This window comes from Rhododendron vialii, chromosome 6a, assembly GCF_030253575.1.
Source record: "Rhododendron vialii isolate Sample 1 chromosome 6a, ASM3025357v1".
Lineage (NCBI taxonomy): Eukaryota > Viridiplantae > Streptophyta > Magnoliopsida > Ericales > Ericaceae > Rhododendron > Rhododendron vialii.
Genome location: NC_080562.1, coordinates 35,808,774 through 35,880,689, shown reverse-complemented (window position 1 = coordinate 35,880,689; position 71,916 = coordinate 35,808,774). Strand labels below are relative to the sequence as shown.

Here is a 71,916-nt window from a genome sequence, read left to right as displayed (position 1 = left end):
TCTTCAAAATGAAACCGGATGAATCTATATCTCAAATGTTTGCTAGATTTGCTAGTATTACTAAAGGTTTAAAAGCTCTTGGAAAGATTTACAGTCAATCCGAAATGACAAGGAAGGTGCTCCGTTCCATGCCAACCAATTGGGACACTACCACCTCCATCATCCTACAATCCAAAGATTTCTCAACATACACGATGGACAAGCTCATGGGATCTTTCATGACGGAGGAAATGCATCACAACCTCAAGGGTGAAAAAGAGAAGAAAGTTAAGGATCTTGCCTTCAAAAGTACAACAAGCAAATCAAAAAGCAAGGAGGATTCAAGCAACGAAAGTGAGGATGATGAAATGGCGCTCATCACAAAAACGTTCAAGAAACTCATCAAAAATAGAGCATCTCGCAAAGGTAGAGGATTTTCAAGAAAAGATGGAGGCAAAGAAGAAAGTAGCAAAACGGATCCAGTCATTTGCTACGAGTGCAAGAAGCCCGGCCACATCAAAAGTGAATGTCCATATGCCAAAAAATATTCAAAGAAGGACAAAAGGAGAGCTATGATGGCCGCATGGGACAATAGTGACGATAGTAGCTCCGATGAGGACGATGAGCAACAAGAGGTCGCTAACTTGTGTTTCATTGCCATCGAAGAAAACGAGGTAGATCTCGACTCATCCTATTCCTTTGATGAATTGTTTATTGCCTATAAAGAGTTGAAAGTAGAATTTGAAAAAGTTGTTTCTAAAAACAAATTTCTTAAAAAGGTTGCTAAAGATCTTTCACTAGAAATGGATGATTTAATTGAAGAGAAAGATATTTTGGAGGAAGAAAATGAAAGTTTAAGAACCTCTTTGGCAAAAGAAAAAGAGTATTTGAAGGATACTTCCAAAAACGAATCTTTAGAAAAACAAATTGATGATTTAACTAATTCTCTTTCAAAACTCACTAATGGAAAAGAAAGTTTAGACATTCTTCTTGAAAAACAAATGGTTTCTTTTCACAAGGCCGGAATTGGTTATAATCCCACTCAACACAAAAATCTTTTTGGAAAAGATGTTCCTCCTTCTAGCCATTCTAAACTGACATGTCATTATTGTGGTAAAATTGGTCATATTTCTCCTACATGTCCTATGAAAGGATACTCATCTTCTAATGCAAAAAAGGTTTGGGTTCCTAAGAACCGTATCAATGCTAACCTTCAAGGACCCAAGATGATTTGGGTACCAAAAGTCAAGAATTGATGTGCTATTGTAGGTATGCTTCAAAAGTTCTCTCAAGGAAGGTAGTTGGTACCTTGATAGTGGATGTTCAAGACACATGACCGGTGACAAGAGGGCTTTCAATTCTCTTTCGCCTAAAGATGGTGGACATGTCACATTTGGAGACAACAACAAAGGTAAAATCATAGGAATCGGTAATATAGGTAATTCTCCTATTATTGAAGATGTTTTACTTGTTAGTGGTTTAAAACACAATCTTCTTAGCATAAGTCAATTATGTGATAGAGGAAATCGTGTTATCTTTGAAAAATCCAAATGTATCATTGAAAATGTCAAAAGCAACAAGACACTCTTCGTTGGACAAAGACTTGACAATGTATATGTTTTTAATCTCAATGATTTAAGTAATTGTAATATAAAATGTTTTTCCGCTTTGAGTGAAAATAGTTGGCTTTGGCATAGGCGCCTAGGACATGCAAGTATGGATGCTATTTCAAAACTCTCTAAAAAAAATTTGGTAAAAGGTCTTCCTAAAATCAAATTTGAAAAAGATAGGCTTTGTGGCCCTTGCCAACAAGGAAAACAAACCAAGGCTTCTTTTAAGTCCAAAAATGTTGTTTCAACTACTAGACCTTTGCAATTACTTCATATGGATTTGTTTGGACCAACTCGCTCTCCAAGTCTTTGTGGAAACTATTATTGTCTTGTTGTTGTTGATGATTTCTCTAGATATACATGGGTGATGTTCCTAGCTCATAAGAATGAGGCTTATCCTAATTTCACTAAACTTTGTAGAAGAGTTCAAAATGAAAAAGGATTTGTTATTTCTAACATTCGTACGGATCATGGAAAATAGCTTGACAATTCTTTATATGAAAAGTTTTGTGATGAACATGGTATTGGTCATAACTTTTCCGTACCTCGTACTCCTCAACAAAATGAAGTAGTTGAGAGAAAGAATCGTACTTTGGAAGAAATGGCCCGCACTATGCTTTGTGAAAACTCTTTGCCAAAATATTTTTGGGCGGAAGCCGTTAATACCTCATGCTATATTTTGAATCGAGTTTTAATTAGGCCTATCCTCAAGAAAACTCCTTATGAGCTTTGGAATGGTAGAATACCCAACATTAATTATTTTCATGCTTTCGGTTGTAAATGTTATGTATTAAATAATGGAAAAGATGACTTGGGTAAATTTGATTCAAAATCGGATGAAGGCATCTTTATTGGTTACTCTCTTACTAGCAAAACATATAGAATTTATAATAAGCGCACTAATCTTGTTGAAGAATCTATTCACGTTTCCTTTGATGAATTTAATTCTTGTGCTACTAAGGATGTTGTTGATAATGATGACTTAGAAATTACACATGAGATTCATGACTTGACAATTCAAGAAAAAGTTGATGGTGATACTCAAGTAGAAAACTCTCAAATCAAAGAAGATGAAGTTATTAATCAACCTCAAGATGCCATGGGAGACAACCAAGATCTTCTCAAAGATTGGAGATTCGTGCAAAACCATCCAAAGGACTTGATTCTTGGAGAAGTTTCGAAAGGGGTAACCACTCGCTCGTCTCATAGAAATTTTTGTGAAAATCAAGCTTTTGTTTCTCAAATTGAGCCTAAAAACTTTCCGGAAGCTCAAGATGATGAAAATTGGATTTTGGCCATGCAAGATGAGTTGAATCAATTTGAAAGGAATAAAGTTTGGGCATTAGTACCTAAGCCTATTGATCACTCTATTATAGGTACTAAATGGGTTTTTCGTAACAAGCTAGATGAATCCGGAAATATTGTTAAGAATAAAGCTAGACTTGTTGCTCAAGGTTATAATCAAGAAGAAGGTATTGATTTTGAAGAAACTTTTGCACCGGTAGCTAGATTAGAGGCTATTCGCATATTACTTGCCTTTGCATCTTTCAAAAATTTCAAGTTTTATCAAATGGATGTGAAAAGTGCATTTTTGAATGGGTTCATAAATGAGGAAGTTTATGTCAAACAACCTCCCGGCTTTGAAGATCATGTATACCCCGATCATGTTTTTAAACTCTCAAAAGCTCTATATGGTTTGAAGCAAGCACCACGTGCATGGTATGATAGACTTAGTTCATTCTTGCTTGACAATGGCTTTACTCGTGGAAAAATTGATACTACTCTTTTCATTAAAGCCAAAGGTAAAGATATGCTCATTATTCAAATATATGTTGATGATATTGTCTTTGGTGCCACTAATGATAATATGTGCAAAGAGTTTGCTAAGTGTATGCAAGGTGAGTTTGAAATGAGTATGATGGGGGAGCTTAACTTCTTCCTCGGACTTCAAATCAAGCAAACTAATGAGGGGATCATAATCAACCAAGCTAAGTATGCGAAAGAACTTATTAAGAAGTTTGGCATGGAAGGATCAAAGCCAACGAGCACACCAATGAGCATATCAACTAAGCTAGACAAAGATGAGAATGGTAAGGCCGTCAATGAAAAGATGTATCGAGGTATGATCGGCTCATTACTTTATCTCACGGCAAGTAGACCGGATATAATGTTTAGTGTTTGCATGTGTGCTAGATTTCAATCATGTCCTAAAGAATCGCATTTAAAAGCTATTAAACGTATCTTTAAATATGTTGCCGGTTCTCATGACTTAGGATTGTTTTATCCACGTGGAGTTGCATTTGATTTAATTGGTTATTCGGATGCGGATTTTGGAGGTTTCAAAGTAGATCGTAAAAGTACAAGTGGGACTTGCCAATTTCTAGGGCACTCTCTAGTGTCTTGGCATAGCAAGAAACAAAATTCCGTAGCTCTATCTACCGCCGAGGCGGAATATGTAGCGGCCGGAAGTTGTTGTGCCCAAATATTGTGGATCAAACAACAAATGGAGGATTTCAATTTGCAATATGATCATATTCCTATTAAATTGTGATAATACTAGTGCAATTAGCTTAACCAAGAATCCGATTCAACATTCTCGAACAAAACATATTGAGATTAGACATCATTTTATAAGAGATCATGTTCAAAAAGGGGATATTGAACTTAACTTTATTAGTACCGACAAGCAATTGGCGGACATTTTCACAAAACCCCTTGGTGAAGAACAATTTTGTTTCATTCGACGAGAACTCGGCATGTCTAATCATTTATGAAAAAGTTTCGTGTTCTTGATGTCAAAAGTTTTTTTTTGGATTCAATGTTGAGTTGATTGAATTCGTAAATATCATACTTGATGGAGAGTACAAATGATCTTGATAAAGAAATCACCCTCCAAACATTTTATCATATGTTTCATTTTCCTGTGTTTGGTATAAAACAGTTTTATGGTCTTTAATGCTACTCCTCTTAAACGTTTTCTGGACTTAACCTGCATTTGTCAGCTGGATGTCCGAGCGGATGTCCAACCGGACGACCGTGAGGTCGACCGATCGGTCGACCGGTAAGTGTATTTTTGGGTCGTTTTTTTAAAGTTCAGATCTGTTCTTTCTTATCAAAACCCCCCTCCCCGACAGAAACCAGCAGCGGCGAAAACCTCTCCCACAATTTCAAAACTCCTCAAACCCCACCATCTCCTCAAACCAATCCACTGATCCTTCCTAAAATCTTCCTCTCCAGTCACTTCAACCATTAATTTCACCGTTTTTCACTCCAAACCAACTTAAAACCCTTCCAAACCCTTGGTTTTCTGAAAAATGTCAGCAAGAGGAAAAAGAACTCGCTCCGGAGCAGGGCCAAGCGAACCGCAACCTGACTTCAACGATCAACTCTTCACCAACCGGGTTAATGAAGGAAACTGGGCGGGTTTCAAATCGCGACCTATTGTTTCGGGTCGTCAGGTAATAACTTCACCTCGTTATTACCGCTATATAAATGACGTTATTACTGCTGCGGGTTGGACTGAGATAATGGCAGTGCCGAATATTGTCTATCCGAAACTTGTTCGATATTTTTACTGCAATCTAGATGTTGATCGGAATGCCGATGAGTATACTTTAGTTTCACGGGTTAAAGGCGTTGATTTTGTACTAGATGAAAGTACCATGAGTAGTTTCTTGAAATGCCCAGTAGTTGAGAATTATCAGTATGTGGATAATGATGACGATTTGGTCACTGCAATCGATGATGTCGCTGCTTTCTACCAAACCATTACTAGTGATCGTGTTATTGGTGGAGGTGTGTCTAAAAGTGAATTGAAACAACATCTGCGTCCCTTACATTTGTTTATTGCACACAATATGGCTCCTCAAAAAGGACACTATGATTCCGTGTCCCCTCTTCATTGTTTAATTCTGCACAGTTTAGAGACGCGCAACTATCTGAACCTGAGTTATTTGGTACTCAGAGAGATGGCCTCTGTTCTTCAGGATAATAATAAGGCTTTACCTTATGGTGCTTTGCTCACTAAACTGTTTTTGAGTGCCAAAGTAAGGATTCAGGGAGAGCAGTCTGAAAAAAATGACCCCGGGCCTATTAAAGATTATATGTTCACTAGGGGGCATATTGGTGATGATGAGGTAGGTAATCCTCAAGCCAATGTTGAGCAAAGACAAGAGGACATTACAGGACAGCAGGGAGAGCATTTGACACAACCACCAGTTGTTGGAGGAGATTTTTCTTAGCAAATGTTCTCTAGGTTTGATGCGTTGCAAGCCTCGCAAAATCAAATGTTGGTAGAATTCCAACAGTTCGCCATTGCTCAGAATAGTCGTTTTGATAGAATGGGACATAGAATGGATCACATTGTTCACGCTCAGCAGCACTACTTCAGCCATTACCATCAGCAGTACCCTGCCTTCGTGCCTTACCCACCCTATCACCCACCCTCGCCACCGCAGTAACTTTCCTACCTTTCCACTTTAGCCTTTGTTGATGATGTCAAGGGGGAGAAAAAAAGTCTTGGTTTTATGTTATTTATGCTTTAACTCGTACTTGGCTCCTTAGTCGTACTTTCTAAGTTTGAACTTACTCTTTAAATAATTTGATCTCTGATTATGAGCTGCATCGGTTTTAACCTTGATCGTCGAACCTATGGTTGAGACTTATTCAAGCTTTTGCGTTGCTAACTCTGATTTATTAAGTCTGTTACACTTAGTTTGTATGAACTTCATGGCTTAGTGCTTAAATTGTCTCTTATATACTTCGCCGATATGAATTTCTTGTCTCTAAGCTTGCAGGGATCACCTATGTGATAATCATTCTCGGTAATACCCCTCGCATTCTTTAAAAGCTCTCTTTTAGGGGGAGCATATATTAAGGGGGAGATTGGCATAAATCCTACTTGCATAAAAACTATCATTTTGTGTCATCATCAAAAAGGGGGAGATTGTTGAAAAATGTATGCATTATAATTTGTGAAAATTTATATGCATCTCTATTAATTATTTTGATGATTAATTCAATGATATTTTTATTCGGCAAATACAAAATTATCGAAAAGTCGATTCCCGAACTAAATATTTTCGTGACCTTGAAATATAGCATAAAGTCTCTTGGATTCATAAAGACTTAGTGAGCTCAATACATGCTTTAACGGATTTATTTAGATGAAATTTTGAGCCACAGGTTGACGAACCGGCTGACAAGCCGGCTGTCTGAACAGAGAGCTGTGACAACCGGAGACCATCGGATGACCCACCGGATGACCGGCCGGTCGACCACCCGGATGACCACTCTGTCAACCGGCCAGTGTAAAATGGCCTCCAACGGCTAGTTCCAACGGATAGTGCTCCCACTTCTCTCCTCAACGACACTATTCTCTTTCCAACGGCTAGGAAGCATATGGATGGCTATATAAGGCATCAAGAACTCATTAATGAGGACACATACAAGCTACAACATTCCATATTATTGCAAGAGCAATTTCTCAAAAGATCAAAGCCAAAAATTCTCATTGTTCTTCCACTTTCATATTTTTCTTGAGAGAAAATTTGTACAAGTCGTGAGCGATAATTTTCATACCTTCTTCACATACTTGTAATTCCTAAGCGAGTGTTTGAGTCAAACACTTGAAAGCTTAGAAGACCAAATTCGGGTTGGAATTTGGGTGTTATTGTTTTTGAGAAGTTTTCGGAGAAAACTCTTGCGGTTGTGCTAGCTCCTCGGGAAAGCTAGAGGCATTCGGTTTTTGTAAGCACCCGCAAGACTTACAAGTTGTAATCTTTTAAAGATTAGTGGAACCTTCAAGTAATTGCTTGAGGAGAAGTGGAGTAGGGCCGGACCGTGGACAAATCCGGACCGAACCACTATAAACGGGTTCTATCTCTCTATCTCTCTATTTGATTGCATACTTATTGTTTGCATATATTGTTAGAGATAAATTTTTATCGGTGATTATTACTAGCAATCCTATTCACCCCCCCCCCCCCTCTAGGTTGCATAATTTGGATAACACTTATGTTGGTTAACAAGCTTGTTATAGAAAGAGATGTAATCAATGGTATATTAAAATGCTTATGTTGGTAGCTTCCTTTAATTTTTATGCTTATTGGGTGTTAAATGATCATAATTAATAATCAGGACTAATTTATAGAAAATATTTCAACATTTTAACGTGCATCCATGTGCTGTTTCTTTTCCTATGTTTATTTGGAAATGTATTTATATCAATATATAAAAATAAATACCATAAAAAAAGAGATTTTGCAAACCCAAAATTTTGTTATTTCAACTACATTAAAGGATCTTTTAAATTGGTCAATACTCTCGAGCAATGTTTTAGAAAATACATATTATTTTCTGCTAAGAATTATTACACAGGTTTGCCTCGGAATGAAAAACAATTTCGAATCCTTGTCTTACAATCATTCTTGTTTTATAGCAATAGTAATTAATCGTTGTTCTCTCTCTCTAAAGAAGCCACCGCCCCATATCTCTTCCTTCCCAGGGTTTTACACCCCAATAGGTGACGGGGGGAGGGATTTCTCCCCCTCGTGGGGTTTTTCCATCTCCCGACCTCAGATCTCGAGGTTTTCTTTCCTTCCCCCTTCACCCCCATCCTCCTCCTCCCCAAAACCACCATCCGCCGCCCCTCCTCCACCTCTTCCGCCATGTAATCCGACGGCTTTTGGAGGTAGTGCCTTGCAGATCGTGGTTGCCGAATGCGTCCTCCCCCACCAAAGTAGGAGATCTAGGTTGGTGGATAAAGTCTGATCGGATACGGCGAGCTCCGTTCGGTTCCGTTATTGGTTTTTCTCTTTTTTGTTCTCTTCTTTGGTATCCCCTTTGTGGGATTTCTTCCCGTTTGTGGGGCTTCTATCACTCCTGTGTAGGTGTTTATGGTTATTTTCTGCAGTGCTTCGACGGTTTGGAGCGATGGTTTTAGTTGGAGTTGGGTGTAGTCTTTGGATTGGGTCCCCTTCTGTTTAGTTTCTTGATCCTTGTTTAGGGATGGAGTTTCCTCTTGATGTACTATTTATTGGATCTATAATATCATCTATTATCATTTTGGCAAAAATAAAATTAATCGTTGTGGTTTCAAGGTCAATCAATTCACTCATCTAGATGATATTTTCCCCTGCTCACTAATAAATTGACTAATTACTCTCATGTTTCTATAATTTTTGTGCAGTAATTTTTTGTTTCGCTTTTGAGTAATTTTTTCCCCGTAATTAGGATCCTAGTAGGAAAGGAGAGGTGAATTCCAATGGGTCTCATAGAATCTTAAGTTTTTCAATCACTGACTCAAACTTATTATCGAATCCTACTCAACAAAAAATAATTATGGACGTACATTGGCTTCAGTACCTGCGGGATTATTAACAGTACTGTACATTTGAAACTAAAACTGGTTCTCAATCCCTCTCCCTCTCTCTTGGCCGGCAAGCGATGGTGGCTGCAAGGGAGAGGTGGCGATGGTTGTGTTGTTGAAATGAGTGCTTTCATCTTTAGCACGCATATACACAAAGATATATAGTAAGAGTAAGAAGTGTCCTCTTGTCTGGTGTTTTTTTTATTAGTAATTAATTTCCTTCTATTTGATAATGGATTTAAGCACTGCGTTTACATAACCTACTAGAGTGAGGTTGAGCCTTTGAGGATAATGAGACAGTACTAGATTAAAATTAATTGCTTTGGGTATAATTGGTATGGGTTTGATAATTCCATAGAAATATAAGTCGAATTAGATGTTCCTTGTTCTTCAATCCGTTTGACAATGTTTTGCTTTGGGCATACACTTAGAGTGCGTCCCAAAGAGGGTCTACATGTCGAAAATAACGACCCAACATACGTTTACACAAGAAAAGCTAAAACAATTTGAGTGATTCGGGCAAGTAATTGAGACTTGAAAGCCAATTTATCAAGTTTGGTCGGTATGGCCGGTTCTGGTGATACTAAGAAAATAGTTTCACAACTCATGATATTACTCGTTGCATCTGCAGCAGGACCGGATGCAGATTTATAATTGGGAGATGACAGAAGATTCTTTGCTGTATTGCCGAAAATAACGACCCAACATACGTTTACACAAGAAAAGCTAAAACAATTTGAGTGATTCAGGCAAGTAATTGAGACTTGAAAGCCAATTTATCGAGTTTGGTCGGTATGGCCGGTTCTGGTGATACTAAGAAAATAGTTTCACAACTCAAGATATTACTCGTTGCATCTGCAGCAGGACCGGATGCAGATTTATAATTGGGAGATGACAGAAGATTCTTTGCTGTATTGAGCTTGGAAATGATTGTTTCATAGTTTCTTGCGCAAGTTTGATATCGATCTTTTAGAGGGCTAGCCGGTGTGCTATTAATCAGAGAGCCAAGAGTATTGAGGGTCTGGTTAGCTGAGGCTTCACACACATCAATTGTGATCCGTGCGAGGCCTTTAACATCTACGGTTGCTGAACGAGGATCGGATTCGAAAATCTATAGGCACAAAATATTGTCGATAGTTCTGGGGCAGATTGTTCTAACCAAATCACTTGGTGTAGATGATGAGCCATTGTGTAGAAGCACTAGCAAAAGAGAAACCATCAAGGAAGAAGACCTACTGCACGAAAAATCCATTGCTAGCTACTCCCTGTTCAACTTGAAAACAATTCTCTGTCTGTGGCTGTCTCTGGAGATGATGTCCTCTTATATATAGCTTTTAGAAGGCAACAACAAAAGCAAGATACTACAGAAAATGAATGCAGTCAAAATGTTTTTTTTTTTTTAATTAATGCCTTATTGCAAATATTGGTAATAATATCTTGAGGATATTAGTAAGAAGTTGATTATTATTCCACCTAATACCTTCCAAACGCTCCTCTCAACAAACCCCTCAATCTTGTGGAATCTTATAACCTATTTTGACTGTCCAAACGGATGAAACTTGAAGAAACTCGAAGGTCAAGGTCTCAAAATTAGAGGGCTTGATCCGAAACTCTGTAAATCAATCATTTTTCCCATTCTAATCTTCTCTATTTTTCTGTTTCTCCCTTTAATTTCTTTGCTTTTACTAATACATTACTTTGACCTAATTTTCCCGGAAAAAAAAAACCTCTTCTCAAATTTGGGTTGATGAAAAATTAGGGCTTTTAGGAATCTGGAAATGGATGAAGGCAATGTTGTATCCTACTCGCTTAGCACTGTTGTATCTTAGCTTGAACGTAGAACTGTTAGAGCTAGATTTGTTTCATTGTATAAAAATTCTCAAATCCAAAACCTTAATCTGCAAGTGTTAGAAACCATACAGATATATTACTTAATTTATTTATATCTTGACATCTGTTTTTCTCTCTTTCATGGATTTCAGAGCAAGCTCGAGCATATATGCACTTTGTTTAGCTATATATAAGAACACAAATAAAGAACTAAATTGTTTACTAGCTTCTCTTTCTCATTTTAGTCCTCTCTTTTTTTCTAGCAACCGGAAAGATTCCGAGCTAAAAATAGAGACATTAATTCTTCTATGGTTTGCGAAAGCTAAAGGAGATTCTTTGATTCCCTAGTAGCCACATATACCAGTACCGAAAGCGCAACCTCAAGCTACAGAACATCGAGGGAAGGGGACCCAATGTGCGATTGTATGCGTAGAGGCGGTAGAGCTCTGTTGAGGACTTCAACGACGGTGAAATTCTTTGTTGTTTGTTGGTAGTTTAATTTCCATTATTTTGTTAGTTTTTTCTGGTTGTTTTGTGTAGATACTCCTTAATATATGATTTGATTGTGAAGTATAATTGTGGTATAGACTAAACTCGCCGAAGACGATGGCACGATTCAAATTGCCAAGTACGTTGTGTGGAATCCATCTGGTTAGCAATAGTACCAATGAATAATGAACTTTCCTTGAGTGAAATAAGGTCTCCCATATCCTCCATTCTTCATTTTCTGAACAAACTGCCAGTCAAGTTGAGCTTGCAAGGTTGCCCCCCATTTGTTCCTTTGGTGAATTATGAGCCGAGACAGCCCAAATTATTGAGGTATTGCTTGTCTTGTTTTAATGAATTGTGCCGAAGCAAACCTTGTCTACTTGTGCTTGCGCTTGTCTAGTTGAAATGAGGAACCAAATTTTACACTATCTCCAGAATGGACCAAAATAGAGTACCATAATTCGTTGAAAGGAGCATAGCATCCAAGAAAAAAGTCATCATTCATTAATCTCATGGAATGCAATACGATTAGAACAATATAAGTCTCATTTATTCTCCAAAAAAATGGCCGTATGACATTTTTTCGTTAATCGGCAAAGAAGAAATATTCAAAGGGAAGGAGATAACATATTAAGATTACAGAACTATAACAATAGCCTAAACCCCGGGAGGTCCGGGACATATCAATGACTCAGCCCCAAGCAGATATGAACCCCAAAGCAGGACAATAGGCATTTCTATATCACGGCAAACACCATCAGGTATCTTTGGCATCTTCGACAAATAAAAGCAGAGCCCCATATTAAATGGTCACCAAACCACTCAAGTGATCACCATGAGGAATTAGATAACATGAGCTGCATATTCATTTCAACAGAAGTAAAGCACAAAGATTATTATCATCAACCGCATCATTAAACATAGACATCATCATAACCGTTTATCGTGCATCAACAGCAGCAAAGGCAAATTATAATAGTACTAGATTTCACAACATTAGTACCTACTGTAATGCTCTTTTTTACCTCATCAACGTAACCAAACCACTCTTTACCATAAAAGTAAAATACAACAATAGTAACTACCGTGAAGCTCAACATTCTTTCTGCATTTTTTCTTACCTAACCCATAAGCAAAATATTGCCCACAAAAAAGTATCTAGATCGAAGATTCTTTTTTGCCAGCCAAAAGCCCTAATTTTTCATCAACCCAAATTTTTTTTGTGATAAGCTTCATCAACCAGAATTTGAGAAGAGGGTTTTTTTTTTTTTTTCCCGGGAAAATTGGGTCAAAGTAATGTACTCCATACAAAGCTGCCAAACAATCTAACCAACAAACACTGAACACCCGAATAAAGGAAGCTATAAATCGACAAAATCGAGTGTACGGAAGACCCAAAACGAATACCCCCTTATTACCCTTCTCTGAACCGGTGGGACTGGAATGAAAAAAGTTTCGGAGAACCAATTTCAAAACAGGGTGTCTAGATAAAACAAATTAATCAAAAAACCAGAACTGAAGAACCAAAAGCGTAAAGCGACGCAGATGCTTAATCAAAAAAAAAAAACCAGAAGCACCATTTTGCACCTCTAATCCCCAGTTTCTGATCAGAAGAAAAGACAGACCTGTAAATCTCATCCTAAAGCTCTGTACGGCGCAGATTCTTGTCCTACTGCCTCAGACGATTCCAACGCCGCTGGTCCGGTCGAGTTCCGATGTCAGGAGAAGCCACACTCGCCGCCGGTGGGGCGCGCGTGCACGAGAGTAGTAGATCTGTACTTTACTGTGAGAATGATTTCTGAATAGTAAAAAAAAAAAAAGAAAAAAAATGTGAGAATGATTTCTGTGCTGGTACTTTTTACTACCTTGTGTAATTCGTTCTTAAACCAAATCGCTTAATTTTTTTGGGCAGGCTGCTTATTTTCCGTCCATAACCAATCCGCTCAACCCCAAAAGAGACGATACGATACGTCAGTTGGGCCATTCAACGGCTCGGAACCAATTTCGAAACAAAAAAAACAACAACAATGAATTTAGAACGAGCAATAAACAACATTTTAAATAATTGAATCTTCAATCTGATAACTAAGAGGGATCCAAACGGAGTAATAAATGAAGGGGTGGTGGCAGAGGCGAAACTTATTGCGGTTGGTGAGGTGACTCATTGAGATCCAAGTATGGCCGCGTGTAATTTCCCACGCCCACGTAGTATGCTGCACTTCCAAAACAACGCCATTTAAGAGCAACTTTCCGCCTTATGGTAAAGATTTCCTCGGTTAACTCTCGGTTGAGACTTTGCCGGAGAAATCTTTACCATAAGATGGAAAGTTAGTCTTAAATGGCGGTTTATAACAAAATCATTGTTGTATGGGTCCACAAAGGAGTCCCCGAAAGAGTAGACGGACCGAAAGATCGCCTTCTGGTTTGTAAATATCAGGCTTCGGAACACTGATCATGAAAAGCAAGGAAACACAGGAGGATAAAGAGGGATTGAAGAGAGACAGAAGTCACAGAACTCATGATTATGGCTTATGAGTTTCTGTCGATGACTCCCTTGTGTTGGTTAGTTATACTTAATTGGTTTTGCTTGCGAAGTCGCCCAATTTATATAGTGGGGCGCATTTCTGTCTGTTGATCATGTACAGGGTCAGTTTAAGGTATTTGAGTGTCCAATATTTTTTCTAAGAATAGTGCCCAAAACGCTTAACAATTTTTACGAAAAAAAATAAACAGTAACAATACAAGAAATTTTCCCTTGACTAATACACACACACACATATATATAGTAATTCAAAATTTAAAATTTCCCTTCAAAACAATTTTAATTTTAATTCCGATGCTTGCTGCCCACGTGTTGCTTTCACGTAGGGCTGCAAACGAAAAAAACTGCTCGAAACTCGGTTTGGTAAAAGCTCTTTTGAGTTTAACTCGAAACATAAATAAACAAGCTCAAACTCAAATTCTAGGCTCGTTTTGTTATCAAGTCGAACACAAGCCAGTAGAGGCTTGGCTCGAGTTGACTCACAAACCAAGACTTAGTAGACTTTTTACGTTAATTACTTCTATTAGCATTAGCATTTTGATAACCTGATACAGAATCCTTACAAAAACATATTACATGTTGTTATTATTATTCTAAAATTGGGATTATTTTTTTTGTAGAATACAAGAAATTGAAAGAAAACCTTCACAATCAAAATATTTTGGGTTGTATTAGGCATATCTGAGAATATATATACGTTTTTCATTGGACCGTTAAGGCTCGTGAACAAACTTGAGCTCGAGTCAAGCCAAGGCCCGCTTGGCTGGAGTTCGACTCGTTAAGTTTTCACTGAGCTCAAGCTTGAGTTCGTTAAAAACTAAATAAATATGCTTGAGTACGGTAAAATTCGGCCCGGCTCGTTTGTAGCCCTACTTTCACTTGCAACCACTCTGTGAGCAACTAGAACAGGTGGAGTAGAGGGCTTTGTAGGTGAGCACTTTGCCAATTGAGCCTTTGCTCTGTCGATGTGGGACAAACAAGTTGCAAAACAAAACCTCCCACCTATAGTCTCACATCGCTAGTTGAAGGAAACAACGAAGACAAATTAAAAATCTTTTATAAATAGAAAATCCTACTGTATCAAAGCTCTAGAGACTAGGCCTTGCTTTTGAAATTTGGACTGAATCTTTTCTAAAAAGAGTCTTACCCAACTCAAATACTAAAAAAAATTGGGTTTTCCTCAGAAATTGAATGCCCAAGGCCCAGGCCGTGTGAGCCTTGTGAGTGGGCCAGCCCTAATCATGTATGTGGGTATGAGATGTGCAAGCATCCTTGGATTTTGTGTTGACATTTGAGGTTCTACAGACATGGTTTACACTTAGGTTCCCATAATTAACTAAGCAATGGTATTCCTAGATGTGAGTAGGCAAGTATTCTATTGGGAATAGATGGTGATTTTCGTATGGTCTTGTATAGGTTTTAATCTCTTTTGCATAATTGGACCCAGTTGAGCAATTTTTACGTACTTTCAAACTTTCTGTGTCCTTTTAACGAGGTGGAGTTTCACTAAACTAAAAAGACTTTTTGAGAATTGTCCTTATTTAATTTTTTTTGCGTTCATTAGTTTTTCGCCAAACTATTGTGAATTATTAATTCGTTTCGACGAGAAGAATCGGAAAAGAAATTTTTTTAATTTTACGCAAATATTGATTTTTTTTTCCTGAAAAGTGAAGTGGATCTCACACACTCATGTGAGTGCGTGGTGCTCATACACCCATGTACGTGTGTTGTGTATTTGCGTATTGGCTATGCCTGTAGAATTTTCCTTTGGCTAATTCTTCTTTCTGTTGGTTTTTTTTTTTCTTGCATTTTTTTTTAATTTTTATAAATTTCATTTCCTTTTCAATGCTGTTGGACTTTGGCTCATTTATTACTTCGCATCCAAAGTGCTTGATCAATTGGTGTATTCCTTGCTTGCTTTGTACTTGGTGCATTCCCTGATCATTCGGGAAATGGGGGACCCTCGTTAAATGAGGGCAAACAAAATCATTTTCTATCATGCCTGCTGGGTTTGTTTGATTGCAGAATTAGGAAGGTAGGTGGGATTAGAATCAGAGGGAATCTAAGGGTTCACATGTTTTTTATTATTTTTTAGTCTCGTGTATGATGTACATCTTTGATTAACTACTGGACAAGGTGAAATTTATTTTTCATTTACTGTCCCATGTATTTTTGTGATTAAGTAACTTTAATTTTCATTTTCTCTTATCCTTTTAATCTTTGTAACTTTGAGGAGATTAATAAAAAAAATTGCCGATAAAAAAAAAAAACTAATACCAAGGGGAGAGGTGGTATTATTTAGTCCCTCTTCCCCGGATTATCTCCCTTCTTATTCAACAATCAAAACATTCTCAATTATTTTTATCTCACTCGAACAAAATACAGTATGACTAATTTCAATATTCATATAATCCAATCTATTATCTCTTGGGCCCTACTAGCTTGTCTCTTCTATCCTCAATTTTAATCTCATCTTATTCAATCTTTTCTAAAAATAATTTGACAATCAAACGTGCCCATCATATTTGAGTCCTAGTGAAGAAGCAACTTTGTACATAGAGCTAGCCTATCCAGCCGACAATATAATTAAAATTCAATGCCCTTGACTATGAATCTCAGTGGTGGTCCAAGTTTGCCCAAACAAAAGCACTTATTTTTATGTTAAAATGAAGCTCTTTCTAAAATTAATCCCCACTAAGCCAAAGAAAAGTGAGTGTTTGCCCTCTTTTGCCATGACTTCGCTCCTTCTTTATCATAAGACTAGTTTATGATGTTGGGTAGTTTTGGTTTAATAAGTTAAAATGACTTATTTTTTTGTTTTTATTCAATTTTTTTTTCATATTTGTTAATTTTGCGTCAAACTTTTGTAACTTATTGATTCATCTTGTTGATAGGAATTGAAAAAGTGAAAAACATTTGATCTAAACTCGTGTTTTTTTTTTTAAAACGAGAAAAATAAGTAAAATAAAATACTTGTCTTTATTTATTTATTTGTGTCTTTAGACAAAAAATTATGAGTTTTGATCATAATATTTTACTTTTCCTATTCTTCTCGTTAAGATGAATCAATAAGTCGTAAAAGTTTGACAGAAAGCAGACAAATGCATAAAAAAAATTATATAAAGACAAAAAAAAAGAAGTTACTACTTAACTTCATTATCCAAAATCACTCGTTGGTGGATCACAAGAAGACATCTAATCAAATTAATTTTATGATAAAATACCTAAGATGCCCCTACTTTGACGGACAAAGCTTAACATTGTCTGTGTTGGGGACCAATTAACACAAGTTCCGAACATCAGGGACTGAATGTATGCAATTGGTATATTAAGGACCAAAAAGACATTTGCTTAATTCGGTGGTGACCAAAAAGGTAAATAAGTCTTCTTCTAGGGAAAATGACGGCCAATGACATATTTTGATAATTAATATCCGCCAAGGACATTTTCAGCATTAACAATTATTCTTAGCATATCCTTGGAAGGTATTAATTATCAAAACACGTTATGGGTCATCATTTTTCCTTTTTTTTCAAATAACTGGGCCTTATTTGTAAGCCCAACCCATAGATGAGAACTTGTTTTCGACACAATGTTTAGCGGGGCAGAGGGTAGCCCATCAATCAAATGGATCGAAATGACATTCAAAGAACGAATTTAATTGAAAAGGAATTTGTCATCCAATCATTGACTAAGTTATCTCCAACTAACGGGAATTAAAGATTTTGGGGCTTCAATATATACAAAAATCCTTTTGCGTTGAGCCAACCCTGTCTCTCTCTCCCTCTTTCTCAACCGGAGGCGGGGGGCTACTGTGCCTCCAAATAGAGCAGCCAAGAGCAGCACCCCAAACGGGGCCTGCTCTGGTCTCGCTCCAATAATTGAAAACGTTCACTTCATAGAGCTCATCAAGTAGAATAAGTGTGCCCAAAATTACCTCGATCGGATATCATTAAGTGCTTCATTCAAATACTATTATCTTGATGTACCAAAAATCAATGAGTTTTATCTAGTATTTCGGATTCATTCTTTTCAAGATAATAATATTCGAATGAGACGCTTAATAATATCCGAACGAGCTGATTTTTGATACACTTGATCTAATCGATGAGCTCTACAAAGTGAGCGTTTCCAATCATGGGAGCGAGACCGGAGCATACCCCATTTAGGGCGTTGCTGTGCTTGGGGGCACAATAGCCCCCCAGCCTCCTTCTCAACTCTAGCCACCACAACACCTCTTTTCCTTCCCTCTCCCGTGGGTTCCATACCCGTGTGCGGCAACAGGAGAGGAAGGCTATGATACTATTCCGAATTTCTTTGTTTGTTTTGTCCTTTTCTTCTTTCGTCTCTCTAGATTAACGACTTGTTATCTGATCTGTGAAAGTTTTGTCTTTCGTTTTATGAGAGTTGTTAGTTTCATTTTTGGACGAATTTTGTCTACAGATTCGGTTCTCTCAATCGAGATTGCTTCACAACGATATCTGTGTTTTGTTCTATCCATACATGATGTCTTTCGTGGAGCAACTCGTAGCGGTTTGACAGACTTGTAGTTCTTGGAAATTTATTGGTGCGTTCATACTTAGTTGAAGTGTAGCTGATCGTTTGGGTATTTGTTGTCTGTTGTCCTTAACTTTGCACTTTTTCTCGTTTGAGACTTCTAATTAGATGTTAGGCAATTTAAAAGTGTCACTGTTGCGTCAGGTCATGTCTGGGTTAGAATGAAAGACATCGATTGTCGTGTGATGTACTTGTTTTGTATTTGTTAGACTATTAGTTTGGCTTTGTCCAATTCTTTGTAATGGTCTACATTTTGTAAATGCTACTGGACATTTATCAATATAATCTTCTCACTTCTGACAAAAAAAAAAAAAAATCTCCGACTGTTTTCTTTCTTCTTCTTTTTTTCTATGCCTTGCACGCAACCAAAAAAGAATAAGTACACATCAAAAAAGCCACAAGTTTTTATGCGGTTTAGCCTCAATGCCTCCTTCACGGGAGAGAGAGATTTCATCATATGAAAAATTAGAATATTATAATGGGAGATGAAAAACCACCATAGACCTCCTAACACCGTGACTATACACAATAGTTTTCACTTACCCGTACTATTTTTTCCTCACATCTACTCTCCTCTTGCGGTCTTGCCTCACGATCGGTGTACCTCGGCAACTCCTAAGGGGCTGCCCTCTCACCAACACTTTATTATTTTGTGCATATTTCCATGGGAAAAATTCCCAACATATTTAACCAATAATACAAAAGTTTCATCTAATCGGTCAAATAGGTCAATACTCTCAAGCAATGTTTTTAGAAAGTACTTATTTATTTATTGCTAAGAATTATTACACAGGTTATGCCTCAGAATAAAAAACAATTCCAAATCCTTGTTTTAAAGCAATTCTTGTTTTATAGCAATAGTAATGGTTGTTTCAAGGTCAATCAATTTACTCGTCTAGATAATATATATTTTTTCCACTAATAAATCGATTAATTACTCTCATGTTTCTATAATTTTTCTGCAGTCATATTTTTTGTTTTGCTTTTGAATAATTTTTTCCTGGAATTAGGATCCTATTAGGAAAGGAGCTAGAGAGGTGAATTCCAACGGGTCTCATAGAATCTTAAATTTTTCAAGCACTGACTCAAACCCATTATCGAATCCTACTCAACATAATATAATTATGGAGGCACATGGCTTCAGAACCTGTGGGACTATTAACACTGCTCTACATTTGAAACTAAATTTGGTTCTCACTCAATCCCTCTCCCTCCCTCTCTCTCGGCTAGAGATAGCGGCTGCAAGGGAGAAGTGGTGATGGTTGTGTTGTTGCAATGCGTGCCTTCATCTTTTGCACGCATATACACAAACAAATATAGTACGCGGTGTTTTCTTTTCTGGTGTTTTTTTTCATTGGTTTCCTTCTGTTGGGTCCGGAGTGCCTCAATAGATTTGGTTACATAATAACACAACCCTCTTTAACACCAATTAGTTTTTGGAGAGATGATAAAAAAGCGGTCTGACACCTTCTATTTCAAATAATGGATTTACGTCAACTACTAGAGTTTGTTTGAGCCTTTGAGGATAATGAGACAGTGGATTAAAATTGCTTTGGGTATAATTGGGTTTCATAATTCCATACAAATATAAGTCCAATTAGATGCTCTTTGTTCTTCAATCCGTTTGACGATGCTTTGCTTTGGACATACGCCAAGAATGCGCCGCATCAGACTCAATTTTGTCTATTTTTCAGGGCCCCTAATTTATTTATTCACTTATATATAGGTATGATGGGAAAATGTCCAACCAGACTTAGGCCCAATTAAATGAAATTCCAAAATTAAAGGCCCAAAAAATGGTGGTAAAGAAATAATTTTAAAAGTTTGTGAGTTAAATTATATAATTAGAAATGGTATATTAACTTGTTTGAAGAATCAAAAGTCCTAGGAAATCATTGGAATCAAATAAAAAACACCCCTAGCAACCATTTCCATGCCCTAGCCTAGACCTCCAAATTTGTCTTTAACTTCCAAAATTCGTGGCCATGGGTTTTGATGAATCTTATATTCGGTCAACTGTGCCGCGATAAAAGATTGAACTGATTAGCTATGTTATGCATTGAAAAAGATATGATAGATAAACTGGATTATGAAAGCGTCATGACTTAAAACACGCACGAAGACTAGCGATTAGTGATACAAAATATATTTATGTTTCGAGAAGAACCTACCATTTCTTAATTTCTTCCTTTTTTTGGTGGTTGTAAATCTCTTGTAATACGTTTACCAACCAAAATAAAGTTGCAATGACGGGGAAGGAAACAAATGTGCACACAAAGTAGTAGACATTGAAAAATTAATTTTATAGCTCATCTTTTAGATCCTTTTATTCATTGCGCAGCCGCAAAGCGAGGGTCTACATGTAGAAAATGATGATTCAACTTACGTTTACACAAGAAAATCCAGTAAAATAATTCCAGCGATACGGGCAAGGTCTAGTGACTTATGAGCCAAATCATTGAGTTCTGCCGGTATGGTCAGCTCTGGTGATAACAGGAAAATAGTTTGACAACTCTGGATGTTCTTCTGTGCATTGTCAGCAGGAGTGAATGCAGATTTATAGTTGGGGGACAGTAAAACTTTCTTTGCCGTCTCGAGGTTGGAAATGACTGCATTGTAGTTTCCTACACATGTCTGAAATCGATCTTTGAGAGGGCTAGCCGGTGTGCTATTGACTAGAGAGCCAAGAGTATCGAGGGTCTGGTTAGCCGAGGCTTCAAGCGCGTCGATTGCAATCAGTACGAGGCCTTTAATGTCTGCGGTTGCCGAACGAGGATCGGCCTCGAAAATCTTTAGGCACAGATCGCGGTTGGCAGTTCGCAGGCAGATTTTTGAAACCAAATCACTTGGTTTTTTCACACTGGGGCTTTGAGAAGATGAGCCAGCGAGTAGAAGCACCACCAAAAGAGAAACCAACAAGGAAGAAGAGCTAGTACTGCAGGAAAGATCCATTAATGCTAAATACTCGATCCGTATTCAACTTGGAAATTATTTTCTGTCTCTCTTTCTCTGGAGATGGTGAATGTCCTCTTATATAGCTTTCAGAAGACAACTACAAAAGCAAGATATATACTGTGGTTACTTATCAAAAAAAGATATATACTGTGGAAAATGGATAGTCAAAGGATTTTGTTTTCATTTATTGCGTATTGCTAATATTGGTAATAAAATCTTAAGGATTTTGGTAAGAATTAAGTTACTCCACATAGGATTTTGTTTTTTTCATTTATTTCAATTGCTAATATTGGTAATAAAATCTTTAGGATTTTGGTAAGAATTAAGTTACTCCACATAGGATTTTGTTTTTTTTCATTTATTTCAATTGCTAATATTTGTAATAAAATCTTTAGGATTTTGGTAAGAATTAAGTTACTCCACATAGTACCTTTCAAACACTCCTCTCAAATGCACAATCTCATAACCTATTGCGGTTCAAACTGTTCATTTTGTAGGTCTGAAAGTAAAAATATTCATGCAAAAAGTTAGGTTACCCGGATATTTGTAGCAATCTAAAGATTTTACATTTGTATTACGATCAGGAAATGGACTTAAATAATTTGTCCTTTTCATCAATGATTTGAATCATGCATTTGCTGTTTCTTTTTCTATGAATATTGGGTGTTAAAAAATGATTATTAAAAATATAAGGACTAATTTGTTACTCCAAAATGCTTATGGCTGTGAAAACCCATTTTTAGTGATTTGAATCAGGCATTGATTGAAATCCGATTAACTTGTTAAATAATTATGAATAATATCAGATATTTGTAGCAATCTAAAGATTTTACATTTGTATTGTGCGAAATGGACTTTATAATTTGTACTATTCATCAACGATTTGAATCAAGAACTGAGTGAAATTCGATTAACTTGTTTGTTTTTTGCACAAATGCTTTACATGCATGTTAGGACCTGCAAAATAAACAACTTGGATCATCATACAACTCCACGCTATTAGATGTTGCGCTTGAGAGGAGTGAACTCAAGGCTCTTTTTTTTTGTGCAAAGGAACTCCCTTTTATGTAAGAATACTCAAAAGCGGGTTCTATTTTCTATTGTTGATAGGAATATTTTCCCAATAGAATTACCGATTTGTATAGTTGCAATTGGAAAAAATAATTAAGGGAAATGATGTATAATGTTAATTAGCTTTTACAGAGAGAAATGATAGGAATATTTTCCCAATAGAATTACCAATTTGCATAGTTGCATTTGGGAAAAAATAATTAAGGAAAATGATGGATAATGTTTATTAGCTTTTACAGAGAGATGTCAACACTGTAACATGTAATTTGTTGTTTCTTTTCCTACGTTTATTGGGTGTTAAATGATTATCATGACTAATTTGTTAAATGCTTGTGACGGATAGAAAGCATTTTATGGAAAGAAGATGCGATCAACGCTACAATGTCAAACGTGTATGTCTTGCTTCTTTTTATACGCTTGTTGGGTGTATTTTTTTTTTTTTTTTGTAAAGACGCTTATTTGGCGTCAAATAATCAGGACCGAATTTTTTACAATGATTATGATGGATAACAAGATTTTAAAGAAAAAAATATGTTAAAAACAATAAAGTGTATACATGCACGTGCTGTTTCTTTTTCTATGTGTATTGTGTGTTACTGTAAATGATTATGAATAATATCGGGACTAATTTGTAAAAATGTTATTTTTTTTGCAGTTTTGACCTCTCAACAACAACAACAACAACAGAACCTATGTAGTCTCTAATCGTTGGGGGTATGAGGGGGAGGATTGGAGACAGACCAAACCTTTGACAATATGCACAAAGTGGTTGCTCTCAAGATACTACTGAAACAGTGGCCCCCTATATATACCTGTTTTGTTGCAAAACCATGCCACCAAATCAAAGCCGAATGGCATCAGAGAGGACAGGTTTAGAGACCCAATTTAATTTATGTGCACATTACAATACTTTCTTCATTGATAGTTTTGACCTCTACATTTGAAAATAAATTCTCTCTCTCTCTCTCTCTCTCTCTCTCTCTCTCTCTCTCTCTCTTGTGAAAATGGTAGATACCGTGCATCCGTAGAAAACAATCTTTGTTTTATCAATCGATAGGATAGGATGGGGGTAAGGGTGTTGCAATTCGCAGCGATAAAACTTAAATCCAAGTATTTTACCTGGTAAGGGATCGCCACAGTCACTAGGCCAATCTGTTGGTCTATCTATACTATTTACGTCCCCGTACTATTCACATTTTCTTCCTAGCCATGTGAAATGTCCATTTTGCCCCTTAAAACTCAATTTGCCAACTGGTGACTCATCTTCCTCCCTTTGAGAAAAGCTACAAACAACCATGGTGCATTACACGCGCGTTAAGGGCTGGAAGTATTAACGTTAATGCTATTGGTACCGATAGCATATTTTTCCCTTTGGTTGCCCGTGGTGGGGGTTGCCCTAACCCGAGGATTTGTTGGGCTTACCTCGAGCCGACCCTTTCGATTGTAAGACTCAATATCTTCTTGTTATGCCAGGGGCATGGATTCACGCTAACAAACCAATATGTGTGCAAAACGTACATGTTGTGGTTACCACATGTTAGGTTTGCGAGCAGCTTGTGCCTTGAGGTCTATCGGTTCAATCCGTTCGATTTTTAGGCTCATTTATGATTTTTATCAAATGATTTAAAAAGTTTGGCTTGTTTTATAGGCTCGACTTGTTTAATGAGGCTTATTAACTAAATTAGTCAGGTTCGGCTAGTTTACAACGTTGAGTTTTGAACATGTTTAGTAAATTACTTGAGCTCAAACACTGTAAAACTTGGTTCGGCTCATTTGTGCCCGACTGAGTTTGACTCCTTGGTTCAATTTGGAGGCAGGGCGTCGGGGACTATGGCCTTTCCCAACCATTTCAATTTCAATTTAGGAGACTAAAAAAGAGCCTGGTTTGGGCTGCAGCAGCAGGTTTGGTGACTCGCTCTTTGACGTGGACGAGTCCATTATATCCGAGGTATGTTCCAAATCTTGTGAATTTTTTTTGTTTTTGTTTTTGTTTTGGTGTTGTTCAAATCTGGTGATTTAGCAATGGCAGATTTGCGTAAATTAGGGCACGATCCATGGGTGTATATGGTAGATAAGAACCCTAGTATGCGAATCACCATAAGCGGAGGTAGCCACAGTAGTACATTGTTAGAGGGGTGAAAGGGTGAGTTGGAGGTGTGATCTAGAGTGGTGGAGAGAGAAGCAAATGTATGAGAGAGAGAAAGTGGATTTACTGAAGATTCATATAGGAGGAAATATGTATGTAGATAAATAAGTGGCTAATTATTTTGGCGAGAGGGGTGATCAAGAAAATTGAAGGTGGTGGGGATAGGCTATTTGTTTCTAGAGAAGATGCTGAAGGGATTTTGAGGCGTGGGTGGGAAAGTTCAAGTTTCTCTGATGACAGTTTGAGTTTCCTGACCCTGAAAACAAAATGGGTTTTTGCAAAACCTAAGTATTAATTTACGAGTTCATTGTGTGCTTGTTAAAGTACGACTGGGATTGTTGGTGTTGGGTATTAAGGTGAGGCATTGTGCCAAATTCGTGATCAGAGCTTCAATGTCGTTGTCAAGAAGGATTTTTACTAATTCTAGATCCTATTGGATTATAGGCTCACACAATGGCTATGAAACCGGTGATTATATCCTTCTTGACAATGGGATGGGAGCTCGGATCACAAATTTAAGCATTTCTCAAAGATCAGAATATAATGCAAGTGCAAGAATATTTGTTTTTTGCATCTGATTTGATACGTGTTTTGTGATTTGTGAACAAATTTGGATTAATCTTATGGAATTTGTAGTTGGCCGGATTATGGGTCAACCCTTTATGCCAGACCATCAGGCCCAGTTCAACACAGACCCAATGGACCATACGACGAGAGCCCATAATGGACCATACTACCAGAGCCCATTGGCAACATCAGGCCCAATGAACCATACGACCAGAGCCCATTGGCAACCGGTTGGGTTGCTCAGCCCAGGACTTGACGGGTGGGCCGAGGTGTCGGGTTAGGTTGCGTGCACTGAACTCTCGCCCAATGGCTTTTACCAAAATCGAATATTTGGAGTATTAGGTGCTCCCCGAGAATTAGTTAGCAATGTCGTGGTTATTGAACTTGTATTGACTATTTCATTAGAATGACAAAAGAAAGCATGTGCAATGTCTGATTTGATTTGCTTAGCTATGAATTCGGAAGGGAACTTTTTCTGTGTGGTGTCTGAGATGAAGTTATGACCTGGGTTCATCCGAACATGGCGGTGGAACCCTTTCTAACTCTGGGCAATGATCCAACCTACATGATATAGCAGCTGATTCGTCCAATTACAATATTTTTTGTTAGAGAATTTAAGTTAGATGATACGAAGATAGCTCAACTTGTAGATGGAATTTGGGGCAGTTTTCAGGGTTCTGATTAGCCCCGAAGTCGGGTTCAGTATCAATCAGTGTGGGACTTTGGAGTCCATTGCCTGTTGTTGTGGCCACCTCACTTTTCCATATTACATGATTTGTATCTTATCTTGCTTTAACTGATTTCGGCTTTCCTCTTCTCGCTAAGCTTTCTCACCGCTGCTAATATGTTCTGATTCCGCAACTAGTGTTACGAGAACCTCTTGGAAAGAAAGAGCTCATACTCTATCATTGCTGTATCAAGAATCAAGACAAATCTAATGCATTTTCTTAACGCTTAATCAACCTGATATTTCATGATTTTCATACATGACATATTATATCATTCCACTGCTATTGCAGAATTGGAAATTATTAAAATTATCCATAGTACTTAACATTCTTAGCAGGTGCATTACAAGGATGATCAGAAGCTAGCTCCCAATGAGGTCATCAATGGCTGCAAGATTGCTTTTGAAAATGATTTCATTTGTCTTCTGCGTTGGGTGTGCTGCATCCCAGAATACGTACTTGTCGGCATCAGAACAAAGCGAAGTTGTACCATTGCATTGTGTGCCAATTTCAGAAACCCCAGTTCCACAGCAACCTTTGTTCACCTCGGTATAACCTGTAAAAACCATTTTAACAGATTTAATATCGGATTTCCACATTCCTTAAGAAATATCATGCCTTTTGTACTAACCGTAATCATCTGGGTTTTCTATAACATCCAGTAGGGGTTCTTCAAAGTCTATGTAAGTAATCTTTATTTCTGGGTGCTCGCTCTGCAGATCATCCAACTCTTCCTGGAGCATAGAGTTGAAGTCCGATGATATGACATTGACATAATCAAGACACTGGCGTTGGCTTCGAGTGACAACCTGTGTGTTTCTTGGAGTTGCAGGAAGCAGAGTGATACCAACAGGAATGCAACCCAAGGGTGGTAGACCATTTACTGCGATTTTTCGAGCCCCTTGGTCCAATAACCGCTGTAAGGTTTGAAAGAAAATTAGCATATATTTATTTCTGGGGACAAATAAATATGTATGCGATATAGCTTGAGATCCAAGCATTTGCTCAGACGCATATTGGTGACATTATGAGCTCTTGTAGAAGGGTAGGATATACAGTCCAGCTAGTTGGCACACATGGTTATTGTTAGTTTGGGTTGTCCTATCTTATGGTTTGCATATCTGGTATTATATTCACTGTTAGGGAACTTTTTAAAATTCTATTCAAAGTTTTTTAGGAGTACTTTTCTATTCGTCTTGATGAGAGGAATCAAACAAGTGAAAAAACATGGCTCAAGTTTGTAAAGTTAATAAGAGGCAAAGATAAGTTAAGAACGGCTTCTTCCATTTAAGAAAGATGTAACATAATCAGGCAGAGATGAGTGGTGTTTTTCTGTTGCGGATCCAAACCTGTAAAAATTGCCGAATAAAATACAGCAGGACCTGATCGTATTGCTGGGGAGTCCTTTTGTTTTCCTGATTTCTGCCGTCCTGGAAGTACGTGAAGGCGAAGTCATCGGACCCCGCGTTGACGTAAAATAATGCTTTCTCAATTTTTCTTTTGGCCTTTTCCGTGCCGATTGTTTTCGCGATTCTTTCTTTGTACTGTTTGAAGTTTTCCAACTGATCGATCAACTGGATGGCGTTCTGAAAATACAGAAAATTCTGCTCCAAATTAGATATCTGATCATAATTGTATACTGACGGTCTAACACGTAATTGTATTGTTTATCATCATCATTGTGCAATTTGTTCTTAAACCAAATTGCAATTGGCGGGCTGGTTACTTTCCATCCATAACCAATCCGCACAACCTCGAAACTAGGTCAGTTGGGTTATTTAACGGCTTCGAACCATGGATTAAGGGTTTGGGCGGGTGATAAATTCAAAACAAAAACCAATGAGTTGAGAGAGAGAGAGACGGTCTTGTTGGCCGTGTCGGGGTCGTATCCACTGGTGGCAGAGGCGAAACTGATGGCAGTGGGGGACTCTTTCAGATCAAGTAGTGGGTCCAAGTATGGCCGCGTGTATTTTCCCACACCCACATAGTACGCTGCACTTCCAAGACAGCACAACAAATTAGCACAACAAATAAACATCCCATTCTTTTTTAACGTAGTGAGTAGTATTTCCCAACAAAAAGAAATCTACTGATGCATTCATGAATAGAGAAAAAAACGCATTTCAAAAACCCACCAAGGAGGTCCGGGAACAGTAGGCCATTCGAAAACCTTCCCGTTGCGACTTTGCCTGGGAAGTCCCTCCCATAAGGAGGGAAATTACTCCTGAAAGGAGTGTCTATGAAATCGTTGTTGCCTGGATCGACGTACGAATCCCCGAAAGTGTAAAGGGACCGGAAGAGCGCCTTACTGGTTTGTAAAAATCGGGCTTCGGAACACTGATGAAAAGCAAGTAAACACAGGAGGACAAAGAGGAAGGATTGAAGAGAGAAAGAAGTCATGATTGGTTACTGTCAGATGGCCCCTTGTGATGGTTCTGCCTTGCGAAGTGGCCAATTTATAGGGAGGCGCATTCCTGTGTGGTGATCAACTGATCGATCATATGTGGGTATGACGTGCATTTAAGCTAGTAGTATCCTTGTGTACGTTTCTGTCCTCTGTTTATCACAGAGAACAAATTGGTGGTTGACACATTGTTGCATGTTACTACGTCAAGATTGAGAGGTTTGGTTGATGGATATGGATTCTGTGTTGACATTCGAGGTTCCACACACTTGGTTTACCATAATTAACAACTAAGCAATAGTATTCCCAGTATTGTATTAGTTGAGTGGTTGTTATGTACTTTCGAACTTTCCGTGTTTTTCTAATTAGGTGGAGTTTTACTAAGCTAAAAAGACTTTCTGAAAGTTGTCCTTATTTAATTTTTTTTTTTTTTTTGCATTCGTTAGTTTTTTTCAAACTATCGTGGATTATTGATTCGTCTCGACAAAAAAAATCGGAAAAGTAAATTTTACTTATTTGTTTATAAAAAAAATGTCTTCTATTCCTTGCCATCAGGACCACATGGCTGCTCGTGCAATTCACCAATTTATATTTCCATCATCTTCTCCCTCTCAGAAATAGCGAAATTATTCGGTGGTCTGGAATTAAGAATTTTAGAACCCTTCGAATTGAACGGCTTTTTGAAACTTATGCAATCGGTGATAGGCCCCAAATCGTTAGTTTTTACTTGGTTACGAATCTCCCACCGTCCCTTTTGTACTGGTTTGCGCTCGTATCGATTAGATAGTTCCAGTAATGTCTATATCACTAAACTGTGATTTTGATGGGCAATTTTTTTGAAAGTCAATCTTATTCTGATGATGAGGACTTGACACTAACAAATTTTAAAAAATTATATATATATATATACACACACACACAAATTATCAAGTGAGGGATCCCTCACTTTGTTAAAATGCGGGACTTTCATTTCCCGATCAATTTTTGAAAATCCGAACCGTTCAATGTGTGCAGAACGTGATTTTAAAGGTCCCCGCGAGAAATCAGAGAAAAAAAATGACCGGGAAGGGCTTCATCTGAGCAGTTTTTTTTGAACCGTTCAATGAAAACTGCTCGGATGAAGCCCTTCCCGGTCATTTTTTTTGCTGATTTCTCGCGGGAACCCTTAAAATCAAGTTCTGATCACTTTGAGCGGCTCGGATCATCGAAATTCAATCGGGAAGGGGAGTCCCGCATTTTAAAAAAATGCGGGATCCCTCACCGGATATATATATATATATAAAGACAAAAAAAAGAGTTAACTTCTTTATCCAAAACCACCCATTGGTGGATCACAAGATGACATCTAATGAAATTAATTATATATGATAAAATACCCAAGATCGATGCCCCTAGTTTGACGGACAAAACTAACATCGTCTGTGTTGGGGATCAATTAAACACAAATTCCGAACATCGGGGACTGAATGTATGCATGTATGCAATCGGCATATTAAGGACCAAAAAGACATTTGCTCAATTCGGTGGGACCAAAAAGGTAAATAAGTTTTTTTTTTTCCCACATAACAGATTTCGGAAAACATGATAATGATCTAAAATAGTTTTGAGGTTTGGAGACAACTGGGCCTTATTTTGTAAGCCCAGCCCACAGGTGGAACCCTTTCTTTCGACACAATATTTAGTGGGCCGAGGGTAGCCCATCAATCAAATGAATCGAAATTATATGGGAAAATGCCGGCCAATGACGTGTTTAGATAATTAATACACTCCACTCCAAGGACAAGCTAAGAACATTTGTTAATGCTGAAAATGTCCTTGGCGGGTATTAATTATCCAAACACGTCCTGGGCCGTTATTTTCCCAAATTATATTCAGAGAACGAATTTAATCTCCAACTGTTTACTTCTTGTTTTTTTTAGCCTCGGGCGCGACCGAAAAAGAATAAGTACACGCTGAAAAGGGCATAAGTTTTTATCTAGACACGGGTATCGTACGAAGAACGGAATACAAATTACATCGGCTACGTAAGGTTTATATCATCAATTATCGTAATACCCCTGTCTATGTTCTGGGCACTACCCTCGAGCCCTGCCGCGGGCTCAACCTCAAGCCCCCGCCATGGGCGCTCCCTCCTGAACTCCAAGAATGAGTCGAGATGCATTGAATCTACACTATTTGTAATAGATACTATAAACCTTGACCTTGCCGGTTGCAAGAAAATGAAGTGGACTTGGGACAAATTGATCGATCCTAATCCAAGTCTAACATGGCTATTACAAGGGTGAAAATGACTCTAGCATTAAAAGTTCTCCAAAATTTCTATATCTTTCTACGTTTTTGGAAAACAAGTTTGAGGGGGAAGAATTTAGAGACCCAAAATTACCAAAATCCAAAATCTAGACACAGGCGAATGCGCTGGCAGAGGTTGGACATAGGCCAGTTAAAGATATGGTAAAGTCATGAAGTAGGTACAAATAAAATCTCGAAGAAACAACTCCACCACAAGAGGGGGAAAACACTCGACAAAGTAATCATTCTAAATATGTGCAAAAAAACACACACAAAGAGTCTAGCTACCACATGCAAATAAAAATCATCACAATTGAATGGAAATATTCTCCCTTTAATTCCCAACCTTTCAGTTTTACCATATCACAAGGGATCTCTCAAAAATAGCGAAATTATTCGGTGGTCTGGAATTAAGAATTTTAGAACCTTCGAACTGAACGGCTTTTTGAAACTTATGCAATCGGCGATAGGTCCCAAATCGCTAGTTTTTACTTGGTTACGAATCGCCCACGGTCTCTTTTGTACCGGTATGCGCGCGTATCGATTAGGTAGTTCCACTAATGTCTATATCACTAAACCGTGATTTTGATGGGCAATTTTTTGAAAGTCAATCTTATTCTGATGACGAGGACTTGACACACACTACACGGTGCAATATGAAGATGTATGCAATGCATGTGAATTGGGCGGATTTAGAATATAATTTCACCAGATTTAGCAGCCCTAATAGAAAAATAATGAAATCTTTGCTCTTGTGCTACTTTTTATCTGCATAGAATGCGACAATTTTTCCTTACTTGGATAGTAGTTGAGGAGAAGATCTCGTAAGTTACATGGTTTTATTCCTAAGAAGCCTCACCAGTATCCAGGAGTCCTCCACGTATCGAATAATTGTGAGAGTAGCAGGGAAATTGATTGTCCTAGGAAATTTTCAATAAATTGTGTACATAGTACACAAATACTCATAAACACCTTTACATTATGTACATGCATCGCAGTAATGCTTATCGAAAAGCATTTTTAACTAAGTGAGTCGGAGATTTTGCTTTCTTATTATAAGAAATTTTGAGTTTTTATTGGATTATATATACGTAATTTCAAATTTCGGGAACTCATTCAAAATGTTCAATACCTGATTCAAAAGGGTTCCATTATTTTCTAGTAGGGTTGCTAAATCTGGTGAAATAAGCCTTACCCAGCTGCAATTTCATAAAGAAAGCTATGGGATTGGTAGAGCTAGCAAACCTTTAATAAGTTAATGATCGAGTTGATGAGCCATAGCTATCAGATTGATCGAAAGTCATATTATTTCCTAAATCTGCCAAATTCACATTTGTCTGGTCATCTAGTCTAGAGTCTAGACAATGAAGCAACAAATGGAGGTTTCCAGGCTATGGTTACATTTTAAAACAGAAATAAAGATAAGAGAATAATTGAAATTGTTATTTTCTCCATTCTTAGTATTTTTTTTCCGATACTCGTCCTTGTTATACATATTTTCCAGCTTCACCCAACGTAATTAGGTTTAAGCCATTTTATGATTATATTTAAGTCTATGACTAGACTCATTCACCTAACTTAATTACGTTTAAGCCATTTTATGATTCCCATTTAAAGCCAAACGAAAATATGCAACAGACCACCAAACAGATCACTAATGCAAATCCAGGGGAACCAAAGCAATTAATATTACCAAAATAAACTAAAGTTTAACTCCGATAATTGAGTAACAATATTACTTAAATAAGCTCTATAAAAAAAAGATTGATCAGAGTTCTATTTACAAGCTTAAACTCCATATGCTGCCAAATATAGGTGACTGGTTCTTGTATTGCTTATTTTAGTACCATTTACTATCTCCTCTTTTCCTCCGTTCATATCTAGGCCGTCCAAAACGAGTTTGGACGATTCAAATGGGCGCTGAGTATCGCCACGCGGTATCCAATTAACACCCAAAAATTTCCCGTGGTTGAGAGACATGGATTCTTTGCATTTCATACTCTGGACTTCAGGATGAAACATTTTGGTCGTGGGTTTCTTCCCGGCCCGGTCTCATCTGGATGTTACGAACCGTTGATCTTGTTCAGTTTCCCGAAAAGCTAAAACGGGTAAGAACTTTGGCTAATCACAAGATTGAAAGTTGTCTAACCGAACCACATTTTTTTTTGGAAAACTGGACGTTCAAAATATTTGTCCGTGTGTTATCTAAAACAAAAGTAGGGATCGATGTCTAATAAGTGGTATTAATTTGATCAACTTCTACGAGTTATTGCCGATAAAAATAAAAAAAATACACTTCTAGGAGTTATTTACTCGATATATCTTACATAGTCATAAACGATTCGAATCATCGTGAGATATTTGCCTACAGGTCTTTTATGGGCTGCACATTCTTGTAGACCCTTTACTACGCAAATTTGCACATTTTCTACATAAATGTAATGTAGGCCCGTTAGTGGAAAAGGGCACTGAATAATTTGTCTTTTGCATTGAATTGAAGACCAAAACTTTTGTGTTGGGCATAAGGGGAGAGGCATGGGCTGTAGCTTCAAAGAATCAAACTTCTGGTTTGTCTAGTGGGGAGGGAGGGAGAGAGAGAGAGAGAGACAAGAATGAAGTCAAAGCATTAAAGATTTGGTTGGTCCAACTGACACCTCCTCGTGCCATCTCGAAACGTGTGTTAGAGAGAGAGAGAGAGGAAAAGAGAGAAAAAGATGTGCATGGCTTGTCGAGTCAAAAGGGGAACTTTAGCTGCAGCAGAGTACGAGATGGGAATGCGAATTATTGGAAGAGAAATGCTAATAACAAAGAAAATTTATTCTGAAAGTACCCCGAAAATAGTAATTAATGGTTGAGAATCACTTTGATGATTATGTCACACATATCAAAGTGAATCTCAACTACTAGTTGGATCTTTTCGGAGTACTTTCGGGATAAATTTTCTTTGTCCCTAACATTTCTGGAATGCCCGAAGGGAGAGTGCGGTTTGTTGGATCGATTCTTGAACCTTGGGATACTCAAGCAAAAATGCTAGGGGTACATATGAAATATACATATTATGTACATATCAATTTTGTGAGACCCATCTCGGGTCCCATAAAGATGAATCAAACCATCTATTATTTTTTAAATATTTTTTTATGGAGCCCTGTAAAAAATCAGCACAATCCGATATCGGTAAGGATTTTTTCTTAATTTGTGGAGACGAAACTACTTAACTGCTTAGTTTCGCCCCTGCAAATTTAGAGAAAATCCTTACCGATATCGGGTTAAGCTGATTTTTTACAGGGCTCTATAAAAAAATGTTTTAAAAATAATGAGTGGTTTGGATCATCTTTGTGGGACCCGAATTGGTCCCCACAAAATCTATATGTACATTGTATGTGCATATTATATGTACCAATAGCAGCACTCTCAAGTACTCAAGCCTCAAGTTAGGCTCCGTTTCAGAAACCTTCTTAAAAAATAAATAGCTTATTTCACATTTTTAAATTTAAAAATAATGTAGATAAAAAATAATATTTCAATTTTTTTTGCATCGTATAAAAGATCTTATCGAAATCTTTTAAATAAAATCTATATTGTATATTTTTAGATTTCAATAAACCCATAATTTTTTAGCTTGAAATTGCATTCTTAAAAAATAAGGATTTTTTTTAGTTCCGGAATGGGGCCTGAGTCAGACCGCAAGAAAGTAGTACTACAAAAAAAATTTGTGAATCGTTTAGTTTTGGCTTTAATGACTTGTTTTTAATCAGATCGAAAAAAAAAATTAGTTGAGATGGATGTTAGCTGGTCCGAACACTTCTAATCGTCAAACTCAGGAAAAAAAAATTAAAAATACCGGAATCATGATTCCTAAAATCTCTACTAACCCAAGGTGTTCCCTTAATTCACTTGCATATTAATTAAATTTTAAAGAATTAATTGATCACTATTCAATAGCATAGGACTCCTTTAAAATTACGATGAAAATTCCAATGTTCTGACCACATAATAATAAGAAATTTTAAACCCGAAATTTCTTGAGAGTTAAATCTCTAATTCCAAGTCGCATACAATACATCTGCAGAATACATAGGAAAAACATTGTGCCAGTTGGGGTTATTTCTTCAGCCACGAATATTGGTTTTCCGAGTAATAAAGAATGGGAGATGGTCCATTGGAAAAGTCAATAATTGGATACCCCCAAGGTACCATGGGCAATGTATGTGATATTCTTCGCAAATAAAATTATCGTCATCACATAACATGCTCACGTCATTGTCCTCTAATTATCAAACAAAAGTGAATAGCAGTGTCCTGACCGCATGATCATGTAAATGGTTAGGAGTATTGCGTAAGCAACGTCACGAGGATACTCTGGAAATGCTAAATAATTACTGCTTGGAAGCTAATTACATTGTGGAACTCAAGAAGAATATGCTATTGCATTATGTTCTTTAACCATGTGGAATCAACCCCTAGAGAACTAGAGCCCTACGTACGTACCCCTTCTTTTTCCATTCTTATACTTTGTCCCACACTCCCATCTCATATCCAAATCGAAGCCAATGCCAAACCATATATCCTAGGCCAGGGGAAAAAAACCTATGAACCTGAAATTCATAGAGGAGGGTACTCAAGTTCACTTGTATCCACATCACTAAAATGGAAAAGGGCAAAATGCTATAGTCAAAAATTGAACGGCTATAGTCTTACAAGACAAAAACTGCCTGGCCATTAGTTACTCAAGTTCACTTGTATTCAAATCACTAAAATTTTGCGAGACTTTGTTACATACACTACAAACCAAGACCGTCTTCGGCACGTCATTAATGACTCGCTTAAATTTTAATTTGAGATTGATTCGACAGATAAATTAAGCAAATTCATATCTAATGTTTAAAATCTTTATTCGTTTTGAGTTTTGAGGGAGATTTTTTAAAATAATGAGTGGAGAAAGATAGATAGAGAAAATTTATTAGGAACTCTGCACAGGGGTTTTAAATACCCAAAACGAACAAGCCCATGTTGCCAAAAAAACTGGACTAAATTTGCTTCTGGACTCAGATCGACTTGTTTTTCTTACAAGTTTGTCAGCTTAATGGGCCTCAGTGCTTGTTTAATATTCCTATACAAATCCCGGGAAATCTTGTTTACCTTTTCCTAAACATTATTTTGCTAGCCCATACAAATCCCTGGAAATCTTGTTTACCTTTTCCTAAACATTATTTTGCTAGCCAATCACAATTAATTAGGCGTAACCCCTATTTCATAACCTCTCATCATTGCATAGTTAACTTGTTTAGTATTATCATTAGTTAACTTGTTGGTTCTTTAAGAAGAAGGCATCAAGATGAATGAGTGCATTTGCTTTATCCTTTCTCCTGAAATTAATTCAGATATAGTATTAATTTTTGAAATGGGTCTTACCAAGAAAACTTTCCAGTCAAAGAAAAGCACCATACAATGAGTTGAGGCTTGATCTCATTGGCCCTCTTGGGCAGGTGTGCATGTGTGTGTACCAATCCCACTTGCTGGTGATTCTGCAAAGAGGTCTGCAGAGACAAGAATTGAAAAGGATCTTCTGTCTTCAAATGTATATTTTGTTTCTTCCATTGAAATAGGGAATTGGTTTTCGCACATTATAAACACTGTATGCACTTCAAAAGTAGAGTGCGAAAATCAATTACTATTAATTAACGAAAAAAAGAGATACTATATGCGAGCGAAAAATGAAGAAAGTGATCGATAGCAACGCTTCATATTCTAAATCCCCGGCGTAAACCGATGCCATCCTTTTTTTTTTAAACAGTAAATTTTTTTATTATTAATCTTTGAAATTGTTTCAAAGAGTAAACCAACGCCATCTACCATATGATCTCATCAGATGTCAGGCACCCACTGACGCATACACGCGCGCTTATTATTTTGTATTTATGTATGTCTATATGTGTATGTATGTATGTATGCATATAAATTTTGACATATATAGTAGAAGATAAATATGACGGAAAAGAAGAATCAACTTGTCCTTGCATGTGTAGACAGCCCATGACAATTTTGAGAACAAAATTAGTCAGAAAAATCAGAGGTGGGAAACCCCATGATAGCTTTGGTTGGATTTTGGCCGGTGATTAATTTGATTAATTAGATGTCTTCTTGTAATCCACCAACATCATAATTAGACTAGTCTTATGATAACGAAGGAGCGAAGTCATGGCAAAAGATGGCAAGGACTCACTTTTCTTTTGGGTTAGTGGGGGATTAATTTTAGAAAAGTAGTAATAAATAAGTGCTTTTGTTTGGACAAACTTGGACCGCCCCTGAGCTAGATACATAGTCAAGGGCTGTCAATATATATCCATGTTAATTGAATTTTCAATTATATTGTTGGCCGGATGGGTTAGGTCTATGTATAAGGTTACTTCATCACTACTTTCAATACGATGGGCACGGTTGATCGTCAAATTATTTTTAAAAGAGATTGAATAAGATAAGATTAAGAATGAGAATAGAAGAGACAAGTAGGGCCCAAGAGATAATAATAGATTGGATTATATGAACATTAAAATTAGTCATATTGTATTTTGTTAGAGTGAGATAAATATGATTGAGAATGTTTTTTACCGTTGAATAATAGGGGAGATAATCCGAGATAGGAGGACTAAATAATAGTACCACCTATCTCCTTGGTATTAGTTAATGAAAAAATAATTTCACCTTGTCCAATTCAGTAGTTAATCAAGAACGTATGAAACACGGAACTAAAGAATTATGAAAAACATGTGGGCCTTGAATTCCCTCCAATCCTAATCCCACGTACCTTGATCAAGGAATGCACCAATTTATACAAAGCACAAGCAAGAAATGCACCAATTGATCAAGCACTTTGGATGCAAAGTAATAAATGAGCCAAACAGGCCACTAACGCCTAGCGGCCCTAGCTAGACAGACTAGTTGTATGCCTTGCATGGGAAAAGATGGACTCAAAAGTCCAACAGCATTGAAAATGGAAATGGCATTTATTAAAAAAGATGGAAAAAAAAAAAAAAACCAACAGGAAGGGAAGAATTAGCTAAAGAAAAATTCAACAACCTCATCTAACTTACATACTCAAATACACAATACACTTAAATGGATGTATGAGTTTCACATACGATACACGCAACACACTCACATGGGCATGTGAGATCTACACACATGCACAAACCGTGAGCCTCTCGTTTTGATGCTATTACTTGTTTTTGGTTTCCCTGTTCGATTAATTTAATATGGAATTTTTAGATGAAATGGGCTTTTGTGCATGTATCCAGATGAAATTCATTTGTACATATTTTTGGATTTACGTGAATGAAAATTACTCCTCGTACGAATGTTTGAGTGTAACAGTGGTTCGTGAATTTGGGTATGGTTGTAAACTTTGTTGCCATCGTACGTGAAGAATTGTAGATCATCCTTAATTTTCACTTTCCAACAGGCTTCGCTCATAGCTAGTATAGATAGAGTCTATAGATCAGTACAGACCCATAAAAGGTCCAGGTCAAAGCAAAGCATCATACTGCACGTGATATGATCACCCACACAATTACAAATGCGTTCACAGTGAAATTATTGCATGTCCTGGACATTACGTGACGGTGCTCCAAACTCTCTACATTTTGTGAGCTCCACGCACGGGACACTATCATTGAATAATTTTTCGTTCCCTATCCTCACAAGGTGGGGAGGGAAAGTTATTCAATGCTCTTAGAGCACCAACCTGTGGTATCTCAGGCTCCTTCTCCACCACACATTGTGGTGTGACCTAAGACAAGATATGCAAATTCCAGCACAATGTGTAGTGGAAAATGGGCCTGGGGCACTGAATAATTACTTGATGGGGATAATTATTCAATGCTCACAGAGCAAAGTAAGGTGATGTTCTAAGGGTCTCCTCTAGGACACATTTATGTGAGCATCACATACTTATTGGTGGAGCTCACAAAAATGGTGGGGAGGGTTTCTGAAGCACCACTTGAGGCACTTCAATAGAAAGTAAACAATTTTTCAAGGAGGTGTCAGTTAAATTAACGATTGTATAACCATACGCGCACTTAGACAAACACAATACGCATGTAGTACTCACTCATGTGGCCGCCCTACATATATTGAAAGTGTAGTGTTTGAGTCTAACATGACTGTAAGTATGTTTGGTTGTAGAATTTTTGCAATTTAATAATGATATATATATTTCATACAAAAAGTATAATTAATTGAAAATTTTAACTAATTTTTAGTTTGATTAGGATACAGACTAAAAATTTAGGTCGGAGGGAGTATATTTTTGTGAAGGAAGGTTGGACAAATACTGACTTTAATTTGAGTTCTTCATAAAATATGGATAGCTTCTCTCTCTCTCTCTCTCTCTCTCTCTCTCTCTCTTTACCATGAAACCTCTCCCCTTTTTGAACGGCAAAACTTTTTTATAATCTTTGAATTGTTACCAACCTTTGGATCCCCTCATGTTATTCCATAATTTTAAGCTCTGATCTGCTAAGAGCTTTTGGGGATTTTTGGATTTTTTCTTTGTTGTTCTTATTCAAAAAAAAAAATAATTTATATATTTTTTAATTTTGCACCTAATTTTTCATATTATTGCTTCATCTCATCAAGTTGAATCGAAAAAGTAAATAATTATGAATTTTACCCAAATATCATTTAAAATATTTAAGATAAAGCTAAAAAAAAATGAATCAATAATTCACAAAATTTGGGTGGAAAACTGACAAACACAAAAAATTTGAATAAGAAAAAAAAGAAATCTTAGCAGAACTTTAATCTAATGCTAGTGGAGTATACGTAATTTCTTCCACTTTTCTGTCCCAATTTTTTATTTTTCACTATTTTGTAAATTCTCCTTGGAGCGAGAAATCTCTCTCTTCTGCACCTTTGCTACTGCCAAGCTAGTGGCAAAGGAAAGGCCTACATCCTAGGCTACATTGATTTTCATTTCCTATGCATCTGATAAAAGTAAATTCCCATTTCCACCGACCGCAGATAATCTCCGGACAAAAGCCTGTTTTCTTTAATTTCTTCCTTTATTTTTAACATGGAAAATGTTTAAACAACTCAATGTCAATGGACTATAAGTAAAGTAAGAAAATAATTAAATACTCCTTTATTTTAAGTTTTAAATTGCCTTGAAAAGTGTATTAAAAATTGTATTTTTTGTATCCTTATTTCTCTATTGACAATTCAGCTGTTACTAGCATTACTATCACGAAATTATTAAGTTGCATTTCGTCGCATGGTGTTTAATCTATGATATGTTTATCATGATATATTGATGTGCAAGTTACACATTGATCCATGCCCGTCACAAATCCAGTTTGTCACACGAATATGCCAAAAAAGAACCCTAAAGATCACATTGCAGTACTTAGGAAGAACTAAATAATCACTCATTCTATTTTATTAAGAAAAATGTTTAAAATAGCCTAACGGGTGGTTATTAAGGTTTAAAATTTGTATTGCAACATGTGAAAGTGCATTGAAAAGTATAAAAAGTGCATTAGAGTCTATGCGTTTCTTAGCTCGGTAACAGCCCCGTAAGTTATCCATAGAATGGGGGCAGGGTCCAGACCAGTTTGATCTCCAACCAGTTTAGTCCACTTTGGTTCATTTGTGGGCTCTTTTCAAACCCACAACAATGATTGGAACCATTCAATTTTTTAGAACTCATCGAGAATATTGACAACACCAAAAATCACATTGAGCGTTTGATATGATTTTAAAATGCATTAAGTTTGGAAACAAAAGTGTGCAACACTGGATTAAAATCCTTTTGACACAAATATCCGAAGATAAATGCATTTCGATATCATATCAAACGATATCCGATCAACGTGACTTTTAGCATTGTCAATATTCTCAACAAGTTTTAAAAAGTAAAACGGTTCCGATCATTATTATGTGCCAAAAAAAACCCACAAATGCTCCAAACTAAATTGAACTGGTTCATCTTCAAAAAAAAAAACTGAACTGGTTAAAGACCAACTGGTCTGGACCCTTGCCCCATGGATTGAGCCTATTAATTATTATTAATACTAAAAGAACATTACATAAGCTCCTCACACCAACCTCTATACATAGGCTTTGAAGTCTCTCGAACTATTTGGTACTAAAAAAAAGTTCCACTCCACTCCCCTTCATTTCCTTTACTTCCACAACCCCATACAAAAATCAGCCCAGAGAGTATCCAAACAAAGCCTAACGTCCATGGCCGGATGTTTTTGGTTAGTCCCATCGATTGGTTTTGTTGGGTTTATTTTGGGTCTCATTTTAAACCATTTTCTGCCCTTGTTCTTCAACCTTGGTCCTCTACCTAAAGGGTCCTTTGGGTGGCCTCTACTTGGTGAAACCCTATCCTTTCTCAAGCCTCACCCTTCCAACTCTATTGGAGCATTTCTTCATGACCATTGTTCTAGGTAAGCAACATGGTATATATGTAGACATGTATTTGTGTAAAGACATATACTCTACTATTTTATGTCTTTTTTCCGTTTCGTGAATTGACGACAAGTGATAGTTGTTAGTAGCGTTAATTGTTAGTAGTTTAGTTAGTGAAGGTTGAACACAAGTCAAGTGCCTGGTCACCACTCCACTTGCGTACCGTTATATATCTGTATACGTGAAACGATATATACGTACAGCAGGCATGAGCCGTCTGATCTGCAAAGTAGATGTTGGAAACGTATCCAGCATCTACTTTGCGTGATCCCTCAAGTAAATGTGGCGGGCAAGGTTTTGATATGCATATGTACATATATTTTCAGGTATGGGAAAGTGTTCAAGACCCATCTGTTCTTCTCCCCAACGGTGGTGTCCTGTGACCAAGAGCTGAACTACTTCATACTGCAAAACGAAGACAAGCTGTTCCAGTGCAGCTATCCGAAGCCCATCCATGGGATTCTTGGGGAGGTTTCAATGCTTGTGGCAGTGGGTGACACCCACAGGAGGCTTCGGAATGTCGCTCTTTCGCTTGTCGCCACTATCAAATCTAAGCCTGAGTTTCTCGGGGATATAGAAAGAATCGCCGTTCGGATTTTGGATTCGTGGAAGGGAAGGCAACAAGTCATGTTCTGTGCGGAGGCCAGAAAGGTATTTTTACTTCTACTTGTTTTCGAAACAAAAATGAACATATATTAGAGACAAATGTTTATGTTAATTAGTGTGTGGGGCTCGTACATGTACATTATCCCACTGGTATATATGTCATATGTGTGGTCCCCGCATACTAACCATACCAAATCGAGTCTAGTCTAGTCTCAAACGGTTCGGCCGTTTCCATGAATTCAATTTTTGATTGAACTCTGTCGAGGTATCGTACATTCTGTGATATCCAAGAAACGTAGTAGGTCTTTTCGAACTACCATCTCTGAAATCAATTTTGGTCTACGTACCCCTCCCTGTAGTGCTATATATTATCCATTGGTACCATATTACTTTTTCCATCTTCCGCATCGATCGATCTACTATAGAAGTCCAAACCACCGTATAATGTACTTTCGCTTATCTTCTGTGGATCGAAATGAGTTGTTTTCCAAAAATTCTAGCAAGAAAGGTTAGTTTGCCTGAAAAAAAAGAGAACATAAAACCAGAAAAAAAAGAAAAAAGAAAAAAGGGAGAGCTTAAAACACATGCAAGTTCACTGATGTGTGATTTTGTTTTGTGTTTTTATGGAACAGTTCACTTTCAATGTAATAGTAAAGCAGGTTCTGGGTTTAACACCAGATGAGCCACAGACTACAAAAATTCTTGAAGATTTCCTGACTTTCATGAAAGGGCTGATTTCTTTACCTCTCAATGTTCCTGGGACTCCTTATGCAAGAGCTGTTAAGGTCTAATTCACTTCCTCTTTAATTTACATAGTACGTAGGAGATAGATATTTATCTCAAGTTCTTGTGGAAACGCACAATAACACCCGTAAAGTGTACAGCGGTTTTTGGCCTTCGGGTACCACTACACTCCGATATACTGGAGGGAGGGAAAATCACATGCGTATCAGTTGTTCCCATATGTGTCGATTCATTACTAATTCACGGCCGTTCCGGCCGATACTTGAATGTTACAGATGATTTTGGCACTTAAAACTTAAAAAAAAATAAAAAAATTGATATATGAAAATTCACTACCACAACAATCGATTCCTGTTACGTATCGTTCGATACTCACAATACCGTTACACCTCGACTGTGTCGTTACTTGTCCTGATAACGTTATTTAAAGTGCTTTCGGTACTAGAGAACATACAAACATTTAAGCCTTAACCCTTTTTCTTAGGTTCTTGTTAATGGGTGTTCAATAGGGCATCAGATAACATGCTTAAAAATGATTGTACATTCTGCATGATAGTGCATATAGTAGAGAGCGTACAAATAGTTTAATTATTGTTTTTTATTTGTACATGTAACCGGATGTTTAGGCCAGTTTGCGCCCGTATCGGATTCGGGACCCTGAAATTACCAACCGGAAAAACCTTCAGTGGCCCCAAATTTGAAATATTTGACTTTCGTTGAATTCAAACTTGAGACTCTTTCGGTGAGAAAGGCCTTTAGTTGCTTTCCACCCGCTTGGTCAAACCGCTTGGGGTTTTGACATTTTTAGTATTGGTTAACAAAATGCACTACAAGAAAAATTCAATTGGGTGACGAATGAAAATCGTCACAAATTGCATGTTTTTCGTCACAAATAATATAGGTGACGAAAAAAAATTTGTCCACTAAAGGTTGTCGAGGATTCCTACCTGGTGACGAAATCTATTTTTCGTCACCTATAGTGCTTTTTGATGACGAAATATTTCGTCACTAAAAAGTGAATAATTGGTGACGAAATTTTTTTCCTCACTTATTGTGCTTTTTGACGACGAAAAAATTCGTCACCGATGGGTTACATTGGTGACGAAATTTTTTGTCACTAATATAAGAAATCGGTGACGAAATTTTTCGTTGCAAAAGATGTTTTCATATGGGAAAAGAAATCCATCTTTCTTGCTCCTGCTGGGTTTCGAACCCGAGTCTCTTGAGTTTTTCGCGCAAGCTTCAACCAACTGCACTACATACACTTTTCAGTAAATATTTGAAATATCTAATATATAACACATATGTTTAACATGAAAATATATTTCAAATGTAATTTTGGACCTTTAAACATTAAAATTAGCAATTTTGATAAACATGAAAGTTGTAGGCAATTGAGTTATTGTTCAAACCCAATTTGAATTATCTCAATTGGAGATTTTAGTAAAGAGTTATGTCCGAAATACATTTAGTGACAAAGCGCAATTCATAAATTTCGTCACGAAAGGTACCCATTTGACAACGAAATAAATTTTTTGTCGCTGAAAGCGTTAAAATGGTGACGAAATTATTTTTCGTCACCAAAGTTAAGCATTTGGTGACGAAAAAAATATTTCGTTACTAAATTGCTCACATTTAGCGACGAAATATATTTTTTGTCACCAAATGATTATCTTTGGCGACAAAAAATAATTTTGTCACCTTTTTTAAGCTTTCGGCGACGAAAAATGTATTTTATCGCCAAATGGGTACCTTTAGTGACGAAAATATTTTTTTCGTCGCTAAAAAGGCATAATTGGTGACGAAATTATTTCGTCACGAAAGTTATAAAATAGTGACGAATTTATTTTTTCGTCGCCAAATATACTCATTTAGTGACAAAATTAAATTTCGTCGCCACTTTTTCGTCACTAATTTTTATTTTTCTTGTAGTGATGTCATTCTTACATTTGTTAATTGAACCCCATTTCTCATTCTAATTAATATTCCAAAAGGAAAAAAGGAAGCGCGCATGCATGTGATCTTTTTTTTTTCCTCATCATCTTTACAGGCTAGAAGAAGAATATCTTCCACTGTCAAGGCAATCATAGAAGAAAGAAGAAGATCAAGAAGAAGAAGTAGTGGTCATGGTGGTGGAAAGTATCCTAACAAAAGGAGTACAAGGAGTGGTACTAATGGTCATGACTTCCTTGAGATACTTCTGGGTGTTGAATCCTTATCTGAAGATGAAAAAGTTAGCTTTGTTTTGGATTCTCTTTTGGGAGGCTATGAAACCACTTCTGTCTTGATGGCCATGCTGGTTCATTTCCTTGGTCAATCACCTGCTGCCCTTGCACAGCTTAAGGTCACCTTTTTCTCAATGACACACACACACACATATCGATACATTATTTTTATAAAAATACTTATATGCGTAACTATAAGTAAATGACCATTTTAAAATGTATTACATATCCAAAATATTGACTAATTGCGTGTATTTGTGAGGTGAAAAGTAAAGGATCACGGGATTATTACTATAAAAAGTAACGCAATGGCGGAACTATAGTGGCATTGGTGGAGGCCGCATCCATCCAACATTTATATTTTTTTATATCGGTAGCTTATACCTTAATTAGGAATTCTGATATAACTGGCATACTAGTGTCAATTCACTTTTCTAATTAACACTTATAATGTAATTATGGTTTGATTTAATCTGAATTCAAGCAATTTTACTTCACCTTATGATATTTTTTAATATTTCTCATACACGAGAAATAATTAAATGACTATATCAAATACCCACATAAGAAATAAGATAACTTCACATGTTTAGGGTTGTAATTAAATCATCTCCATATATTTTGTCTTATACTACTAGAACACAAAATGATGTATCATATACCAGTACATTTTGTCAAATGCAAATATGTCTCCGTGGCTGCCCCCCTCGAACCAAAATCTTGGCTCCATTTCCAAAGTATGTACCCATCAGATAGTATCCTAATATAGTACTTCCTCCGTTCCAGTTTAAATATTCCCTACGAAAATTTGTGCATTTTTAAACACCCTGAAATATATTTTTATATATTAATTTTTTATTGTTTTAAAATGTTACTATTACCATAACATTACTCTTTAAACATATTGGAAATTCTGAATACCTTCAATTTTGTTCTTTTCTCTTTTTATTTGGTAATATAGCTAGAGCATCGGACTATAAGGAGCATGAAGGGGGAAGATGAGCTTCTGAACTGGGAAGATTACAAGAAAATGGATTTCACTCAAAATGTAAGTCCACATTTATCTAGATATATATAAATAGTTTAGAAATAAATTTTCCTTCCTTTTTATATTCTTTTTGTGCATGCATATTTACAATGATTATGTTTGTTTTTTTTTTTAATCTAGGTAATTACTGAAGCTCTGAGATATGGGAATGTTGTAAAATTTGTGCACCGAAAGGCTCTCAAAGACATCAAATTTAGAGGTATATATAAATCCACCTTTAATTATCGAGCAAATTACATATCAAGCAATTAAATTAACAACTTGGGATATGCTTAACGCAAGGGGTTGGCATAGTGGTTTTGACCGGAGACTTAAGGATTTGCTCCTTCTTAAGATTTTAAGTTCGATTTTTCTTGCCAGTAACTTTCGGGCACACCCATCTAACGTGTAAGCGTGGAAAGAGCTGTGGGAGGAATTGTAGGAATCAGTTCGAGGTGTGACAAGCTGGCCCGGAATATCATGCACACAAAAAAAAATAAAAAATTGGGATATGCTTTTTCCATAATCATGCAAGCGTGTGCTTTTTCTAGTCTGTGCACTTAATTACACATACTATCGATAATACTACGCAGACCTATTTATGCCTTTAATTATCAAACAAAATGATGTTGCCTTTTGGTCGTACGTCAATAAAAATAAATAAATACCGCCGGCACATACATTTTTTTAGATGAATTTCGGTATGGATCAAAAGTGTTGTTTCTAAATTACTTTTCGTTGAGACTAAGAGGTTGACCTTGTGGTTATGATACTCTCTTACTAGGTAAAATGCCTCGGTTGCCTTATCGCTGTGAATCACAGCTCCCCTTTCCCCTATCCCCTCCTATCAATTGACCAAAAAAAAAAAACTTAATTTTTCGTTGATAATATATGTAGTGAAAAAGCTCTCTCCGGCCCTTAAGTAGTTTTATTCCTTGTTTGGTGCAGATTACTTAATTCCCTGTGGTTGGAAGGTCCTACCAGTTCTGAGTGCAGTTCACTTAGACCCATCTCTCCATTCAGATGCTCTCCAGTTTCATCCTTGGAGATGGGAGGTAATAATTTTAATTTTATTCTTTTAAATTTTGTTATTTGTAGGGTAACAAGTTATTGATTTGATTTTACCACTTTCTTCGAAAGAGATATATAGGACTGTCCTACCATGGCCCCGTAGTTATTGTAACCATCTTCTTGGTGCAATTTTGTGAATGATTATTCAACCATGATCGATCCTTTAATTGTGTAAATTATAATTCTACCCCATCTCAAAATTTCCTACTACACATAATCAGATTAAAATCAAATAGAACGATTCGGCTCTACCGAGAAGCAAGCGTAGAGCGCAAGCAGCTGGCCTGGACTCTTGAGTTATCAAAAAATATGCGCGTATATATTCGTACTTTTACTAATCATGTTCATAACATGCAGACCCAGGACCAGACATGCAAAAAATTTACTCCCTTTGGTGGAGGGTCAAGATGCTGCCCAGGGTCTGAACTTGCTAAGGTAGAGGTCGCATTCTTCCTCCACCACCTTGTCCAAAAATTCAGGTGAATCTCTTATTCTCAAGCACACACAAAACCTAAATCTTCAAACACAGAAATTAGGACAGAGATCCCGAAAGACGTGTTCGAATATTGTTCTGGGTGATCTGCATCCTTAACACTGCTATTTTTTAAATTATGACCATAAAAATAACTGTTTCGCATTTTCGAATGTTTTGTGCTAATTATATGTACCCATTGCCTGTATTAATTTGTAGATGGAGAACTGAAGATGGTGATCAACCCCTTGCACATCCTTATGTGGAATTTCAAAAAGGATTGGTACTAAAATTGGAACAATGTTCCATTTGACTGCCTAACAAGAGAACTCTTCTTTTCCATGTTACATGGAAATCTTTTTTTTGTTTGGGTTAAGTTTTTGCAGAGAGTTGTAATTTGATCTTCACTTATAATAGTAGGAGTAAAAAAAACTCCCTTTCTGTACATTGCATGTAGGAGCAGTACTGATAACTGACAATAAGATTGGAACTAAGTCCGATCTTCTCTGTCCCAAAAATCCTTGTGCCTATGTGCCGAGGGGTTTTTCGGCCTTTGGATTTAACCCCTTGGCACAAAGGCACAAGAGATCCTGCCTCATCGAAGAATTGCCGATCGAGTAACAAGAAGAATATATTTGTTTCTTCTTCCTAAGCATATGACTACAGCCCCTCCCACTCCTGAATAGCCATTATTCTTGACCCAGAACAAAGTACTATTCCCAAATCAAAGAAACAAAAATTAAGAAATTAAAAAAAAAACCTATTCATTGGGTGAAGTCAATAAATTGGGTGAATAATGAAACGTCAATTTGATACGTGAAGATGATTATCACAATGTTGCAGTCTTTAGACTGCCTTGACAACAATAGGACTCCTCACTTCATGCTTAGCATCTGACCATGTCAAATGTCCAAATACATAATCGCTACGTTTATTGCCTTCTTCGACCATCATACTCACCTTGAATGATTTCTGTTCCCCAACTTTTCGAAACATCAATCTTTCTGGACTAACAGAAACAGATATACCAACCGGGTTTTGGATACTGACGCTGTAAGTACCCGGTGAACCAACGTTCTTAACAGTTCGAGTCACAGTGGTGGAGCCGTTTAGCATAGGCACTGTGATTGAAGGGTAGTTGAAATTAGAGAGACTAATATTGGCCTTGGGACATGTATAGTGAGTTCCAGATAACATTGAGATCTGGGTTTCATTGTACCCAAGTGCGCATAGGAATTTCAGGTAGTCATTGGGGGTTAAATCGTAAACTAATCCGGGGTCCATGGCGCGGTTTGGTTGCACGTGTCCTGCTCCATAGTTGAATGGCGTTGCCGGTGAGTAGTATGCATTTGTCAATGGCTCCTTAGTGTTGTCCAGTGTTTGTGCTGTGAAAGTAGGATGAAGTAAAAGGATTAGAAAAGAGTTAGGACAATATGATTCAACCCTGTTCTCAGAAAACAACACATTGTTTGACTTCAAAAAGAAAAAAAATTTAAAAAGAATTGGCCTGTTTTTGTATCCTCCTTGATTTTAGAGTATGTTGTTTGTTTTTGTTTCCAATTAGCGCATTAGGAGAACTTTTGGAATTTCCTTTAACAGTTGTCCGAGAACATATCTGCCAACAATCCAGTTACAGAAAACACCACGGATATCTTCAAAGTTTCAAAGTACTATTGTGGAGCAAAGAATCGAGCTGATTGTTTCCGGACTATCCATTGTTTTTAATCTCTGGGAAAGCACGAAACACAAACTGCAAACAAAAATGAAGAAAACCAGACAATACCAATAGACTAAAGTTACAAGTCTAGTCTATTCTCACCGGTGGTCATGATTGCCGATCTTATTGCTGCAGGACTCCAACTAGGATAGAGGGTCTTCAGAAGACCAGCAATGCCAGAAACATGAGGGCATGACATCGAAGTGCCTGATACTGAATTAAACAGGACTCGACGCGTATCGAAAACTTCATTTGTTGGTCCCTGTGCTTCAGTGTAGGCAGCTATGATGCTAACTCCCGGTGCAGTGATATCAGGCTGAACGAACAACATTTATACTTACAACAGTTCAGAGAAATCACACCAAATGAAGTGTTTCAGAAATGGGAAATATGAAGCATCAGTGATGAGAAAAACCTTAAGGATATCTGGGGTAATGGTGTTTGGCCCTAATGATGAAAAAGCAGCCATGAATGGAGCTGGCTTTGTGGGTAACTGAGTTGTTGGACGTGTTATGTAAGCTATTGGAAGCCTGCTTAAGAACATGAGTAATTATAAGAAACAAATGGGAGGTCAAAATGCCACTTTTATCATTACCAATGTTCATTGAATGCTATAGGGTCGGAAATCTTTCTTTGTTTACATCTTAGTTTTTCGTGCCTTTGAACCAAAAACAGTGAAAAGTGCAAACTATTTGCTGAACGAGTTGTGTTATGTTTCTCTGGAATAAGAAAACTGAAAACCGAAGAAGAAAATAACAGTCTTGAAAGTTTTGTAATGGCATAAATGTACCCATGAAATAGAAGTACTCCAAGGTGTAATTCAACACCACCCAAATGATATGCTCATAACACTAGTTAACACGGACACACGGTAACGTAATCGCCATGTCATCTTACCTTGAGTAATTGACATACTTGAAGATAGCAACCCCATCGGTGTAATTGATTTGAGAAGCAGGGAGGACATGAGCATCAGCAAGAATTTCATTCCCAGAAAGCACATCATTAGCAAGAACCATCCCCACGGCACCAGCCAAGGCAGCTTGCTCACCCTTGTCCACTCTATCAGTAACCCCTCTAAGGCATAGCAAAATTTTTCCATTCACCTTCTTAGGATCCAGTGACCCACCCTTGCATAAAATTCTGCATGAATGGAACACGTAAAATTTGATATGCTTTTGTAATGATGCTAAACACAGGACAAAATGGTTACAGTATTCACAGTGTAAAGAATCAAAATACCAAAAGCTTGAATGTTTTATCCTTACGCGTCTGCAGCTGATGCATTAGCAGCTTTGGCATCCGCAGCGCTAATAATTGGAAAGAACTTGTTGTTCGGCAATGCTTTAGTTGAAAGGCTTTCTCCCTTTATGAAACAAAAGATGTCAGTTTCCACACATTGAATGTTTCTAGTAATATGAAGATGGACGTGAGCATAATGTAACAACAATCATCAACAATACCACACAAATAGAATCATCTAAATATCTAATGACAGCGTAACCCAGCATTTCATAAGAAAATGCACACAATCCAGTTCATTTGACAAATCGGTTGCCACACTAGCCCCAGCTTCATACCTAGAATCCCCAATCAAGGAACAAAATTTCCATTCATTTTCATCGTGATAGACAAAAAGTTTCCGTGTCCTAAGAAACTGAAACTAAAACCAGCGGGATAGTAAATTTTTTGTGATCTAATGGAAGACAGGAGAATATAGTGCAACTCATCAAGAAAGCAGTGAAACACAGCCAAACAAGATTGTGCCGACAAGGATTTAAAGTTATTCGGCAATACATTAGAATTTTTGGTTCATAGTAGTGTTTTCGGTTCCTTTTTACAGATTAGTGAATCATTCTGTATACCACAATGAATTTAATTTCAATTATTAGGCTTTTATGACTCGGACAAGTTTTTATTCATATCCGCTAGCAAAACATTTGCACCTTCATATTTTCTTTTGTCTCTTTTGAAAGGTTTCCAAGCCATAAGCCAAATGTTCAACGTAATTACATTGCCCATAAACTTGGAAATTTCGAAATCTAACAGACACTAACCTTGAGATGCATTTTATTGCCAAGAATAACATAACTAGGAAACTGACGATCCATAGTACTGGCTCCGACTGTAATCTGCCATGGCGCAAGGTTGGCAACAGTGCCATTGGCAGGTCCAGAATTCCCCGCTGAGCAAACAACCACTATCCCATGCCTAACAGCATGAAGTGATCCAATGGCCACGCTGTCATTGAAGAAGGCGACTGGGTCACCACCAAGTGATACCGACAGCACATCAACACCATCGTGGATGGCAAAATCAAAGGCAGCCAGTATATCTGCATCAAAGCACTCGTTTCCAGCCACTGGGGGCCCACACACCTTGTAAGCAGCTACTCTAGCTCTTGGTGATCCCCCTCTTGCTGTTCCATTGCCATACCCAAATACGCTTGCCCCCGGTACGAAGTTACCACCAGCTGTGGATAATGTGTGGGATCCGTGGCCGTCGGTGTCGCGTGGCGAGTTGAATGTAGAGTTGAGACTGCCATTACTTGCTGAATATCCTTTGCTGAAGTATCTTGCTCCTATAAGCTTCCTATAGAATAGACAGTCGGTGCATATATAGCAGAGTAAGAATGCAAGATCAATTAGTCTATTCCCGGATAAAGCCAATGGGGTCATTCACAAACTTCGACAATGCCCATTCAATACAAAGTACAAACAGAAAGCCTTTATACAAATCAAAAGTTAATTATCTATTCATAACAAATGACAAACATAATTAAACTTATCAAACCACAAGTACAGAAACATAATCTATTGCTATTACGTGGACTTTTACAATTTGATTCACATGCTGCTGTGGCAAAATAACCTAGTTGTCAATACTATTGATCAATGCTTTTACAATTTGATCTATGAATTTTGTTGGCCAAACCTCTCTTTTCACTTATAAAGTTGGGTCAAGATTTGACCAAGTAATATATTTGACACTGCTAGGACAAAATATCGATTAATATTCAGCAGCTTGATGGGTCAACTGACCCCAGTGTCGCCCCAGATACAATGTACGATGAAGACATTGGTGAACATAGTGAGTTGAAGACACTTCATCACCTCTCTTTTCACTTATAAAGTTGGGTCAAGATTTGACTAAGTAATATATTTGACACTGCTAGGACAAAATATCGATTAATATTCAGCAGCTTGATGGGTCAACTGACCCCAGTGTCGCCCCAGATACTGACCTCAGTGTCGCCCCAGATACAATGTATGATGAAGACATTGGTGAACATAGTGAAAGTTGAAAACACTTCATCTAGAACTTCTGAGTATGCTAAACACAGTACCTGGCTTTTTTTACCAGTAATCATTTATGTTTTTACTTTTTGATCTGTAATCATTTATCTGGGAGTTGCCTTTTTACCAGTAGTCATTTATGTTTTTTATTTTTTGATCTGTAATCATTTATCTGGAAGTTGCTCTTTTACCGGTAATCTAATGGATTTGATAATCAGATAGGCCATAAGTTTAGTTATATTAGGTCCCAATAAATGAGTAAACTCAAAAAGACAATGAAAAATGTAAAGAAAAATGTCTCTTCTCGTATGCAACTTTTAGCCAAAGGAGCAAATCCACCCTTTGCCAGCAGCATCATTAAGGGGACCAGGACTCGTTAAATGCCTTTATGCACTTCATGTTGTGAGAAGAAATTTTGGTGGTCCTATATCAAATGGAGGTGTATATTCATATGAGGTGCCAAAAGCACGCACTTCTTTCGTTCCTGGATCCCATAAGTGGGACATCTCAAACAGATACTTTCCTCTGAAAAACAGAGAGTTTAAGTAGGAAGGTATGCCTTCTTAAAAATTGTATGCTATGTTCTTTTCAATGAGGTTTTCACTTTCCAAAAGACGAAAAATTAAACAATGGCATCATTAAATGCAATTTGGCCTAAAAATCAGGTGTCACAGTTTTAGGCTCCTAGCCTCCATTTCTGTCCGGTAGACTAGCCGAAACACAGCCTTTTAATCCAACTAATCCTCACTGTCTTAAGGTCACCAACCATACATCCTAAGAGTGTTATTACAATTGGACAAAAAAGAATAATTGTTTCTTCCCATTTCACATGCATCCTCTGTTGTCGGATATTATAAAGAAATGGTTCAAAAGTCACAAACATGCACCCTTGCTTTAGAAAATAGTTTAACCGCCCTGATTTTCAACGTCAAAAGATATGGAGACTCAACTCAGATATTTCATGTACAAAGACTAAGTTAAAGGGAGAAGACACAGCAAATTTTGGATTACTCTAAACAGAATCAAGGACAATATCGATGGTTCTTTCTAGATGAATCAAAATGCATTTATAGTAAACTGATTCCTTTCTAGAAGAGAAAACATACCTGAAAGGCCTATGACTAAGATAATTTCAGACAAATTAGGAGAAACCTTTCACTGTGTATCATGATCACTAATATAGCTATTGAATAGACAATATCATGAGATCACTAGTTAGGCAAGAAGCAATCTTATGGGAAATTATGGAAAATTTATCCATGCACGAGAAGCAACGAACAGAGGGAGCTAGAGGAATCTGACCTGTTGCAATGAAAGCTACGATCCACATTATTCTGACAGATTCCTTTCCACTTTGATGGAATTGGTCCCATTTCTTCATCGCTAAAGCTCTGTGATTCAGGCCACACACCTGGCTCATTACCAAATTGTGAATGTGAGGGGAAAGAAACTCAAAGATCATGGCCACAGAAAATGAAACAAAATACATCATGAACCTTCTTCAGCACAAGTCTTATTAGTTTATCCCTTACCAAAACAACAGTATACATGCTCACACTCATCAATTTAAGGCAACCTAACGTGATATCAATTTTTGTTTTGTTTTGTTTTTTTATCATGGTGATGTTGTTCATTGACTTACACTTCTATTTGCTGGTGTGAATCAAAGAACTCCGTAAATCAGTAGTTTCCACACTGTCTTTCTAAGATATTACAGCATTGCACACCTTCATTTGCGAGGGCCTCCTTGGGAGGTTTTGAAAGATACCGGTGAACATATATCTACCTTGCCTTCTGTGTGATAAAAACTCAGTCGTATGACCAGAAATCCATTTTGTCAATAGCTTAATAAATTAATCCAGTTCACAGAAATTCAAGAGATCTCTGGAGCATAACGAAAGTTTTTCGTGAAGTCCTCTCTCTTTCTTTCAAAGTACATGTTTTGCAATCTTGGTTTGTTCTACTAGCGAAAGGAAAGAGCTCATTTATTTCGTAGTTCAGCTACTCTGCAAATTTTGTACTTCATTCCCGTATACCTCAATGGCTAAAAATAGTGTTCATTTCAAGTGTTGATAGCATGAACTGACCCGTTCCTCAGCTTGAACTGAAGTCTCACATTTCTAAATGAGCTACATACACAAGCTAGGCACTTCTGATACAACTGTACAAATAAAAAAGAAGAAAAAAAAACCATCATAAGAACATAACTAAAAATTTATCTGGTGCAGGCATCCTTCTGGAAATGATAACCCATGCTGATGGTCAACGTAGTTTAATCACCAAGAAAAATTCAATAAATAACATTTTGTCAGATGTGAAAGTGGACGGTCAAAGAAAGCACCTCACTGTGATTGAGGAAAACAAAACTTGAAACTGGAGCTTAGTTACAAAACCCAGTCTCCAACAACATTATTTTATTCCTTCTGATCATAACCTGATTACTTTATGTGATTAGTCACCAAATCATACGTACTAATCAAAGCCAACTTTTGCAGTAACTAAAAAAAGGAAGTAGTCTGCCACACAGCTGCTGTACAAAAATATTTAAACAAGATGACAAGGAAATAAAATAGCCTATTATATTTGCCAAAATTTCTCATTGGTGCACAAAAACATATATATTTTGATCTAATTTGCATCATAGCTCATTTATATAGATGCGAAAGTTGACCTTGCAATGAAATTCAAATCAAGATGCATAGGAAAAGAAGCCAACCCGTGTCAAGGTTGCCTATGATAGTATCTTCACCGAATCGTGCCTTGTTCGAAATGGAGCTGGAATGTATCACACCATTAGTCTCAAGCTCCAAGAATTCCCATGATCTGGTTGTGTGTAATTTCCTTCCCTTGTTAAGGAAAATTGAGACTACCTTGGGATGCTCTGCTTTCCACGATAATTATCAGTGATTAGCAATTTAACATATTGAACAGAAAATAACATTAAAATCTGAAAGAAATGCTTACTAGCAATCACAGCTGCTGCTTCATCTTCAAGTGTTGCAGCAAAGCCATTGATGTGTCTTGTATAGGAGTAAAATATGGCATCTTTGGCCTCATCTCTACAAGGAGCAAGTTCAAGCATATATCAATGACATTCACATTGATTCAGAAACAACACAATAGATATCTGAGCTATTCATAAATGAACATGAAACTCACTACCTTCCCAAGAATGATCCCAAGAAGTCATAATGAGATTCTGTCACTTGATCAAAATCACTAGATGAGACATCTTTTCCATGTGAATGAGCCCCAAAGTACACCACATATGACTACACCATAAATAAGAAACACATTATACTGGAACAAAACTCCAATAGAAGGTACATACCATTGATTAATGTCAAGGAAGAGAGAAGTTAACCTGTAAGTGCTTACCTTTTTGCAGGCAAAAGTGGGTCTATGCAACAGTGAGGAAAGAATAAGAAACGATAAGAGGATATAAAGGGGAGCAGGATTTTCTAGTGTCATTTGCTCTCTCTTTTTGGTAGTGCTCTTAAATGGCAGACCTCTCTTTCTACTTATAGAGCTCTATTTGTATTGGTGCCCCTTTAGTGGGACTGAGTTTTGTATTCCATATCTTGGTAGGAGAGTAGAAAAAGAACAATGTTCTGGTGCTTGGCTACAAGATAACAGTGCATATATATAATACACTTATATTCATACACACATGTCATGAGTGATGTAAATGTGACCCTGCACACCTTTACATAATCTGGTATTATGATGTAAATAGATTGCTTGACAAAACCCACATAAACAATTTGGCAGCTGAATATGGTCAAGTTGAGTTAGATTTAGTGGCGGTGCCCTTTAGGTTTATAGGGAAGATTTGGAGTTCGAGCATGCGCCTGATTGTAAAATCTAACTTACTGACTAGCTAACACCCTGAAATTACTTAGCAAAAAGAAAAAACACCCTGAAAGTAGAAGAGATTATGGCTCCTTCAATGGAAAATTATTCAGTGCTCCACAACCACACATTGATGTCAGGCCGAAGACTATCTGCATAGCCTAACATTAATGTGTGGTTGTAGAGGGATTGAAGCACCATCGCGTGGCCGTGCCCCAAGAGCGCTGAATAATTACTCTCTTTCATGAGTTGGGAGAAGGAGGTGATATGTTGTACATGCATCCAGTTCCTCAGTTTAGCTTTGGCATTTTAACAAACACACGGAGGAAGGTGAAAACAGAGGAAAGCATAGCTACCAAGAACATTAACCAGCTGGATCCTAGTAAATGAACACAACCCAATTCGAGGAATAAACGACAAATCATGCAGTCATGTCAATACCCAAAATTCCAAAGAATATATATATATATATATTTTTGATTTTGGAGAGCAGTAATTTGAGACTTATAACAGTTTGTAGGACATTTCAAATTCAGGGGAGGTTGGGGCCAGCCAGTCAGAGTGTTACCTTGTGATAATGAGACGATGAATTGGATGACCAAAACAAAGTCAATGTCTCCAATCACTTCTAGCCTGCCAGATTACACTTTCTTCTCCAATGAAGAAGAGTCATATATTGGCTTCTGTGGCTAATAGGAAAACACACCTAACCTAGAAGGCTAGAACACACAAATTAGCATGAAGGTAATAGAAATTCAGATGTTGTCCAAGAGTCAATGGACTTCTCACACTACAATATATTTTTGCCGATAAGAATATCATTGTAGGGTCCACATATGCGAGATAATACGGTCCCAGACAGTTACCGGAGATGATCCGGATCCCACCATTTATCTTACCCCTACTGATCAAGTCTCTAAAAAGTTCATCTTCTCATCACAATGAGTACTATATCCAAATCACTCATATCAAAAACCTCTACCACTCCATGCAAATGAAGGGTGTACTGTTTATCTAATTGGTGATGGGGATTTGCCCTTTGGCTGGGGGCTTGGGACCCAACCACCAGTCCACCAACTTGGCCATTTGCTTCAACTTCATGATTAGTCGCAAGGTCAAAAAATTGACTAAACACTTCGCTAGCTTTTTTTGAAAGGCAAAGGTAACACAGGAATTTCTGTTTGACCGAAAAAAAAAAAAATTCATGTTTTCAGACTATATAGAATAGAAGTGCTTGGTGCTAGTAATTATCATTTTTAGATTGTGAATTATAGATAATAGATCTTCAAATTATAATGGACTATTATCCCCTATCCGAATTCAATTCTAATTTTTTATTCCAATTCTTTACTATTATCCCAATTTTTTACTTCAACTTTTTATGCCAATGCTTGGTGGACATTTTCGATTCCATTTTTGAGCTTTTGAAAATGCAAAAAAGGACTATTATCCCTATCCGAATTCGATTTTCAACTCGATTAATTATTTTTATCATGTAGGAAGGAACAAAGAAATAGAATAGGAACGAAAATACATAGAAAAGTAAAAGAAGAAAAAAATTATTTGGTTAATATATGTAGAATAGATTTTTGTAGAAGAGTAGAGTATCAAAATATAGAGGAAATCCAAAAAAATTTGGGGCCCTTTGGGAGCCAAATTATGGAATCTAGAGGATCAAAATATAGAGGAATAGATTTCATTTTAAAAATCGCTCATAAGCACCTAAGTCACAAAATTTGAACAATGCAGAATGTAGATTGACGGGCGCCAGAACACACCCTAACAATTGACAAAACTAACATCAATTGTTGACCCTTGTAATTCACACCCTTTTTGAGAGGTGTGAATTTCTTTTTGTCCGAAGATTGGCGAATGCGGCACACAGCTTGCAAGTATTGGGGGGCAAGGTTCTGGCATTCAAACTTGGGAAGTTAGACCTCCTGATTGGTTGTTATCTCTTTTAGGAAGGATGACCATCTTTCTTGATGTTTTGTTTGCCTTATTATCGATAAAACATGCTTACCATTTTGGAAAAAAAATATCACACCACTTATTTATCGGAGGCACCTTCTATCATACCAAATTGAAAATCACATGGTGCAGTTTGTCCATTCATATTAATCCCTCATTGTTGATGCAAATTTTTCATGCTGTAATGCCCGTCAAATAAAATGTTCGCTCAAAAATGCAAATTGATTTGACACCCTTAACCCCTTGATCACAATTCTTAAAGAAATTTTATTTAGCTAACATAAATAGAAAATCAAACTAGCTCAGTTAATCAAAATTCTTGTTTATCTTTAACGTATCAATGGTTTAAGACTTTAAGTTAAGTGGTGTGCTTAAGATATGTGTGAGTAGAATTTATTATTATTTTTTTTGTAACAAAAAAAATATTATTAAGAAACTTGATAGGGTACAGTGTGTGAGAAGAATTATCCTTAAATTTTTGTTGATCATCAATGTTCTTGTTGGTCTTTTAATATCCTCACGAGAATTATCCTTCAGCTTTTGGGTGAAAGTGTCAGATATTTTGTTTTCATTGAAGCATAAGTATATACAAAGAAGGGTTTTTTTTTTTAACCGCAAAAAACGCCCAAAGCAGCATATAAAAAGAATTTATTAGAGCATCTTCAACCCTTGACTTCAAATTGGGGATGTCAATTTTTTTTTTAAAGGCTAATGTGGCATTTTGACATTTTCAATTTGACATCAAAACCTCCTTTGCAACTCTTATGCCAAAATACAAATGGTCATTTTTTAGAAATTTGGCATGGAGGAGGATGACTGTTAAAGTTGGCATGAGAAGGCTTGCCTTCAAATCCACGTGTATTTGGCATCAAAGAAGGCTGTTAGGTTGGATTGAATATTGGTGTCAATTTTTACCATTAAAATGTCCACGTAGAAATTAATTAGCACCTCCCATCTCCGGGAGATGCTCTTAGATCCTATGTATCTTGTCATGATTGTTTCACTTCTTCCAGGTCATTTTGGGAATAATATTCCTGAAGATAAGAAAAATACATATCACCAGGACTTTCCAAGAAAATTCCTAAAGCTCATACTTTATGGATTCCACTATTTCCGCCTCCAGAATTAGATAGAGATTCTTGGCCATTGTAAGATTGAAGGGACCACCAAAATGTGAAAAAAGAAAGGAAAAAACAAAAAACACTTCACGAGGTTATGGATTACAGTTGCTGTCCATGAACCAATAGATTCTTCATTCTTGGGTGGGTTTCCAAAAACAAATAACAACTGACGTCTATAGCTTAAGGACTTTAGATAAATTATTTTTGCTAAACGGACTTTTAGTTAATGTATGTAGGAAAACTTACATGTCTTGAAATTCGTGTTTTTATAGGCTTTAGTTGGTTTAGTCCTTGAAGCCCGTTTCGACAATAAAAAAAACCGAACTGAAAAGGCACAACATGAACCCCTGCCTCCTCCTTGCTTTATAGTGATAGAATCAATGCTTACGAAATCATTGCATATTGATTTTCTGTATAGGAGGAGGGTTTCATGCGTTGATGTGCCTTTTATCCTAATTCATTCATAATGTATTAATCAATGAGTAGATCTACATCTTTGTAAAAACTCATATCGATCGGATGTCAAGAACACAATGTTTAGAGAACATTAATTATTCTTATTGAAATTAAAGGCAAATATGAATTTGAAAATGTACTCCAAAATAAATTGCATTTAACCATGATGTTTCCATTGTCCGTTTGACATGAATTTTGATATGAGAAATTTGAATATAGTACTTATTGAGCTCTACACCATGAGCGCTCCAGATCCAATTTTGGGCTCAGACGAAACGCATAGAGAGGGCATAGCAGGCTCCCCATGTCTGTGAAGCAAAAGGGCCTGCTTAAAATTTAAAAATGTAGCCATCACTCGATTTCGTCGATAAATTTGGCAAGAATATCATTTTCCACGAAATAAATTTTGCCCATTTTTAATGTAGCGTCTTGTTTTAATTTAGTAAATCCCACCGCAAGTCAATGAATTGATGCCAACACAATCTGGCATAAATCCATGAAACCTACCCCGTTTCATTAATGTTCTTATTTTTTAAGTATCTTATTTTCCGTTTTACGAAATAAGTCATTCTCTCACAGCATGATCGTTTAATTGAAAATAGTTATGGGATATAAAATCCCTACAACATCATTGTTTGATTGAATTACAGGAAAATCAGGAACAGAATTATCTCAACGAGTAAAAAATCCTCGTGACTGTAGCAACGAACCAAACTCCTAGAATTCGAGTTTGTGTTCGCGTTTGCTCATTTCAAATCAGTTAATCACATAAACAAACCAAATTGTAATTTTCTTAACTTGTTAAATCTTCAATTCAAGCTCGAACAAGCTACTACTTGGCTTGTTTGATATGCTATTATGGTTAAAGAATTCAAGCTATTCGAGATCGGCTCGATTCGCCCCATAAAACCATCCAAGCTTGAGTGATTCATACTTTTAAAACTTGTTAAGCAAGTTTTAACAATCTACTGTTAGATTTGTTTGGTTCCAACTATATATCAGCCCTACTCGTGATGAGTATGCGCAGCTTTTGTGCATCCGTATATATATCCCCTTCTCTTTTAATTAAGGAAGAGAGAATCTGTATGGCATGGGGCCTTTTGTCGTTCTATTTATTTCATAAGATACCCATACCATCAATTGTATGATACTCCATTTCAATCCCATTCAGGACAATGTTGATCCTAGATGGGTCCATTTCAATCCCATTCAGGAGAAGAATATATCTTGGGTGGGATCTCAACCCTGTTATATATTATTGGTACCGACCACCCCCATACTGATAGGTATCAACGGGCACGCGGCCCCACTCCGGATCTTGCATGGATGATTTGAGTTGTTCAATAATTTTTTTTTTAAAAAACCGAGTGGGCCCATGAGAAATTAGCTCAATCCGATATGTGTAGGTGCTCGATCCAATCTTCCATTTTTTCATTCAAATTTCGGATCAACAGCTAAACTGGATGCCGTGTGCCTGACGGTACCCATCGGTAAGCTTCTCGTCAGTCCCCTTAGCTTTTTCGGTGGGCGATATATGCCTGGAATTCTGATTGAAAATATGAGCTACTGCAAAGACTTTTGCATGTGACTTTTGCATGTGAATCACTTTGCATATTCTTTTGGATAGCTAAATTCCATCCCTTCATCTCTCTCTAAGGCTCTTTAGTCTGGACCAAATTCTTTGAAAAGAGAAAGTGAGAGAATTAAGAATGTCAAACACTGTGAAAGTGAGATATTGGGCCGAACAAAATATCTAATTCATGTTCAAGACTGAGTAGTACCGGCCCCGAGCAAAGGGGAGCCAGGCTTTCGTCTTGGCACCATAAAATTGCTAAAAATAGGGTCCCTAAAAAATTGCGTAGTATTTATTAAATATGGGTTTGTAAATTAAATTTATTTTGAATGACCTTATCAAATAAGAAAAAACTCAATTGTACGTGGTCCACTTTGCAACACTGTCAACTACACAAAATTGCCCTATTTAATAGCAGAAATGATATTGGTACCGACGGGGTCGGTACCGAAATCGTAGGGACGGCCGCGCCGGGCCTTCTCCGGCCACCGGACGGCCGATCCGAGCCGTCCAAAAATTCTATAAAAAAAAAAAGAGGGGGCCTTCGCGGGAATCAACGGCATCCGAGGTATGTAAGGTGCTTGATCCGAGCACCGCGAATATACATATATACACGAAAAAAGGGTGCTCGGATCAAGCACCTTACACACCTCGGATGCCGTTGATTCCCCTGGAGGCCCCCTCGTTTTTTTTTTTAGAATTTTTGGACGGCTCGGATCGGCCGTCCGGTGGCTGGAGATGGCCCGGCGCGGCCGTCCCTACGATTTCGGTACCGACCCCGTCGGTACCTGTAGCATCACTCATTTAATAGCTCAATTTGACAAAAGAATCATGCCGCTCAACGAAAATAATTTTATGGAACCATGATTTTAATAGAAATATAAATGGTTAACAACGATGTAATAAAAATGATAGTGCTAAAACTGTTCTTATTAACGGTAAAGCTGTAAGTGCATAAAAGGGCTTGTACTAGGCGTATGGTATAAGTCTCTTATAGAGCATAATTTGGTAAGAATCTCACTCTCGTTAAGGTTGCACCACTTTTTTTGTGTGTGGCTATCATTTCTAAGAAATTGTTATAAAAGTGAGACAAATATTAAAGAAACTTGCATGAACATAAAACAAATACTGAGCACAATATGAGTATAAAATTAGTTCTTGAAGAACTATTATCAGGATCGATCTTCCAAACCCGATCATATTCTCATTACGTTCTTTCTGTATTGCTCGCTTTCTTTCCTTTTTATTTTTCTCCGTTGTACATCAGAATGAAGCTAAGGCAAATGGGGAAAGACTACAATACACATCCTTTATTTGAGTGTGTATCATATGCATCCCCCAAAACGTTATGAATTATAGAGAAAATGTTATGAATCGTATTGCTAAAAAGTTACGAATCGTATAAAGGTTACGAGATACACTAAAATGTTATGAATCATAATGAAAATGTTACGAATTGTATTGCTAAAAAGTTATGAATTCTAGAACAAAAATTACGAAACATGCTAAAATGTTATAAATGAACCATAAAATAAGTGCACATAGTACACCATTTTAAAGGGTGTGTATTGTAGACTTTCCCAGGCACAAATGATATAGACTTCATTTAAGTGTAATACATCGCTTTCGTAACTATTCTAACTGCTTCACTATCGGATGCATCCATCAGAGGAGGAAATTTCCCTTTTATGGTTATCCATCACTCTATGTCACTTTCATAGTTTCATTGCAGAAATTTTGTTGTAGTACTGGAGAGAAAATGAGTTCTCAGTAGACCTTGTGAATTACTCCAATTGATGTATGGTAAAGGATTGGGCTTCTTTCTTTTCTTTTCTTTAGGGTCCTGGTCCAAATTATTAGGGTCCTCGTTAACGTTTATAAGCCCAACACCTTGGGCATATCTGGTAGTTCCATCGTAGTAAAGCTGAACTTGGGCTTCAACTTTCTCGTGATATTTGTGGCCCTGCACATCACTTCTAGGTTCTTTGTCGAAGAAGTGCACTTTTTTTCACGGGAAAAGACTATAATATACACCTCTTAAAAGGGTATACCATATGCATCTATTTTATAGTTCATTCATAATATTTTAGTGTGTTTCGTAACTTTTATTCTAGAATTTATAACCTTTCAGTAGTACGATTCATAACATTTTCATTATGATTTATAACATTCACTACAAGAAAAATTACATTGGATGACGAATGAAAATCATCACAAATTGCATGTTTTTCGTCACAAATAATATAGGTGACGAAATTTTTTTTTTCAAGGATTCCTACTTGGTGACGAAATCTATTTTTCGTCACCTATAGTGCCTTTTGATGACGAAATATTTCGTCACTAAAAAGTGAATAATTGGTGACGAAATTTTTTTCCTCTCTTATTGTGCTGTTTGATGACGAAAAAATTTGTCACCTATAGGTCACATTGGTGACGAAAATTTTCATCACCAATATAAGAAATCGGTGACAAAATTTTTCGTTGCAAAAGACGTTTTCATATGGGAAAAAAATCCTTCTTTCTTGCTCCTACTGAGTTTCGAACGCCTTAAGTTTTTCACATAAGCCCCGACCAACTGCGCCACACACACACTTTTCAGTAAATATTTGAAATATCAAATATATAACATACATGTTTAACATGAAAATATATTTCGAATGTAATTTTGAACTTTTAAACATTAAAATTAGCAATTTTGATAAACATGAAAGTTGTAGGCAATTGAGTTATTGTTCAAACCCAATTTGAATTATCTCAATCGGAGTTTTTTAATAAAGAGTTATGTCTGAAATATATTTAGTGACAAAGCGCAATTCATAAATTTCGTTACGAAAGGTACCCATTTAACGACAAAATATATTTTTCGTCATTGAAAGCGTTAAAATGGTGACGAAATTATTTTTCGTCACCGAAGTTAAGCATTTGGTGACGAAAAAAATATTTCGTTACTAAATTGGTCTCTTTTGGCTACAAAATATATATTTTGTCACCAAATGATTATTTTTGGTGACGAAAAATAATTTCGTCACCTTTTTTAAGCTTTCGGTGACGAAAAATGTATTTCGTCACCAAATGGGTATCCTTTGGTAACGAAAATATTTTTTTCATCACTAAACAAGTATAATTAGTGATGAAATTATTTTGTTTTGGAAGTTGTTAAAATATTTTTTTATCCGATGTCACTACTACAAAAATAGATAAAGATCTTGGTCATTTGGCGTGATCTTTCACTTTTAATCTCGTATTCAAAACCGTGGTCTATCAAGGTGTAACTAAAAGTCCCTATCTTTTAACCACAGGATAAAAACTGTGATTAAAACTCATTAAAACCGTGACTAAAAACATAAAAATCGTGATTAAAAATTACAAAACCGTAATAATCTTAGTTTTTGAAAAAATCGAGATTAAAAGTGGCGTTTTCTTAAGGGAAAAAATCCCACTTTATTTATCATGTTAGGTTTTGAACCTAAGTCTCTTGAGTTTTGTATAGAAGCTTCAACCAACTGCATCACACACACTTTTCAATATATAATTGAAATATTTAATATATAACATTTGCGTTTAACATTAAAATATATTTCGAACATCATTTTGAATATTTAAATATTAAAATTAAAAATTTTGATAAACATGAAAGTTGTAGCCCTTTATGTTATTGTTCAAACTCAATTTGAATTATCTCAATTAATGAAGTTTTGAACATAGAGTTATATATACTCGAAATACATTTGGCGATGAAACGCAACATTCATAAATTTTGTCACCAAAGGTACCCATTTGGTGACGAAATATATTTTCATCCCCGAAAGTACCCCATTTTTTGAAAAAATATTTTTTTGTAGAATGGTTGAGAGTGACATTTATTTAGTGGTATTGCGCGCGGAGTCGATTAACGGGTAAGCGAATTTCAACTTTTCCTATATAAGAGCTTTCATAATAAGTCTAAAAAAAAATGTGATGTATTCTCTAACTGACTATCTCAGTTTCTAGATGATTGAGATTAAAGGTTTTTTTTTATCTCAGTTTTTTCGAAATGAGATATATTCTTTCATATACAATCTCAGTTTTTCAAAAACGAGATCTATTCTTTAAATTACAATCGCACTTTTAGATTATTGAGATTAAAAATCTTTTCATCTCAGTTTTTTTTGAAATGAGATATATTCTTTCATATATAATCTCAATTTTTTGAGAATAAGATCTATTCTTCAAGTTACAATATCACTTTTTAGATTACTGAGATTAAAAAATCTTTCCCTCTCAGTTTTTTTGTATAACTGAGATTAAAACTATAGTCCACAACATTTTATTACGTTTTTACAAAAAGTGAGATCTTTTTAGTTTTTGAACCGTGATCTTTATACCATTTTGTAGTAGTGTGTGTATATATACGTATATATACACAAAAAATAGGTTGTTTAAATCAAACATCCTACATACATCGAATGCCGTTGATTCTTGCAAAAAGACCCCTCGGTTTTTTTTTATAGAATTTTTGGACGGCTTGGATCGACCGTCCGGTGGCCGGAGACGGCCCGGCGCGGCCGTTGGTACGATTTCCCTATGTTTTGGTCGGTACGTATATCATTTTCAAAAAAAAAAAAATAGAGAATAACAAATGCCAATCAAAGATAAAAAACAAATAACGTGCTTTATTTACAGATGCTCTGCTAGCACCATCTTCCATTCAATCCAATTTAGTTACAGAGAGACAGAGAGAAAATGGAGATAAGGCGGTGTTTAACGGGCCTTTTTAAGGTAAAAACCTACTATTCCTTTTCTTCTTTTTTTTTCTAAATGTTTTTATTTTATTTTATTTTATGGAATTCACATGATGGAACAATTGTCGGGGTTTTGGTACCTAATCTCATGCATATCGGCCGTTCCATACGCATATGGGTAATTGTAATACCCCCATACTGGAATTTGCCCTATGGCCCCGTTTTCCCTCTGATCCCCACCGTCCTCCGGGACTGGGACCGGGCCTACGCTCACCAGCTCGGAATAGCCCATTTTCCTCCTGAACAACATCGTCAGGGCTGCCGCGTCAATCCCGTCTCCGGTCACCTCTATCTGGTTCTTGTCCTCTCCTGCCCAAGTTAACGATTCTATCCCTACAATTTTACGACATGATTAGTACTGTAACAAGTTGTTTTCTTGAAATTCAATGAATTATGTATTCTTCAGCAGCCAGCAAAAGTAATGGTTTTCTTATAACTGAATTCTTGGAAAATTGTAAGGGAACATAGAAATTAGGCCGAGTTAATTTGGACAAAAAAATTACTAGTATTATTGACAGTCTTTCTGTCATTCTTTTTTAAATTTTTACCGGATTTGCAGCGAAGTTTTGGAATATTTTCTTCTTGACATGTTGACTCGAAAAGTAAAAAAATTACAGTAAAAGGAACAAAGTTCACTAGATTCGAAAAAAATTACCACAAGAACAGAGTTCTTAGCGCAACCGCTCAGTCGCTTTCCTAAAAAATGGAGAGATTTGAGAAAGAAAAATAAGGTACGTGCAGATATATACCTGAAACACCACTCACAATTTGCAGGGCTTTGGAACGAGACTTTTCTCCGTTTATATGTAATTTAATAACTACCTTTTGCTGCATATGATCAAAAACAAAATTAGGAGTAATTCTTCTTTGTGACCCAAAATCGATTCTGTTTGTATTACTTACCGGCATGGTTTTGGTTTGCTGTGATCTTGGGGTTGCAGAGCTAGCTTTCGGCAGAGGTGTCCCCGAGAGAGAGAGAGAGAGAGAGAGAGAGAGAGAGAGAGAGAGAGAAGGAGAGAGTGAGTGAGCGAGTGCCGCAATTTGTAGTGAGAAGCAAGAAATCTTGATCATGATCATTCATGAATTAGGTGAAAAAATATTTGACCGACCAATGCACCTAGGAAAGTCCTTCTACACGTATCCTTCATCGATTGGTTGTAAACTATGGTCCACAAAACATGAAAAAGTATTAACTGCCATGTGACACTGTCACGTGGTCACCGAAAGTCCTACTATACCAGTATATTCCTACTATACTAGTATATTCTTTAATTAATTTTACTGACCTGCACGACTACTGAATAACTATTTCCAAAGAAAGTATTACTCCCTCTGTCCCTTAATGTTTGACATTTTCAGGAATGCGTGCCATTTTTAAATTGCATATATCTTTCAATCCATAATGTTTTAGGCGATTTTTTGAACTTTGTTTAATAGAACAAATTAAACTCTATCAAACAAGATCCATATTGCTTATTAAAAAAATTATGGATTAAAAGATATAGTTAATTTTTTCATAAAGCTGGAATAGTGAAAGTGCCAAACATTATGGGACAGAGGGAGTATATATCATCGATTAATATTACCAGTACTAGTACTAAAGGGTCTCAATTTCATTTCCGGTGCAAATCCTGTAAGAGTCCAATAATGGCCTTGGAACTCGATCGCCATCACCCCTCCATCACCGCCACCACCATCAAAACCATCTTGTTAAGCTATATCACCGCTATTTCTCCACCTCCACCTCCACCTCCACCATCATCACCAATCTCGATCCTGAAGAATATTCCCAATAAAAATATATGGACCTCCCCCCTGAATTAAAAAAAGACTATGGTAATTTTAATGATTCTCACTGAAACACGATAACAATATTATACAACTGTGACAATAAAATATGGTGACTTTGATCAATTCAAAGTCGTCTATGGAGATCGAGGGTCAACTAGGTAAGACGAACATACACTTAATTAGGAATCCATACAAAAATAATTTTTCACTACTTTAGAGGACAATGACTAGCTTCTCGATGCTTATTCAAATGTGGTTTGCCATTAATTTCGCTAAACTATTCCAACTTATTCAAAATCGCATCTTAAAAAGATGGGTCAGGTATTTACATAATTTCATCTAGTAATAGTGGTCATGGGCCAAGGTGGAGAGTTCAATTTCAGGTTTGGTTCACACACCATACACTACCCAATATGGTACTTGTCGGAATTAATATTGTATAAATGAAATTGTTTTCCCCCGTTATCTCAAACTTTTTGGTGTTTTTTCATTTCGATAATTTTGTTCAGAATGAATATTTGTTAAATTCATGTTATATTTTTTGGATTAATTATTTATCTTCATGAAAGGAGTCTAAAAACTAAAAAATTATGACCAAAATAAAAAAAATTGATGAAAAAGAAGAATTTCCAAATAATTGGTATTTTTTAATTTTTGTCTAAAATGTCATCTTGTATAATTTTTTTTCAACTTCGGTTCACGATTTTATGTTTTTCCGATTTCTCTCATCGAGGCAAATGTTTTTTTTTGCTCGGCAAAGGCGAAATTTTATAACACTCGAAAGGATATATCAAGAGGGAAGGCAGAGGAGCACACAAGCTCAAACTCAGCCAAGGGAAGGGGAGACGCAAATCATCCAGCAGGAGTTTGAATGATTTACGCCAAGACAATTACAATTTTAAAGAACAAATACCATCCCAAAACCCTTTGAAATCCTCCACAGAGTACAACATAATATTGAATTTGACTTTAATCCACATAGCCACCCTGAACTTAATTAAATCCACCACCTCTTCAGATCTTGCAATCACATCCTTAAAAATTAATATACCCATTCCGCGTCAACCAAATGGACCAAATTGTTGCGTAAAAACAAGCTTTCCAAATGTATTTTTCCAATTTTCTGAAACTATTGTCGAACCACCAACACAAAAGATCCACTATCGAATGTGTCGAGGCAAATGTTAATCCCAAGAACTACGACAGAAAGCTAAAAAAAATGATTGAGAAAAAAAAAATACTTGACAAAAGCTAAGAAGAGTGGGCCGTGATTAATGCTCATGAATTTATAGGTGATGTGATTATCTTCAGTTTTTTGATCACGTTTAACACCTTGGACGATTCTCCGTATTCAGGTCACCAGCAGAAGCTTTTAAAGTAGGGTTTTGTTAATGTATGCCTCCGGGGCATATGATAAACACTATATATTCTTTTTCATTTATTTCTTTTTGTATGGGAAATCTAAGTTCCAAACACTAGCCACAAACTCTTCATTTATTGTTTTTGAAAAGATCAACTTTTTTTGTTTTGGACAGAAATACCCCAATCAAACATATACTTTCCCTCCCAAAAAATTTTCGGCTTCCCTCATTCCCTCCCAAAATTAGTTGATTAATTCCTTTTCAGCTTTTTTTGGAACCGGAATTTTTATTTTTATTTTGAACAGATTGATTCCTTTTCACCTTCCTTGCACTCTGACTAGTATAAAAAATTATTTGAAAAACTAAAAAACTCATCAAATATATTCAAACTTAGAACTTTCATTAGATTGAAATCAACATCCAAAATCATGAACGATTCTTCCGAAAACTTTAATCTAATATTTCAAACAAAAAATCGGGTTCAACTCTACGGTTGTTGAAGTCATTTTCTTCCTTTTATTGCTCCATTTGAGAATGTAGCGTTCTCCTTCTCTGGACAGGTAGAGATATTATGGCCGGCACGCTTGCAAAGTCCACAATGTTTCTTTCGCTTCGCCAACTCTTTTCCACCTTTCATTCTTTTTTGCTTCGGATGCCCCTTTGTCTTTGAAATGGGAGGGCAATTCCATCATTCAAATCAAAATGGGTTTTTGAAACAAACTCTCCATCCATTGCAGTATTCGATGACGCAAATGAAGGGTGAGTGAAATTGTCCAAATCAACAAACTCTCCAGCCATGTTTTTTCTCTGTTTTTGTTGCTAATGGCTGTGTATGAGTATTTATAGAAGAAAAATGTGAGTATTTATAGAAGAAGAATGTGGGATATGCTCGTGGATGCATGTCAAAAGTCCATGGAATGTGAAATGGCATAAAAATGGTGGGAGCCAAATGAATTGTGGAGGGAAAAGGAAAAAGTACCTTTAACCAGCCAGTTTTGGGAGGGAATGAAGGAAGCCGAAATTTGTTTGGGAGGGAAAGTGTATGATTGATTGGGGTATTTCTGTCCAAAACAAAAAAAAGTTGATCTTTTCAAAAACAATAAATGTAGAGTTTATGGCTAGTGTTTAGAATTTAGATTTCCCATACAAAAAGAAATAAATGAAGAAGAATATATAGTGTTTATCATATGCCCCGGAGGCATATGTTAACAAAACCCTTTAAAGTATATGCAATTTTAAGGTTCCAAAGTCAATCAATTACTACTCCTACCTACCCAAAACAAGGAAAAGTCAACCAACTATACTTGCTGTATTTGAGTGTTGGATTAATTGTCACATACTTGGCTCGTTTTGAGTTCTACTCAATTGGGCCCGGGCTCGTTTCGGTCAGCTCGAGCCGAGTAATGTTACAGCATATTAGTGTTTCTGAGTAGTAGGGCTCGAGCTCAATCCAGTTTGGCCTGTGCTCAATCCATTTGGGCTAGCTCTAACTAATCTTGATGGGGAGAATATGTGTTGAACATGATTAGTTGAACTTTCGGCATCATTAGCTTGATTAATCCTGGGTCCAATCTTATCGCCTTTTGCGGAGAGTCCAATTAAAACTTGAACAAAGCTCCAAATGAACTGGTCCCAAAAGAGTTGATTGCTAGTTTCAGACCTGAGATCTTAAAAAAGAGCGAACCCTTAAATCTCAGGCCTTGACCAGCCATTGGGATTATCATTTTGTTTGTATTGTCTATCTCCTTTCAATAGTCCCTTCAAATACCCACCCAAACTAGCACCTACTAGTTAATTTCCACACTGAGGAGTTGGAAATTGGTGGATGGAATATAGTGTGTTGTGTGTGTTGTACTTCCATTGCTCAGTCTACAGCTTTTCTCTAAAAACTTCTCAGGCGCTTCAGACATGAACTACTTTTACGTAAATTTCTTGCTTACATTTATGATGGTGATTGATTTCTTTACATTTATCAATCCTGGGTCGATATTAATGGAGTAGTGCTACTGGTACAGCAGCTGCGTACAGCAGCTGCTGTACAGATCCCCTTTCCGCCCGCCTCGGGTCCCGCAAAGATGATCGGAGCCGTTTATTTTGTTCAAAATACGTCGTTTAAGGTCCCTAAAAAAAATCACCTCAATCCGATATCGGGAAGGGTGTTTACGAATCATCCAACTTTGCTTCAAAATTTAGCCTAAATTTTGAAGCAAAGTTGGATGATTCGTAAACACCCTTCCCGATATCGGATTGAGGTGATTTTTTTTAGGGACCTTAAACGACGTATTTTGAACAAAATAAACGGCTCCGATCATCTTTGCGGGACCCGAGGCGGGCGCAAAGGGGATCTGTACAGCAGCTGCTGTACCAGTAGCATTTTTGATATTAATGCATGAGACCCTCTCTCTCTCTCTCTCTCTCTCTCTCTCTCTCCGGATATTGCATTTTGTAAGGTCTGAAGGTAGGCATAGAATTCGAGAACCATACCTCTCTCTCTCTCTCCGGATATTGCATTTTGTAAGGTCTGAAGGTAGGCATAGAATTCGAGAACCATACACAAGTAGGCTAGCCTTATCAATCACCTACCTTAATTTATCCCATGTCAAGCTAGGATATGGTCTACCTGGCTCCCCAGATGCCAATTGAGAAGCGAATCAAAATTCCAAAGCCTCTTTCTAGTTGGCAACGGAGGAGCCACGCAGACGCAACAATAAGACCTCGAGATCTACAGGGGTACTGATTGTCGTAATTAAGTTCCTCTCCTTCCTTAATTTATTGTGCGTTACCTCTTTTGTAATTTTTCCATTATTTATTGGGTATCCTACTCATCAATAGTGGACGGTGCT

The 71,916-nt window shown here is 36.8% G+C and overlaps 5 protein-coding genes and 1 non-coding gene across 7 annotated transcripts; 1 reads left to right on the top strand and 5 right to left on the bottom strand.

Moving 5' to 3' along the window:
* Positions 1-20,660: 20,660 nt before the first annotated feature.
* On the bottom strand, positions 20,661-21,441 carry LOC131330249 (pectinesterase inhibitor-like). Its single transcript, XM_058363758.1, has one exon. It carries the CDS (start codon positions 21,326-21,328, stop codon positions 20,765-20,767), a length of 564 nt encoding a protein of 187 aa, XP_058219741.1. The 5' UTR covers positions 21,329-21,441; the 3' UTR covers positions 20,661-20,764.
* A 1,774-nt stretch (positions 21,442-23,215) lies between these two features.
* Positions 23,216-23,323, bottom strand: LOC131331642 (small nucleolar RNA snoR100). Its single transcript, XR_009201450.1, has one exon. It is a non-coding gene; the product is annotated as a small nucleolar RNA snoR100 (small nucleolar RNA).
* Positions 23,324-26,057: 2,734 nt separating this feature from the next.
* Positions 26,058-28,388, bottom strand: LOC131330248 (GDSL esterase/lipase At5g45960-like). The gene is made up of 5 exons (XM_058363757.1): positions 27,979-28,388; positions 27,705-27,835; positions 27,193-27,429; positions 26,475-26,760; positions 26,058-26,399 (listed from the first exon to the last, which is right to left on the bottom strand). Exons 1-5 carry the CDS (start codon positions 28,241-28,243, stop codon positions 26,206-26,208), a joined length of 1,113 nt encoding a protein of 370 aa, XP_058219740.1. The 5' UTR covers positions 28,244-28,388; the 3' UTR covers positions 26,058-26,205.
* A 12,282-nt stretch (positions 28,389-40,670) lies between these two features.
* On the top strand, positions 40,671-47,599 carry LOC131330247 (cytochrome P450 724B1-like). The gene is made up of 9 exons (XM_058363756.1): positions 40,671-40,987; positions 41,336-41,660; positions 42,248-42,400; positions 44,410-44,703; positions 45,546-45,632; positions 45,753-45,831; positions 46,560-46,666; positions 47,040-47,161; positions 47,374-47,599. The coding sequence occupies exons 1-9, from the start codon at positions 40,779-40,781 to the stop codon at positions 47,465-47,467; spliced, it is 1,470 nt and encodes a 489-aa protein (XP_058219739.1). The 5' UTR covers positions 40,671-40,778; the 3' UTR covers positions 47,468-47,599.
* Positions 47,600-47,939: 340 nt separating this feature from the next.
* On the bottom strand, positions 47,940-56,485 carry LOC131329866 (subtilisin-like protease SBT5.3). 2 transcript variants are annotated; one of them, XM_058363272.1, is made up of 11 exons: positions 55,546-56,485; positions 55,330-55,439; positions 55,132-55,226; positions 54,884-55,048; positions 53,470-53,578; positions 50,929-51,463; positions 50,140-50,237; positions 49,769-50,014; positions 49,287-49,404; positions 48,974-49,187; positions 47,940-48,539 (listed from the first exon to the last, which is right to left on the bottom strand). In XM_058363272.1, exons 1-11 carry the CDS (start codon positions 55,636-55,638, stop codon positions 48,001-48,003), a joined length of 2,322 nt encoding a protein of 773 aa, XP_058219255.1. In that variant the 5' UTR covers positions 55,639-56,485; the 3' UTR covers positions 47,940-48,000. The 2 variants fall into 2 exon arrangements, with proteins under 2 accessions (XP_058219255.1, XP_058219256.1); XM_058363273.1 differs by having other exon boundaries at positions 49,287-49,401; positions 55,546-56,483.
* A 9,287-nt stretch (positions 56,486-65,772) lies between these two features.
* LOC131329056 (heavy metal-associated isoprenylated plant protein 16-like) lies at positions 65,773-66,970 on the bottom strand. The gene is made up of 3 exons (XM_058362111.1): positions 66,825-66,970; positions 66,671-66,749; positions 65,773-66,254 (listed from the first exon to the last, which is right to left on the bottom strand). Exons 1-3 carry the CDS (start codon positions 66,828-66,830, stop codon positions 65,968-65,970), a joined length of 372 nt encoding a protein of 123 aa, XP_058218094.1. The 5' UTR covers positions 66,831-66,970; the 3' UTR covers positions 65,773-65,967.
* Between the last annotated feature and the right edge of the window lie 4,946 nt (positions 66,971-71,916).

Coding starts and splice junctions, on each gene's coding strand:
- LOC131330249 (XM_058363758.1), bottom strand. CDS start 21,328: ATGGATCTTTCCTGCAGTACTAGCTCTTCTTCCTTGTTGGTTTCTCTT.
- LOC131330248 (XM_058363757.1), bottom strand. CDS start 28,243: ATGACTTCTTTCTCTCTTCAATCCTTCCTCTTTGTCCTCCTGTGTTTA. Junction 26,761..27,192: donor TTATTCGGCAATTTTTACAG/GTTTGGATCCGC, acceptor CAAACCTTACAG/CGGTTATTGGACCAAGGGGC. Junction 26,400..26,474: donor AGAAAACCCAGATGATTACG/GTTAGTACAAAA, acceptor TGGTTTTTACAG/GTTATACCGAGGTGAACAAA.
- LOC131330247 (XM_058363756.1), top strand. CDS start 40,779: ATGGCCGGATGTTTTTGGTTAGTCCCATCGATTGGTTTTGTTGGGTTT. Junction 41,661..42,247: donor TCTGTGCGGAGGCCAGAAAG/GTATTTTTACTT, acceptor TTTATGGAACAG/TTCACTTTCAATGTAATAGT. Junction 45,633..45,752: donor AAATGGATTTCACTCAAAAT/GTAAGTCCACAT, acceptor TTTTTAATCTAG/GTAATTACTGAAGCTCTGAG.
- LOC131329866 (XM_058363272.1), bottom strand. CDS start 55,638: ATGACACTAGAAAATCCTGCTCCCCTTTATATCCTCTTATCGTTTCTT. Junction 55,440..55,545: donor CCACTTTTGCCTGCAAAAAG/GTAAGCACTTAC, acceptor TTTATGGTGTAG/TCATATGTGGTGTACTTTGG. Junction 48,540..48,973: donor ATCGGCAATCATGACCACCG/GTGAGAATAGAC, acceptor CTACTTTCACAG/CACAAACACTGGACAACACT.
- LOC131329056 (XM_058362111.1), bottom strand. Junction 66,255..66,670: donor AATTGTGAGTGGTGTTTCAG/GTATATATCTGC, acceptor GTAAAATTGTAG/GGATAGAATCGTTAACTTGG.